The sequence below is a fragment of the Miscanthus floridulus genome, chromosome 4 (assembly GCF_019320115.1).
Source record: "Miscanthus floridulus cultivar M001 chromosome 4, ASM1932011v1, whole genome shotgun sequence".
Lineage (NCBI taxonomy): Eukaryota > Viridiplantae > Streptophyta > Magnoliopsida > Poales > Poaceae > Miscanthus > Miscanthus floridulus.
Window position 1 is genome coordinate 86,606,165 of NC_089583.1, and position 71,606 is coordinate 86,677,770.

Below are 71,606 nucleotides of genomic sequence, written 5' to 3' on the forward strand. Positions count from 1 at the left end.
ATACAGAGGATTTCTGTAGAGTTAGCACAAGCTACTAGAGATAGGGCTTTGGATGCTATACAGGTAGGAGAATTACAGGATCAATTGAGGCGTCTCACCACCGCACACAGGAACTATGAATGTATGTTAGTTCATACGGTGGAAGGAAGGAATGAAGCTTGTCATAGGGAAAATGTAGCTAGAGCTAGAACTCATGAGTTAGAATTCTATGTAGAAGATTTAGAAGAACATAATACTTATCTGCATGAGGAAGTTCATAGGCTTAGCAATCTACTAAATCCAAATCATAAGCCCCAAGCTAATGCCATGGACCCCGGTGTCATCCTTGCCGATGATAATGAATCGGAAGAGGAAGAAGAAGAAGATCCTAAAGAATTAGTAATGATCAATGAAAGTGATGATGAAGGCGGTAATAATTCTGGAATGGATACCGAGCCTGAAGTTTGAAGTAATCACAGAAAGGAGTAGAGTTGTATAATAGTTAGTTCTAGTTAAAGTTAAGTAGTTCTGTTTAGGTTCATGCGGGTTTATGTTTATTTTAGTAAACCCTATGTAAATGTGTCTGGAGTAAGCTTTTGTGCAATTCAATAAAGGCTTGTGAATAAAGTTTGGTTTGTTATGAGCAGATGCGTCGTACGCGGGGTTCATATATTCCTGGAACTTCACAAGATGAGGATGGTATTCCAGATCTGCCACCAGTTCCAACAAATCTAGCTGATGCTATAACCGCATTTGTCAATGTGACGGCCGAAAATTCTCGTTTGCTTCATAAGATCGCCCTAAGTAATCAGAATCAGATGCAAGGAAATCATGGTCGCCACCACAACAGACAGGAGGCTACATATGTTGACTTTATAGACACAAGACCACCGGTGTTCACCAAGGTAGATGAACCATTGGAGGCTGATGACTGGCTTCGAACCATGGAACAGAAATTTGACCTTATTCCATGCATGGACTATCAGAAACCTGTATTTGCCGCCCAGCAACTTAGAGGAGCAGCAAGTGCTTGGTGGGTGAACTTAGTGGCTATGCAACTAGCTGGTATTCTAATAACTTGGGCTAAGTTTCGTACTGCCTTCTGAGCCCATTATATCCCTGAAGGAGTGATGGCCATGAAGCTAGATGAATTCCTTGCTTTGAAGCAAGGAGATCAAACCGTGATATAGTATGTGGGAAGATTTAATCACCTATCACAATATGCATCTGAGCATGTCAATATGGATGTCAAGAAGAAGAGGTGGTTTATGAGAGGTTTGAATACCAAACTGCAAACAATGATGACAACTTGCACCAATGTCACTTATCATGAGGCCATAAATATTGCAATTGCTTCAGAGTCAAAGTATCAGCAGCATAAGGAGCTCAAAAAGAAAAAGAGTATGCCGTCTGGATCTTTTGGGGGAAATCAGAAGAGGCAAAGGGTGATTTATCATCCAGTACATCATAATCGTCCTCCTTACTGCCCGCCATAGTCTCAAGTCGGGCAACAGTTAAATGTCTGTCCTGCTATAACCTATCTGAATTCACCGTCGACCAATGCTCCTAGTGGCAATGCTCCAACGTCCTAGGGTCACAACTATCCGTGTTATAATTGTGGAAGGACTGGTCATTTCTCTAGGGAATGTCCATATCCTAGGCAGGCTAATCAAAATTATCAGAAGGCTCCTACCAATCAACAACAGGGCCAGGCACCAAACAAGAACCCCAATCAGAATGCTCAGAAGGGCAAAGATGAGAGGAAGACAGGACGGGTGTTCTATATTCAAGCTGGAGAAATTCTGGAAGGGGAGCCAGTGATGATGGGTATGTTTCCTGTTGCTAATCACCCTGTAGTTATACTTTTTGATTCTGGCGCATCGCATTCATTCATCAATAGAACATTTGTCGTGAAGTATGAAATTTCAATTGGGGCAACAAAGGAAAATTTCTTTATATAGTCGCCCGGGGGACGTCTGTGTACTAAGGAAATGGTATACCAGGTACCCGTAAACCTAGGTGGGCATATTTTTCCCACTACCATGATTATCCTTAAGGATCAGGATATAGATGTAATCTTGGAAATGAATTGGATGTATCAGCATAAGGCTGTTATAGATGCTTTGAATAGGACATTAAGAGTAAGTTTGCCTGATAGTAATTCTCAACTTCTCATCCAACTTCCAACCCTAAGAAGATCAGTGGGCAAGGTTTATGCAACTACTATCAAAGAGATTAGAGATATTTCGGTAGTGCATGAATTTCCGGATATGTTTCCAGAAGATCTACCCAGTCTACCACCTGATAGGGATGTCTAGTTTAACATAGAATTGCAACATGGAACAACTCTGATTTCTTGGAGAGCTTATAGGATGCCACCTAAGAAATTGGCCGAGTTGAAGACTCAGTTACAAGAATTGATTGAGAAAGGATTTATTCAACCTAGTTCATCACCTTGGGGATATCCGGCAATATTTGTGAAAAAGAAAGATGAGACCCTAAGGTTATGTGTTGACTATCATCTGTTGAATGAAGTGACCATCAAGAATAAGTATCCATTACCTCGGATAGATTTGCTTTTTGATCAATTGGCCGGAGCCAAAGTTTTCTCCAAGATAGATTTGAGGTCAGGATATCACCAAATCAAGATAAAGCCTGAAGATATTCCCAAAATAGCATTTACCACAAGATATGGATTATATGAATACTTGGTAATGTCTTTTGGTTTGACAAATGCTCCAGCTCATTTCATGTATCTGATGAACTCAGTATTCATGCATGAGCTAGACAAGTTTGTAGTGGTGTTTATTGATGATATTTTAGTATATTCTAAGAATAAGAAAGAACATGCGAAACATCTCAGAATTATTCTGACCCGCTTGAGAGAACATCAACTATATGCCAAGTTCAGCAAGTGTGATTTTTGGCTTAAGGAAGTGCAATTTCTTGGACATGTCTTGTCAGCTGAAGGAGTTGCAGTTGATCCCAGCAAAGTGAAGGATGTGCTTGATTGGAAACCGCCAACCACAGTTCATCAAGTTCGAAGTTTTCTGGGTTTGGCAGAGTATTACTGTTGGTTTATTCTAGATTTCTCTAAAATATCAAAGTCCATAACTGAATTGTTGAAAAACCAAGTCAAGTTTGTCTGGTCATCTAATTGTGAAGAGGCTTTCTAGACTTTAAAAAGATTATTGACTACTCACCAGTGCTAGCCCAACCTGATATCGAAAAGCCGTTTGATGTGTATTGTGATGCTTCAGGTATTGGTATTGGATGTGTGTTGATACAAGAAGGCCGAGTCATTGCTTATGCATCTAGGCAACTTAAGCAACATGAAGAACACTATCCGACTCATGACCTGGAGTTAGCAGCTATGGTTCATGCTCTGAAGATTTGGCGGCATTACCTGCTTGGTAATACGTGCCATATGTATACAGACCACAAAAGCTTAAAGTATATCTTTACTCAGTCAGAGTTGAATATGCGACAGAGAAGATGGTTAGAACTGATTAAGGATTATGACTTGGAAGTACATTATCACCCCGATAAAGCAAACGTCGTTGCAGATGCCCTTAGTCACAAAAGTTATTGCAATTGTCTGGCAGTGAGAACAATGGGTTTGACTTTACGTCAAGAAATGGAGAAATTGAATGTAGAAGTAATTCAACAAGGAAGTTTGACCAACATAATTGTTGAAGCCACTATTCGAGATCAAGTTATTGTTGCTCAGAAGGAAAACAAGGGTATAGCCCATATCAAGGAAAGAGTCAAGAATGGAAAAGTAGAATGCTTCAGCATAGATGATGAAGGTGTGTTATGGTTCAAGGATCGCCTGGTGGTACCAAAAGTTCCTAAGTTGCGGCAGTCAATTCTAGAAGAGGCATATGCTACTAGGTTATCTATCCATCCGGGAAGTAACAAGATGTACCATGATTTGAAGCAAAGATTCTAGTGGACTAAAATGAAAATAGAGATTGCTAGATATATAGCAAAGTGTGATACTTGTCAAAAGGTGAAAGCTATACATTTGAGGTCTGCTGGTGAATTACAACCATTACCTATTCCATCTTGAAAATGGGAGGACATAAGTATGGATTTTATTGTTGGTCTACCCAAGACATCAAAGGGATTTGATTCAGTATGAGTTATTGTAGATCGACTAACCAAATTAGCACATTTTCTTCCAGTCCAGAATACATATCCCACTATACGGTATGCCAAGATGTATTTAGAGCGAATTGTGAGTCTCCATGGAGTACCCAAGACTATTGTGTCAGATAGGGGTACACAGTTTGTCTCCAACTTTTGGAAACAATTGCATTCTTCATTAGGTACCAAACTTCTATATAGTACAGCTTATCATCCATAGACTAATGGACAGACTGAAAGAGTCAATCAAGTACTTAAAGATATGTTAAGGTGTTGTGTCCTTAACTATTCCAATAAGTGGGATGAATGCTTACCTTTAGCCGAGTTCTCATACAACAATAGTTATCAAGAAAGCATTAGAATGGCTCCATTTGAAGCACTCTATGGTCATAGATGCAGAACATCGTTGAGTTGGTCTGAGCCTAGAGAAAGAAGATTCTTTGGAGTTGACCTTATGAAAGAAACAGAAGACAAGGTTAGGCAAATACAGAGTAATTTGAAGATAGCTTCATCCCACCAAAAGAGTTATGCAGATAGAAGACGGAGACCATTGGTATTTAACAAAGGAGATTTTGTATATCTGAAAGTATCACCAATGAAGAGAGTTATCTGTTTTGGTGTTAAAGGAAAGTTGGCACCCCGATATATTGGACCATATCAAATTTTGGAAAGGTATGGAAAAGTGGCATATCGCTTGAAATTACCTAAACATCTCGTAGCTGTGCATGATGTGTTCCATATTTCTCAATTGAAAAAGTGTCTCCGAGTGCCTAAACAGAATGTTGAAGTTGAAGGAGTGGAACTAGAACCGGATTTAACTTATTCCGAATATCCTATCCGAGTGTTAGATCAGAAAGATCGTGTTACTCGAAGACGGACAATCAAGTTCTTTAAAATACAATGGAATCAACATTCAGAAGAGGAAGCTACTTGGGAATCAGAAGATTACTTGTTAGAAAAGTTTCCAGAGTTTCTAGTGTCAATATAGAATAGAGTAATGTTAGTTGAGCTCGGTTGCTACAAATTGTGTTTTGTAAAGGAACCTCAGCTATTTTATGGACAAGTTCTGGATGTTTTTGGACTGACACATTTCCTTTTCCATTACTTACTCTATGGCTTTGAATCTCAGGGCGAGATTTCTTTTAGGGGGAAGGATTGTAACACCCCGGGTGTTTAAATACTAAAACCTGACATGTCATCATACGCCTTGCAAAGCATTTGGCATTTGATGAAAACTTTGAGATGCATACACTAAAACAAGTTTATATTCATGTGGTATGTGTTGAATTGTATTGTTTGACTCAAGTTCAAAGTTTGTTTGGATTTTTAATTTTTCGAGAAAACCCCGATTTTTAGCATTTAAATCCTACCCTGAAAATCCATTTCAAAATCTAAGCATATTTTGGGGTTGAGCCCAAAAGGAAAAGTGTAGAGCTTGACAAGTTATACAAAGTTTGTTTTTGGAGTTTTTCAAGTTGTTTAGAAAAATTTTGAGTAATTCAAAAAGGCGTAATTCGTTAAATTTCCCTATTCAAATTCAAAAGTTCATTTCAAAATCTAGACCGAATTAGGAGATGGTTATAAAAGAAAAGTTGTAGAACTTTTGATTTTGAACAACTTTTGTTTTTGGAGATTTTTGAGTTGTTATGAAAATTTGGGAGTAATTTGAGTTTCTAACTGGATGGCAATTCTGTAATTAAGTGGAACAGTACTCACCGCTCAAACTACACCGCCGGCGACCTTCTTCGGCGTTCCAGGCACGTCGTGGCCATCCTTGGCGTCACGCTGGCACAAAAACGGCTCCATCGTGGCTTCCTTGAGCTTCTGAGTCGTGTTATAAGAACCGAGACGCCGTCGTCGTCGTTTTTCTTCCTCCTCTGTTTTTCCCGTCACCACCACCGCAGCTCCGTCGAGCTCTCGCCGTCGACCTAGCATCGTTGCCATCTCGGCAAAGCCCGTCCTAGCTTCGCCAATTCCTTGCGCACCCAGCCAACCAACCTTGGTCGCCTGCATTCGCCAAGAACTTGCTGTGCGCGCTCTTCTTCCTCGCGGCCGGCAACATCTCTGTCGTGGCTGCTCCATCATGGCCAGCACTCTACGGTGAGCTTCTGACCTCGGGAAGCATTGTTTCAGCTTCTCCATGATGCCATGGTGCTTTGTTCCTAGTTGATTGACCATTTTGTCCAACACAGTCGCCGGAACATCGTTGTCGTCGTTGCGTGCTCCGCCGTGGTTGCTGTGAACGTCGACCAGTGCCTCCATTGATCATCCAGCTCGGCTCTTGGCTCCAACTCGTTCGGGGTGAGCTGCTGGTGCTTCCTGAGCCATCCGTTTAAGCTTTACAGGTCTCACATCGCCAGCATAGTGCAGCAGCGCCGTCGTGGCGGCCATGGTCGGCGTAGTGCTCGGTTCAGTCCGTAATTGGTCGCGTTAGTGCCATAAATCGATGCGCTGTGACGTAGTGATCATGTTAGTACCCTCGCCGTCGCTGTTGGTCTCACCAGCGACAAGAATTCGCCGGTCAGCACGCGTGCCACCGTGGTCAACGTCGGAGGTTAGGGATGACAGGTGGGGTCGGGTTGCCAGTGACTCAACGTTCAAATGGAATTTTTCTATTTTCAGATTTAAATGAATAGTGATGTAATTTGTTATTTTTATGTAGATTTATTTAGAGCTCCAAATTTATGAAAATTTTTGTGTGACTTCTCTGTGATGTATAGTATTTAAGAAAAATATGAAATAATGTTTTTCAGTACTTTTTGAATGTGATAAAAATTGCTCAATTTATTAATAAATGGATTTCCATGATTTTTCTAGGCTTATTTAATTGTCTAAAAATTATGAAATTTGTTTTGCCACTTACTTATCATGTAATAAACATATACTAAAATTTCGAGCTCAATCAGGATAAGTTGATTTATTTCATAATTTTGAATTAAATAATTAATTTATAAAAGCAAATAGTAACCTTTAATGATTTAGGTTTTGTTTGAAATTTTGGATTGAGTGATGACCTTGGGTCATTAGTTGGTAATGATCCTTGGCAATTGATGTAAGTAATACGAAAAAGATTTGGTTAGTTTGACTTGCAACTGTACCGCGAAGGAAAGTTGTATTCAAATTCTTAATTTTTGCATCCATCATCGAGCATCATGTTTTGTATTCCGCATCATGTTAAACATGGCATTGTTACTACATGTAGTGGACGAAGGTGAACACATGGTAATTAATCAAGTTGTTGAGGAAGTTAATCCGTCTATTGAGGTCGGATCGAATACTTATGAAACGTCGCAGGAACCAGCCTTTTCCGTCAACGAAGGCAAGCCCCGGATGCATACAACCCTACCTTGTATTTTACAAATCAATTTCGCTTTTGCTTTCTGTTACTGCATTAAGTAATTAGGTGTTAAGTAAGAACCTAATTGGTGCATTACCACCCTTGTTATTCCATATTTACCATATTACCGGTTTTAAATTCGTATATGCCTAGTTTTGCTTAGCTAGGCGTAGAACAATGAAAGTCGGGTGATTACCTGTCACCTACATGTTTTAAATGGAACCTTGGTTACTTATGTTATCATGTGATATGGAGATGTGGAGTAATAAATCTAGACCGGGCGGACTCGGTGTGTGTGAGCCACAAGACATGGAGGTCTTGTGAGCGGGTTCTTTCCGCCTGTGTCGATTAAGGCACGTCCGTTGTTGAACTGTGTGCGGTGAGACTTTGTAGTACTAACCACATACTCTGGTAAGCCTTAACTTGGCGATTCTATTACGAGAATGGCTACTCGCGCACTGGGAGTGGAGAGATGGCGGGAATAGCGTGTACCCACGTGGCAATGGGCTAGATTAGTGGAGTACTGTATTCTCGGGTGGCGCAGACCCGTTCTTATTTTAGAGGATCCGAGAGTAGGTTGATATATGTAGGTCGAGGACCTGCATATGTCGTGTGGTCTGGAATCCCCAGCTGGGTTTAATCGGTTCGAATCGTCGTTGCTCCTTGGTTATGGAGACTCACTTCTCTGTTCATCATCGTAGTACTAATAACTGGAACTCGAATAAGGCTTGTGAAGGTGTTGGATATGAAGTTTCATGATCTCAACACGGATCATGTCAGCTTTGTATATGATTTTATGAAGTTTTCTATATAAAGAATTTTGTTAAAAAGCTTTTACGTAAAAGAACTTTGATTATTGTTAAAGCTATACCTTGAATCCCTGAGCCTGCATTTCTAAGTTTATCAGTTAATATTTTGGTTAAGTCTTGTTGAGTACTTTTGTACTCAGGGTTCGTTGACCCTTGTTGCAGGTGAGCCTCATGAGCAGATCTGTTTTGGATCGTGCTGCATGACAGTTGTTCCTTGTGATGACGATGAGAAGTAAATGTGTGGCCCATGGGCAGGGCAGTTTCATTGTGTGTTTTGTATTATAATGCCACTCCACTACTACTATAGTTTGTAATAATTATCGAACTTAGTTTGTAAGGTTTGAAACAACTGGTTTATAAACTAAGTTATCGTAAGACTTCCACTGTTTTTACTCTGGTAATGATATTTGAATAAATGTTGTAATACTGCAATGACTTTGTAATGTGATCCTGCTCAAAAATCGTGGATGATTCGGGGTTCCCCGAGGACACCCGACATACTTCTTAAGTTACCAGGAACATGTGCATAGTTGTCAAAGGTCGTTGGACAGTGATAAGTGCATGTGGGTCCTATAATTTAGGAGGTTCTGCCACACGTCCAGTCACTTCTAGACACATTCACCTTGGTCAAATGAACTGACCGGGCCCTAAGTTAGTGTCCGGTCACACCAGAGCTAGCGTCCGGTCACACTGAAGCCAGCATCCGATTAGTATTTGACCCTCCATTCACTTCCAACTCTCGAACATTTGTGAATGAAGTTTGCTCCATTGGATCAAAAGGCTGTTGTGGAGCTACCTAGTGCTAGTTTTAACAAGTGTGCACCACACCTAACTCACTAGACTCACCTAGGTCAAGCTACCCATTCATACCCCCCTTAATAGTATGGCCAAAGGAAAAACAAAGTCCTAAACTACTCTAAGTGTCTCTCCAGCTCCAATCGACACTTAGAACTAGTCATCCTTAACCTTGTCGTCCATCCTTTGAAAACCGAAACGATTTCCATCGTAGGGGCATGACAACCTTGATTGCCCAATCGATCTCCATTACCGTGACCTAACTCAATTGTTTCTACAAAACACACGTTAGTCACAGTAATCACGTATTGTCATTAATCACCGAAACCCAACTAGGGGCCTAGATGCTTTCAGTGGTGACGTTGGTATTGTTATTATTTCACCTCGGGGGCAAGTTTTGAGTTTGCTTTTTCAACTGAGCCAATGATTACCAATAACCAAGCAGAATATGAAGCTATTCTTAAGGGGCTTCAACTTCTTCATGAAGTAAAGGCCGAGGCAATTGAAGTATTTGGAGATTCACAGTTAATTATTAATCAGTTGATCGGCCTATATGAGTGTAAAGAAGATACTCTAAGGGGATATTATGATGAGTGCCAAGGGTTGCTCAAGGAATTTCCTTAAGTCTCTCTTTAACATATTCCAAGAGCACAGAATCAAGAGGCTAATCGTTTAGCTCAAAGTGCGTTAGGTTATCGAGTGTTTCAAGAGGTCTTAAGTAGTGACACCTCGAATAATGATTGGAGAGTTGAAATAGCCGATTATCATAGGAATTCATCGCATAATGTTACCAAGAAGCTAAGGTATAAATCAACTAAGTATGTTTTACTAGATGATCAGCTGTATTACAAAATAGTCGATGGGGTGTTGCTTAAATGCTTAAATCAAGAAGAAGCTAAGGTGTTGATGGGTGAAGTATGTGAAGGGACATGTGGAGCTCATCAATTGACTTATAAGATGAAATGGATTATTCACAGGACTGGATATTTCTGGCCAACAGTACTGGAAGACTGTTTTGAATATTATAAGGGGTGTCAGGATTGTCAACATTTTGGTAATGTTCAGAAATCATCCGCATCGGCTATGAATCTAATAATCAAACCATGGCCATTTTGAGGTTGGAGAATTGATCTAATTGGCCAGATTTTCCTGCCTTTAAGTAAAGGACATAAGTTCATATTGGTAGCAACGGATTACTTCACTAAGTGGGTTGAAGCAATTCCTTTGAAGACGGTAACCTCAAAGAATATGGTTGACTTTGTCAAGAAGCATATTGTGTACCATTTTAGGATTCCTCAAACTATCACTACCTTTCAAGGGACAATGTTCACATAAGAAGAGTTTGGAGATTTTGCTGCCAGTATGGGAATAAAGTTGCTAAATTCTTCTCCTTACTATGCTCAGGCTAATGGCCAGGCAGAGGCGTCCAATCAGATTATGATTAAGCTGATCAAGAAAAAGATTGAGGAGTAGCCAAAGAAGTGACATTCAATGCTTAATGAGGCACTATGGGCATATAGGATGGCCTGTCATGGATCGATTAAAACATCACCTTATGAACTTGTGTATGGTCATAATGCAGTCCTTCCTTGGGAAATTCAAACTGGATCGAGGCGTGTCACATTACAAAATAATTTATCACCCAAAGTCTACAAGAATCTTATGATAGACAACTTAGAGGACTTGAGTTGCCATCGGCTGCATGCTCTTAAGAATATCAAAGCCAATAAACTAAGGATTGCAAAGTATTACAATAAAAAGGTCAAGGGCAAACAATTTTCTAAAGGAGACTTAGTCTAGAAAGTAAAATTGTCGATCGGGTCAAAGGACAGCAAGTTCGGCAAATGGTCACCTAATTGGGAAGGACCTTATCGGATTAAACGTTGTACGCCTGGCAATGCTTATATTTTGTAAAAAACTAGGAGGAGGAGAAGAGTTTGACAGAGCAATCAATGCAAAATATCTAAAGAAATATTATCCTAGCGTTTGGATTAATGCTTGACATCCGATTTGTTCAATCATCGGCTCTAATAGCCGATACCAGAAGGGTGTCACCTCTAGTTCAAAAATAAACCCGAAGAGGTAAAAGCCGGTACGATATGTATCGCCTATAAGAGCAAAACGAACACGGATAAATTGGTACATGGAACATGAAGTACGGGGCAAAAGAGAAACCACTTAAAATGAAGAGATTGTTTGCTAGCTTCACCTATTACAAGCTAAAGGCCAGAAAACACTTTGTTCACTATGTCATCGGCCTGGGAAGTAAGGGCTAGAGAGTTGGCAGCGTCGAAGAAATCCTTGACCAGGCGCTCATAATCCCTAAGGTGTTCGGTGGCTGGAAAACCATGGGAAAGAAGTCAAAGCTCGTGGCCAGAGCGAGCTTGCGCAGCAGCCAATGCCATGGCAGCACCATGACAAACGCCATGAAGAGCAACCTCTCTGACATGGTTTAGGATGTCGTGCAAGCGAACCACCAGAACGGCGCCCCTGGCATTGACGAATCCTGCCATGTACTCTGCAACTGATCGGAGGCTTTCCAGCTAAGCCGATAGATCTAAAAAGATTCAATGGAGGGATGATCAAGATGTTGAATACAAAAATTAAGAAGAGACAGAAAATTGTGGTAGGCATCTCACCCATGATTCTAACCTCAGCCTTGGCCAACCCCTCCTCCACCTAGTTAGCCTCAGAGGGTGATCGGCGCTGGGCCATGGCCAGAGCCGATTCCGTGATGGAGAGGCAGTCAGCAAGCTTCTAGCCAGCCCGATCGATGGAAGCCATCAGATCATCATTGTCTATCTACTTCCTCAGGTAGCAGGGGAGCTGGCGGTGAGTTGTTGATGAAGATGACCCCGGAAGTTGAGCAGAGTCAGCCCTATGCTCTGGGACGATGGGAGCATCCCGGGTTGCACCCTCCTGATGACGAAGACATCGGCATGGTGACACAGACCCGTTGAAGGCCTCCTCAGCAGACCTCTTACCATTCTCCATGCCTTCAAACCTATGGGAAAGCAGAATCACACCAAAGGTACGGAAGGTTTGGGACAAAGCAGGTTGTTTTCGATCCACAGCCGTGGCCCATATATATAGCCCGGAAGGTGAGAAGATAGGCTTCGTCAGGGTTATAGAATTAAAGTCAGATATGGAAACGGGTCGATACTCCGAAAATTCAGGGGATGGATCACGAAGAGACAACAGATTCGAACTTATTGCTTCCCATAATTATAAAATATCATGGGATTGATACGAAAGGTTTACATTAAATGGTGATCAACCCATCAAGACTTCTTTGGATTGAAGGGAGTCCAGATCCCCATAAGGCCAAAGGTCATCATGGACCAAGTCATATTGGCCCGTTGATAAAATTGCATCAGGGGAAGAGGAAAGGCCGCCTGCTTAAAAGATGCCCATATACCCAACCGATTTCTCGGTGACTGGGAAACAATGGGAAAGAAAGTCGCCTACTAAGAGATGCCTATTTATCGATGGCTGGGAAACCGTGGAAAAGAAGTATGCGGTTTTCCCAACGGGCATTTGATGAAGCGAACAAGGGGAAGGTGTCCACACATTTTAGCCCTTGCAAACACTAGAACAGCTCTACGATCATGGTGAGAAAACTCATGTGATGTCATAAAAATTCTTCTAACCACGGTAGTTGATCCTCTTGCTCGACAAGGCGCTAAAATGAGCGACACAATCACCCTATGCACAAGAATTCTTCTAACCACTCAAGATCCTCATAGCAATGAATTAGACCACAGAGGGTCTGACGGAGCCAGGGGCACTCGAGGAAGCAAACAGAAGAGAAACATAACAGAAGTTGTTGAGTTGCTCTCACCAGAGTCGGATAGACATTTATAGTCGGCCTGGAAAGATGGATCCAAGCGCCCGTGAAGCAATGATGCTCTCGTAAAGCTTTGAAGCATGGGCTCATAAGCTAACAAAGATGGTGACAGACAGTAGACCCCAGATCAAGATTCTCTACCCGTGACTATGGACCTATCGGAGGTACAGGCATGATAATTTTCGAATGAAATTACTTTTATCCCAAATTTAGGGGCATGTGTTTACACCAAAATTTGGGAAGAAGAATGCGGGAACTTGAAGCTCCCAAAGATCGTGGAATCGATTGCATAAAGGTCGATATTAGCTGATTCAAATGCAGCACTGGAATCGACTCTCTTTGGATGACGCCAGCAGATAACGACAAAAAGATACGGTTGGCGTCGGGAGAAACATGTCGGACTCTACAAAAAGGGAAAGATTAGGGTTCAAGTTATCTTAAATTAGGAATGTTTTCTCTTATACCAAAGATTATAATGAGTCGTGCGTAAGTAGGATTCATGCTTAGATTTTGGGTATAAATATTGGACCTAGTCTATTATAAAAGGAGATCCAATCAATCAAATATAATTTACTTTTTTGGCTCCGTGCCAACCCTTAGGAGTATGAGTAGTGTATATCTCGGCGAGTTCTTCAACCAGCAGGGCTGCATCGGTTCGGCCGACCTCCGGCTTGTCTGTAAGTACCGTCATGGCTTATACTTCTGTTTGTACGGCTACATCGGTTAAGTTTGACCTCCACTGCGAACTCTATTATAAGCTAGTTATCGACTCTTATCTAGTTCAAGTACGGCTGCATCGATCCGGTCGACTTCCACTGCTCGAATTAGATTAAGGTCAAGTTATCGGCTCTACCTAAGGATGGCGTCCTTCGGATAGATTCATTAAGTTACCGATCTTGCTGATGTTCTTATTGTTATTAGTTTGCAGCAACATCAATCTGCTCCGTCAAGATCGATTTAGATCGGCCTTATATCCTTTTAGTACGTCGTTTGCTTTGTCACAACACGATGTTTTTTACTTTGAGCAACGGGTTATGTTTCATCGGCTGTTTTTACTTCGATCTTGATCGTGCATAGTACATGGTTAAAGCATGTATGATCTTGAAGAGGTTTGCTGGTTAGTTAAATCTAGTCTATAGTTCGTTATTATGGCTGTAACGATCCGGTCGATCCCCATTGATGGCACTGTAGATTGGAGGATGCTAGTTAGTAGATTTGTTCTCGATTAGGCATGACCTTAATTGTTTGCTATGACTACATCGGCTAAATAGCAGATCGTCTATGCTTTAACGCCTACAGTGTGCTCTCATAATTCTGTTAAATATGAATAGATCTGTGTCCTTTAAAGATTTGATTTGTTATCTTTATTACGGCTGCCATCGATCCGGTCGAACCCCACTGTTAGAGATAGCAGGTTAAGTCTGATGAGTTCATAGGTTTTCCACGTGAAATAGTCGATTGTTCACACGTTGTAGTCCCTTTTCACCCGAATCGGCTATTTCAGCCGATTCGCTCGAGCTTTCACACATATAGCATGTCTTTTGAAAAGCCTGTCGATGCATAGATGGTTTTACGGATTCTAAGGTTTTAGTTTGTTATTATCATCATAGCTCTCATCGATTCGGTCGAACCTCACTGTTGATGCTAACAGATTAGATTCAGAGCGTTTGTAGGACCATTTGTATTAGACAGTCGATTTATTCACATGTTATATCCTTTCTCGTTAGATTCATCGCCTCAATGATCCACACAGGTAATATCCACCTAGCTGATGATTTCACTTACATCTGCAGGCATTGCACTTATCAACATAAAATCAATCGCGATCCAAAGCTTTACTGTTCGTAACAGCCGATTTCTTCGTGTGTCGGCTATTTAGTCGATTTTACCATTTGGCTGCTCCCGAAGCGACACACTTGAAACTATCTAGGCAAAGACCGGCATGTTCCACCTTAAATTACTGATTAACTTTCTCTTCTTGTCAATTGCAGGTCAAATTGACTGACACAGCTCGAGAGGAATTCGCAGGATCGGTTAACCCTGCGTTGAAGCCAAACGGATCTCCGGACTCATCCTAAGTAGATTCTTCCGGCTTGCTGTGTGTCGACATTTTCGTGCCGACACATGTTTTGGCACGTGCTGGTCAAATTGACTGGCACGCCTCAGGAGAAATTCGCAGGATCGGTTAATGCTGCGTTGAAGCTAAGCGGATCTCCAGGCTCATCCTAAGCAGATCCTTCCGGCTTGCTGTGCGTCGACATTTTCGTGCCGACAATATCACATGCATACAAGAACTACAGTTGAAGGACCTACACATGTTGAGGGCCCATCAACGACTTAACAGCTTGTTTCAGGATTCCATAGGCAGCTTGTTTCAGGATTCCATAGGGATAGCAACAGAAAACCTGCATGCCATAAGTTGAGCACTCGAACCAAAGCAAAAGCGTGGTACCAGGAATATTATAGTTGAGTTGTAATTGGAAAAAAAAAATACTTACATGATGTATGATGGGAGACAAAAGTCAGTAGACTAATGTAATTAGTCACAATGAACCAAGACTCCCAAGAATGACACCGGCAGAAGGCATCAAACATGTCATTCCAAAATATATGGTATTACACTATACAATTTCAGTATTGTTGTCTTGTTGTCACCAACCAAACTAGCCCGTGAACAACTGGAGATCAGCATCAGTTACCCTTAACCCCATCAAACAGCAAATAGACAACAAATGGACAGTTCAACAGATGCATAAATAACTCCACTTGGAGAAAAAGACTGGGAAAGGGGAAAAAAAGGAAGACAACAATGGAGGAAGAGATGAAATGAGGCAGAGAGTCAAGCATAAGTGGATTTTCAGTGGTTGTCAAAGGAAGCAAAAGATACAGCAGTTACTTTAAAAAAAAGGAAGACAACAATGGAGGAATAGATGAAATGAGGCAGAGAGTCAAGCATAAGTGGATTTTCAGTGGTTGTCAAAGGAAGCAAAAGATACAGCAGTTACTTAAAAAAAAAGATACAGCAGCATCATAGCAAAAGACCAGTGAAAATAGATTGCCGGTGGTTGGTGTACTATCTAATCATGCAGTACAACTTCCTCTAAGCTTTAGCTCCAGAACAAAAATGGCGTACTTTGCACGTCTGTCAGGAAAGGAATTCAGAAGTTGATGGTGGGAGGAAAGCTTTGAAGAAGTTTATTACTCAAACTTCTACATACTGAGACCTTGTCAAAGGTTTATGCACAGGAACCTCGTACCATCTCAAGTAGATGAAAAAGAAAATGTTAAAGCACCAAAAGAGTTGATGCAAAATTATTTTTCCTTCATCATTCAGTAAAAGTGGTAACAACTAGAATCAATTACTCTTTAGATTTTGATAGAGTTCAACATGTTTCCTCAACTAGCATTTACAAACGTTACAGTGTGAAAGTGATCTTTAAGTTGTCATTTTAGTATACTTTGTGTTCTTAAGTGAATTCCTTGACAGGTGAGCATGTTTGTTGATATATCGATTAAAGACTGAGGCATAGAACAGAATGTTGATGTAGTGACCCCATACTTTTTCATACTTGGAGAGCTGAGAGGCATGCTTTACCTACCGATTCCCACAAACAAAATGATTTAGCTTACCAAACTCAAGTACTTTAAGAACGAATTTGTGAGTTGTTTTTCTCACCATGCAGCTCCTAAGTTTCCTAAAGATGCATTTTTGTGATCATGTTCCTTGCCATTAACCTCCTAAGCACTATGACAGTTTACAGTTAGCATTAAAACGACACCAGAAAAGAGTAGAACATGGAGACGAAATCTGCACTCACAGTAGCAAAAAACAATGTGATGCAGAGCAAATGGAAATGAACTATTGTGTTATTTCTTATTTCAATTTGTTATTAGAAAACTCAATTAAAACATGCAAACAGGATAAGGCTTGTACCAAGTATCTCAAACTATTAGAGAGGGTTAAAATTAGAAATGATAGTTATTCATGTTAGTAATTTTAATTTTTAAGTACTAAGAGTTGTGAGAAAATCTGGCACCACTGGAGAAATAAAAAAAAAAGTTTTCTCAACAAAGACATACATCAAGTTCATAATAGCTGGATTCCATCGCATTCAGGCTTCTTAATTCATCATTTCATCATGAAATAACTTTATGTAGTACTATCTTAGAAGCAATCAAATCAATGTTGTAATCAAATATCTCACATAAACCAAAGCTACATGGCCATGGCCACTAATAACGGCCAAGAACAACTTTAGATCTAAAACATGAATAATATCTAAGTCCACGAGTCTTGCAATACTATCACTTATGTTTAATAAAATGTACAAAAACTTGGTAAACATTACCGAGGGCTCAGCCATCAGGTACCTCAATTTGGTGAACTTCCCACCTTGACATACAGGAGAACCCCATAGTATTGTATCAGCAGTTCATTTCCTACCCCTGTCAATAGGAAAAGCCCACATGCAAAATTTGAAATAAGTTAGCACACTAGATATTCTGTTACTAGTTGTGCTAACTGGATCTTAACATCCACATGATAAATAAGGCAACCACATGCTAAATTACTAATTTAAGTTTGCATTCAATACATGCTCAATGCTATCCAAACAAAGAAGACATCTAATAATACCATACACCACCAACAGGAAGTACTGGTCTCCCCAGCTAGGCAGGTACAGATTCTTAATTTAGTATGTTTGCTTCATTCCTTTTTTTGAGGCAAATAGAGTTGATATAGGTGAAAGTCCATTCCTTCTTGCATGATTACTAGTACATAACAAGTATATATGGAGAAGCCAAACATCAGCTTCCCCAAATTCACTCAAGCCAAGCTTGAAGTTATCATACAGGAAACTTGGGACTTCGAAGCTAACATAACCGTATCACTCTCGTTATCGGCAACAGTTGCTCTCAACAATAATTCACACCTCAAAGGAGATTTTCTCCGAGAGCAACTTCAGCTCTCTGCACTTTCTATCAACAGACACTGACACACTACCAGCTCCCGGCTTTGCTGAGGCTGCAACCCATTGAAAAACATACCGACTCACAGTGGCAGCACAGCACCACTGGAGCGGCCATTCCGTGAGAAGAAGAACCCCTGGCCACTGCTTGACATGGACCTGCCAATCTTGAACCGGCCTGACTGACAAGAGGACGAAGAAGTGCCTGCTGCCTCCTTCTCCTTCACCCTGAAGACCTTCATCTCTCGGGCATTTGGCAACTTGCAACTATAGCGCACGACATCATCCTGAGCTTCAGGAACAGCCACGAGAAACAATGGAGAATCCATGGACGCCGAGCGCCTAATTGGCTTGGGCGTGGCCCTTCCATCCTCCTCCGCTGTAGCCGTTGTGCCTTCACTTTGAGTGCCTGACGAGGCCTCAGAGTCCTCCGAGCCCTCAGTCTCCGATTCAGATTGGGACAGCGACATTTCCTCATGAGCATGGTGTTCTCCCGATGGGGCACCACCTGGCTCAGCCTCCGCGGCAGCGACGGGGAGCTCGGAGGGAATGGCGACGACGGGGGAACGGCAGATCGGGCAGTTGACGTGGGCGCGGAGCCAGGTGTCGATGCAGGGCGCGTGGAACGGGTGCGCGCAGCGCGGGAGGAGGCGCACCAGCTCCCCGTCGCTGAACTCGCCGAGGCACACGGCGCAGTCCCCGCCCCGGCCCACCCCGCGGCGGTACTCCACAGCGGCTATGGACGCGATGGTGGCCTCGTCGAGCCCCACCGTCCGGATGTACCACACGTGGTGCACCACCCCTCCACCGCCCCCGCCCCCGCCCTCCTCCTCGTCGCCGAACCCTCCGTCGTCGTCGGCACCTTCAGCGGCGGCGAGGCGGCGGCGGCGTCGCAGGATGAGGCGGCGGCGGCGGCGGTAGAGGAGGAGCGTGGAGAGCGCGAGCGAGAGGAAGAGGAAGGCGGAGAGCAGGGAGATGACGAGGAGGAGGCGGACGGGCGCGTGGCGGTCCGCGACCGGCGCGCGCGGGATCACCGGGAGCGGGGGCGGCGGGGGCAGGGCGTACTCGGAGCAGGCCTCGCCACGGCCGGGGCAGAGCGGGAGGCAATCGAGCGGTGCTTCCGTGCAGTTGAGGGTGACCGTCGCCGCCGCCGCATGTGGGCGCACCGTGTACATGGCTACCTTGGCTGGGACAGCGGCAGCGGCGGAGTTGGCTAGGGCTCGGCGGCGCGCACCGGAGAGGTGGCGGCGTGCGCGTGCGCGTGCGCGTGCGCGAGGGGGGCGGTGGTGGTGGGCTGGTCTGGGTGGGGAGGGGATACGTGGAGTGGATTTGGCGCTGTTGGGTTTGGTAAGGTTTGGCGAGCTGCAGGAGCAGCAGCAACTTGGGGTGGAGGCGTGTGTAGCTGGAGCGCATGGACTGCCGACGGCGACGGCGACTGCGACTGCGACTGCGACTGCGACTGCGAGCACCCAACACCTACGACTTTGCAAACACTTTCTCTGACACTGTGGGCTCAATAAGTCCTGCTACTATTCTGAGCCCACCAGTCGGTGAAGAAACTTTGTTCCGTGATGGCGTTTCCTCGTGCGCTGAGCGGCAAGCCTGTATTGTGTTGTGGAAAGTCAAACCCTAGTTGGGCCCAGATTAGCCTCCACTGTCCACTCATATATGACTGACTATACATGGAGGACTGGAATGCCGTGTCTACGTAAATCAAAGCCGTTGATTCCAGTTCAGACGGCTGAGATGTAATCATGTGAGAGGTAGAGAGACTCCTTAACGGCTCCGCTCAGCAGGCAGTGACCGATGATTAGCGTGCCCTGAGCTGGTGTAATTTTGACCTATGGAGTCGGGTGGTTTGTTAGGCAAGTGCTGTTAATTAATCAATGTTTCAACGCAATCAGTGGGTAAATCATGTGTCACATCGGACACGAACACGGCAGATAGTCAATCCGCTGTTGAATCTTTCCGGTTGCTCTGAATACGTCGCCGTTTGATTTGAACACACTGTATTTGAGTCAAATTGATTTACTACGGCCTTGTTTAGATAGCATTAAAATTCTAAGTTTTTTCACTCTCTCTTCATCACATCAATTTTTGGACGCATGCATGGAGCATTAAATGTAGGTAAAAAAAATAACTAATTGCACAGTTTGGTTGTAAATCACGAGACGAATCTTTTGAGCCTAGTTAGTCCATGATCGAATAAAATTTGTTAAATACAAACGAAACGTGCTACAGTGTCTAGATTGCAAAAATTTGCAATCTAAACGAGGCCTACGTCTAGAAGATTTGAGCACCCAATTTGACTGACACGAGAAAAGACGGACTCCATTTTAGAGGGCGGCCTCTGCCCTCGAACCCGTGACACACACATGCCACCCTAGTCGCCACATGTTGAGCTCGAGTTTATCGTTCTCTTCGCTCTGGCTCCATCCAACCGATCCCAAATTGATGATAAAAAACAATACGACTTGCCGTCTGATTGCTGCACTCGGTATTAGATGTGCTTGGCGACCAGCGTTGTTTGCGCTGCAGCTGTGCCGCAACAGCCCATCGGCTGTCGTCAGCTATCGAAAATGTGAGACCAAAAAACAGCAGCTTGCTATGACTTAAAGACGTCGTCCTCATATTTTTGACGAGAGAGGGTCATAGGGGCTCGTGGGGCATCTTGAGGTTCTAGGGTTGGATGAGAATTCTATATCCGCTATTACACAGGTTCTTTTAGAGATTTTCAAAATTTGTGTCTTCGATTTTTAAATCGGTTTTAGAATCCAACTAGTTTTGATGTGATAGATCTTTTAACGGAATTTATAATTCCAAACGAGGCTATGTTGATGAGGGCTAGTTAGGCCTAGCAGGCAATGACGACGATGTAGATGCAGGAGGAGCGCTAATGAGGCTGATGAGGTTGATGAAGGTGGTGAGCATGAGCGCCACCACCTTGGCCTCCATGCGGTAGAACCGCTCGCTCGTCAACGACACCATGATCACCAGTGACGTCACGAACGTCGTGGCGTTGAAATAGTAGAAGTTCATGTACCGCGCCCAGTGCCTATCTCGGAGCACAAGGTTGCCATCGTGGTGGCCGTCCTGCTAGAGCCCGTCGGGCGGGCTCAGGCCAGCCTAGTAGGTCACTGACGTCGCGATGGTGGCCAACACCATTAGCCACCTGAGCATCTCTTTGAACCACTTCTTGTGCTGCGCCACCAGATCTTCGTCGTCCCTCGCCTTGAGGAGGACGACGCCCTAGAAACCCATGCCCATCATCTCCTCCGTAGTGGTATGGTGGCCTCGGCCATCACATTTGCAACCAAAAACCCAAAATATGCAATGTTGGGCTTTCTACCATTCAAGAGCTCATATGGTGTCTTCTCCTTCAAGGTGTGACAATAGAGGCGGTTGTTGTAATAGCAAGCCGTGTTGATTGCTTCGGACCAAAAGGATTGACTCACATTGTACTCACTATACTCACTAAGCATAGACCTTGCCATATCAATAAGTGTTCTATTCTTCCTCTCAACAAGGTCATTTGATTATGGAGTGTACTTGGCCAAGAATTGATATCTAATTTTAAATTCATCACACAACTCATCAATTCTTGTGTTCTTAAACTCAGTACCATTGTCACTTCCAACCCTCTTGATAGTTGTTTTAAATTCATTGTGTATGCCCTTGACAAATGATTTAAATGTTGCAAATACATCACTCTTGTCCACTAAAAAGAATGCCCAAGTGTATCTTGTATAGTCATCCACTATCACAAAGCCATGTTTGTTTCCACCAATACTAGTGTACTAGTGATTTGCGCGCGCCCATGCGCGCGAGAAATGGCCGAAAATCTATCTGAGAAATGGCACAATGCTGACAAATAACAAATATCACCTAACTGACAGCTGTAATTATCAACGATGATGAGATATTGTTTTCTTAGAAACAAACGATGAAGAACACAACAGCGAGCATATATTATACGAAACATGGAGTTTGCTGTGGTAGCTGTCTTACATAATCCTTGCAAGGTTTTTAACATTTCTAAATTGCTTCAGACTGGTAGGCACTCTCTTAATATGCTACAGGTAAACAAACTTTCTCTCATCATTGCCTTCTCTAATTCGCATTATCCAAACCAGGAGAAGCGAAGAGTATTACAGCTCTAGTGCAATAATGCATAGATAAGTTTGCAAAAGTGGGAAAATATGACATGGCAATTCGCAAGAGAATAGCTATCATTGGTACAGTGTACAAGATTGTACCTCCCCACATTGCTGGGTCCAAGAGGAAAGCCTTCAAAGCACATTTCGGACACAAGGGTGCAGCCATATCAATGTATCTGCAACCAAATCAGTCCAAGATTCACAAGACAGTCACTTGCGTGTTTCCAATGAAATGATCCCGAGAATGACAACCGATAGAGTAGGGTCGTGCCATACAAACCGGTTTAAAACTGAATCATGTATCTGTTTTGTCTTTTAGGTGTAATTTCATAGAGGTCAGTGTGTATGCTTAATTCACTTGCTGGACATTTGAGAGCTCCTTCAGTGTCAGAAGTGAGCCCAATTTTTTGAACCCATGAAGGCATAATATTTTAGACCTAAAAATTCAAAGTGTTACAGTTGATAGGGAATAGACAGTACAAACTAAAATGAGTAACCACACAAGGACCCAACTATCATTCAGATCTGATCATAGAAAAAAGGAAAAGGAACAGTCAATATAAGGTAATAACCGCTGTGGGAAATGTTTTCTTAGGATGACGAAACAAAAATGCACTTGTTGTCCTGAAAACATTTTGTACAAATCTCATGGCAAGGAATGCAAACGCTGTAATATGTCCCTAGCAAACAGTGCATAGGCTGTTCAGGTGTTGTGAAAACATAAATTAATAGCGACTGATCTTTTTTCTTATATAGGAAGTTGAAAAAGGAAATATCAACCTCTAATAAGATCAACATTCAGGTTCCAGTTTCAGGACAAACTGTAGATCAAACGCCATAAGAACAAGATAATCCTGAGTCCTGACTTTGACTATCAAACCAGTACAAGAGGGTTTGAACTTAGTTGACACAAATAAAAAAGACTCATGTGGACTGCAAAGCAGTTTAGATTAATAGCGGTGTAAAAGGAAAGAGCAGCACATAGGCATGTGCTACAGGTAGTGCTACACCTGTTTTGCAGGAAGCATGACCTTGTTCTTGAGTTGAGGAGAATGTGTTGCCTTTTTAATATCCTAGCTCCAATTGCTACAAACCGACACAGACAGAAAAGGAACGCCTTTCCCGGTTTGGTAAAGTTTAACATAGGCAACTTACTCTTGCAAAAAAAAAGCGCGAGAAAGCAACACATCAAACATAGAGGAAGACTAACAAAAGTACCTAAAAGTAGGGAGTCTTTATTCGGCTGGGAAATTTAAACCCAATGAATTCAGTAATCTCTGTAAACTGATCAAGGGCAACACAAGAAAGATAAACGATCCTCTAAAAAGGTAAAATCCTAACAAAGGTTGTTTCTGCAGGAGAACACAAGTGTAATAAGACGCTGCATGAAACTTTGCAAAAAAGGAATGCCTGTGTGTAGAGGGAAATGATAGAGGAAGATGTAGTAATAGGAAGAAGTACCTGAAAGTAATGGGTGTTCATTGGACTGCAGAACCCAACATTACTAAGCTGAGTAACCTCTGTTTTCTTTATCCTACATAGTTCAAATATGCTGTTTAGACTGCCTAAATACCATATAAATACACAAAAAAGGACACAAAAGTAAACATTTAGAGCGATCCCATCTAAATTGGTGGGGAAATGTGGTCAACCTTGGTAAAAAAAAGCTGGTGTCCTCTAAGTATAGGAGATGGTCTGTGAATTGATTACCTCTGTGAAGGTATGCTAGATACAATCCTTGTCTAATCGGGATTTCAGGTTAGGGTTGTGGATGGCAATGAATTTTTCTATAATTGGCCAACGAATTAAAAGATTAAGCACTGTCAGTGAAGCCAAGTTGTTAAATTTTGTGCTTCCCAGTGCATTATCAACTTTGTTGATGATGATCTGGGAGGTGACATAATTTAGTTATGTGGCTATGCTGGAAACAGACTGTAACTCCATAATTATGGGAAGATGGCCTACAAACTAAAAATACTTTTTTCTACATTATAACAAACGCAACTATTTTATAAGCACGACCATCAGAGCCTTCATTGGAGCAACAAAATATGAGTCAAAACTTTGTACCTGGTTGCCAAAAGGGTTTTTTTAGCCATTGACAAAGACGAAGCTAACACTGTGTTTCCAGCACAACCATGGTAATACTGTGAAGGTGGGAAAATGTATGGGATAGAATGATAAACTGAAAGGAACTTGCATTTCCATGATTGAGAACTAAGAGTGGAAATAAACAGTTGATACCTCCATATCAATGACCGATTGCATGTACCCTGACATTTGTTACCTGTTTGCATCATATCATGCTTCATGCAAAAGAAACACATACCAAACTGCCACGAACATAGGAACCCTAGAGTATGAACCAATTAAATTGGAGGAGAAATCAGAGAAATCGAAAGTGAAATTAGAGGAAGTCTAAGTACCTGCGAGGCTGAGGGAGCGCCTACCTTTGGAAAGGTTGCTGGGCTCAGTAAAGGACATGGTAGAGGGAAGAAGATGCAGCTAGGGTTTCACGGGGAACAGTAGCAGGCACGAAACGGCGGGAGGAGGCAGCGCTGGGGGCATAGGCTCATCGGTGGCTACCAGCGGCATCCGTCCACGCGAGGCCAGCGACGGTGATGCCAGCGGCTGGGGCCCGTGCTGTGGTGGCCTGGCCACGACGGCGCACCTCGCCAGCACCTCGCGCGATGAGCCGTCGGCGCTGGGAGAGGAGCGAGAGGGAGGAGAAGTGGATTTGGAATGTGGAGCTAGGGTTTTAGCCGGTATATATTTGGCATGGGAAGAGCAGCAGCACCATTGGACTGAGGATCTGATGCTCAGGAAAATTTTGAACGACGTGGCCACCTTGAGGCCGCATCGTGGCCACAACAAATTTACTCTTTAGATTGTGTTGGCCCAAACAAATCCATATGCAATAACTCAAATACCTTGCTAATGCTCATTATGCTCTCCTTAGGATATGTGTTATCAACTTGTTTGCCAGCTTGACAAAAGCTATAAAGTTTGTCCTTCTTAAATACCACACCTTTCAAGCCTCTAACTATATCATACTTAACAAATCTATTCAATTATTTCATTCCAACATGACTAAGCCTTCTATGCCATAACCAATCTATACTAGACTCAGTGAACAAGCATGTTGGTAATTAAGCTTCACTAGCATTGAAATCAACCAAGTGTAGATTCTCATATCTAAAGCATTTGAAGATCAAATCAGAGCCATCTACACTTATGATCTCTACATCATCTACTCTAAATATGCATTTGAATCCGAGATCACACAATTGAGCCATGGATAGCAAATTAAAGTTCAAGCTCTCAACTAGCAACACATTGGATATGCTCAAGTCATTGGATATTACAATCTTACCAAGTCATTTGACCTTACCTTTGCCATTATCACCAAATGTGATACTATCATAACCATTGCTATCATTGGTGTTGATTGAGTTGAACATTTTTGCATCACCGGTCATGTGTTGAGTGCACCCACTATCAAAAATCCAATGCCTTCCTCCGGCTTTATAATTGACCTATAAAAGAAGATCAATTCTTTTTAGGTACCCAAACTTGCTTGGGTCTTTAAAGGCTAGTGACCAAGCTCATTGGCACCCAAATGGCTTTCTTCTTTGAGCCCACAATTGGTGTACCAACAAACTTAGCCTTCACTCCATTCACACCCTTGGTAAGCATATAACAAGAATCAAACTTAATTGAGGATACATTAGTGTTCTTGTTCTTGTTCTTGCAATATTACTCTACATACCCAACTTGCTTGCATCTATTGTAAAACTAGTCTTCTGAGGAGCAAAGGTCGCCTTGCCTTTCTTGGGGGTATAGCCAAATCCCTCTTTGTTGAGAGAAAACCTTTGGCTACCCAAGCACTTTAGCAAGTGGGCCTCGCCACCATAGGCATTGCCTAAGGCGCGAGTGAGCACATTTACCTCCTTCTTGAGGGTCTCATTTTCAACCATTAGTGAGGTATCATAAGTGAAACCATCACTACTAGATGAGCTAGAAGTGGAAGTGCTATAAAAAGGGTTAGTGGGAGCAACAATGATAGGCTTATAGAAAGACTCATCAATTATGTCACAAGTTAAGCCCACATCGCTTTTTCAAGCTTCTTGTGAGCCTTGCCAAGCTCCTCATGGTCTTCCTTGAGACTCTCATGAGATGCATTGAGATCATCAAAGGCTTGCTTATGGGCTTTTAGTTTCTTACGCAAGCTTTTGCATTCCCTTCTCTTAATGTTAAAATGTTTCTTAGCATCATCTAACATGTCAAGTAGTTCATCCTTAGTTGGTTCATCATCATCATCACTATCATTTTCATTTTATCATGTTCCTCTTTATCATACTCATCATCGAATTGTACCTTAGTGGCCTTAGCCATGAAGCATGTCGATGGAGTGTCAAAGAGAGAAGGCTTCTCATATATGACAATGCTTGCCAGAGCCTTGTTCTTGGTGGTCATGTCATCATCACTATCATCATCATCATCACTTGAGGAAGCATCACTATTCCCAGTGACCACATATGAACCATCCTTCTTCTTCTTAAAGGTTATCTTGTTGTTCTTCTCTTTCTTTTCCTTCTTGTCCTTCTTCTTGCTCTTCTTGTCATTATCATCATTATCGCTATTGTATGGGCATTGAGCAATAGATGATCCTTACTTCCATACTTGAAGCACCTTCTTGATTCTTCCTTGTTCTTGGTGAATACTTCTTCCTTCTAGCATGATAGCACTTCTTCACCATGAACTTGCAAAATCTCTTCATAAAGAGAGTCATCTTCTTCTCATCATCATCATCAAAACTAAAGCACTCATCTTTATTTGAGGTGTCTTGCTTTGCCTTGTCCTTGGATGAAGTGGCCTTGAATGCCACTCTTCTTCTTCTTCTCATCCTTCTTGTCTTCTTTCTTCTCCTTCTTCTCTTCCTTCTCATCATCATCTCTATATGTGTCATCAGTCATTACATCTCCTAATACTTGGTTTAGTATCATGGTGTCCAAACCACTTCTCACTAGAATAGTGACCAATGTGTCAAATCTTGATGGCAAGCATCTCAAGAACTTGTGGGAGTAGTCCGTGTCCTTCACCTCTTCTCCAAGTGCTTTGATATCATTGACAAGCACTTGAAGCCTATGAAATATCTCTGACACACTCTTATCTTCCCTCATCTTGAAGCTAGCAAACTTCTCCTTAAGGATGTATGCCTTGGAACCCTTTACCGCTTGTGTGCCCTTAAATGATTCCTTCAACTTATTCCATGCCTCATGAGCCATCTCAATGTTCTTGATTTGCTCAAATATCCTCTCATCCACAGCATCATGAAAGGCACTAAGAGCAATATAATTATTTTGGAGCAATACTTCTTCGGTGGTGGTGGGAATTTTGACATTGGAAACCTCAATCTTGCTCTCCGCCACCTTACACACCTTTCTATTGATTGACTTGATGTATGTTGTCATCTTAGCCTTCCAATAAGGATAATTGGAGCCATAAATTTGGGGTGGCTTCTTAGTGTTGTTGATTTAAGCCATTTTGACATCGAAGGTTGTTAAGCCTCAAATCATAGTGACCACGGCTCTAATACCACTTAAAATGTCCTAATGGCTAGAGGGAGGATGAATAGCCTATAAAAATCTACAACAACACAAAGCAAAGTGGTTAGACAAATATGAGGTGAAGCAATTCTTACGCTAGCCTACTAAAAATACAAGTCACCAACTATAATTCTAGTTATTATAGTCTCTAAGCACACAATGCTAGGTCATTATCACTAAGTTAGTGAGCTCTCAAAGACTAACTAAAGAGCCTCACTAACCACTAGACCCGACACAAGCTAGCTCTCAAAACTAATTACACTAAAGAGCTTAGCAACACTAGGAAAGTAAATGCAAGGGTGAGGTAATGAGGTTATACTGATGTGGCAAGCGATGATCAATCAATCAATCACAAAAGAACCAATGAAATCCTCAGGACAAGATGACACAATGATTTGTCCCTAAGGTTCATTTGCTTGCCGGTAAGCTATGTCCTCATTGAAGCAATTCACCCACTTGGAGGTTCTCGTGCTAATGGGCATCACACGCCTAATCCGCAATTGGGTGCTGCACAACCAACACAAGATGGGGATCTATAAGCTACGAGCAATACACTAGAGTACCTTTTGGCTCTCCATCGGGGAAAGGTCAAGAATCCCTCACAATCACTACGATCGGAGCCAAAGGCAATCATCTTCCTCCACTAGACGATCCTTGCTGCACCAAGCCATCTAGGTGGTGGCAACCACCAAGAGAAACAAGCAAAATCCATAGCAAAACACAATCACCAAGTGCCTCTAGATGCAATCACTCAAGCAATGTACTTGGATTCACTCCCAATGTCACAAAGTTGATGAATCTATGATGGAGATGAGTGGGAGGGCTTTGGCTAAGCTAACAAGGATGCTATGTCAATATAAATGGCCAAGAGAGTGAGCTTGAATCGGCCAAACATCTTAAATAGGGAGCCCATTCGAAAAGAGTCATTAGCCCCTCACTGCACACAAATCATGGCGATCGAACGCGCTGGTCAGGTTGATTGGATGCACATTCACCAGCGTCTGGTCGCTGGATTTGTGCCATGTGTCCTCCTTGTTCAATGTGAGCCACTGATCACTAACGGCTACTTCCACCCACGCTCGAGCTTAAGTAATGACTGGACACGCCAGTCATAAGATCGAACATGTCGATCCGCATTAGGTCACACGCGTGCACTTCAAAGCCATGCCATGACCAAGCACGCCGCTCCCTATGGCTTTTCGGTGTCAGATCACATCCAGAGAGGTTCTAGAGCTACCCAAACATGATCGGACACGTCCATTCGGCACCGACCAGATGCTCTCTTGCGTTAGTTCCTCTCTGGCTCAGTAATGAAGCACACGTCAGTGTACATCACATGTGACTAGACTCAGGCCCTATGCATCTAGTCACAATCACTGTGCAGAGTCTGGTCATGAAGACCAAGCTGTGCCCCTCTGTGCCACTGACCAGACGCATCACCACTGAGTCCGGTCACTTTGTGACCAGCGTTCGGTTGGTGCAAAACAACACCAACTCTTATCCAACTTCGCCACCCTTGATCAAATGTGCTAACTACCAAGTGTTTCACCTTATGCACATGTGTTAGCATATTTTCACAAATATTTTTATGGGTGTTAGCTTTCTACTAGATCTAAATGCATATGCAATGAGTTAGAATATCTAGAGGCACTTTGATAACCATATTTCGATATGAGTTTCACCCTCTTAATAGTACGACTATCTATCCTAAATATGATCACACCCACTAGATGTCTTGATCACCAAAACAAAATAGCCCTATAGATTTCATGTTTGCCTTGAGCCCATTTTGTTTTTCTTATTCTTCTTTTCCAAGCCCGAGCACTTGATCACCATGATCTTCTCCATTTGCTCCATCACTTGGAATGTGCTACCTATCTTATAATCACTAGAGCAAGTAGGTTAGCACCTAGGGTTTCATCAATTCACCAAAACCAAACTAGAGCTTTCAACATCGCCTGGAGCAGAGTTGGCCACACTGGCGGCTTGACTTCCCTGTGCTTCCTCAACATTGATAGGACAAGACATTTTTAATTTGGGGGGTGTTTAGTTTGGTCGAGCACACATGCATGGAAGGTGTTTTTTTGCCCTCGAGGCATGTGCTCCAACCTCATACACAATTGGATGTGCATGGCGATATGTGCATTGTAGGAGAGAGACAATAGCCTGCACTTCATAAATCCCTATGCACATCCAAAGGCATGGCCAGCCCTAAGGGTAGGCAAGCGGGGCGACCGCCCTGGCCCCCTAGTCCCATAGGGCCCCACCCTAGGTATACACTCAGTATGTAGATGTATCAGTATATGGCTTGGTTGGCTCATTAAGGCCCACGATAGCCTAGCAAATTGGCGTTCGTGATTTGTTTGTCAACTCTGTGACTGTGACTTCTCATCTTGGAACCAAATCGTAAATCCCGAACACAACATAGCAACTGTGACGTGATTACCCAACTCAACGGCGGTGCCACGACGGTCGGCCAACTCCGAGTGAGAATCCAATGAGGCGTCCATAGCTTCGTATGAACTAGGTATGCACTAATATCCAAAGTCCCCTGAACTACCCCTAACGGGTTATGCTAGCGCCTGGACGTCTGGATAGGATGCCCGCGCAGCCAGCCCCCATGCGTTAATGCTGATTTTTATTCCCGCCCCACACGCGCACCCGCCCTGTCACTATGCCCACGCATCGAGGCGACTCACCTCGCCCCCGTAGCATGCCCTCTCTGCCTAGATTCGAAGCCACACGCCTCATCCCGCACGCCCATCCTGCCCCCATCGTGCCTCAACCGTCGGCCTCCAGCTCACCGTGGCCCATTCTCCAGCGCTCGTGCCATGCCACCATCACTTCCTATGCCCATTGACTCTCCAGACAGTATGAAACACGTGAAACATGAAACATTTGAATGCAACATCCATATGAAACGGATGAAACATTTAGAACATACACTTGCAAGATGTGTGTGAAACATATGCAACATCAGATAAAATACTTACAACTTTGCGACCATGAAAACATGTACTACAACATAAGACTGAAACAGCTGAAACATTTGGAATATATTCTTGCAACATATGTGTGAAACATGTGCAACATCCAGATTGGAACGCTTGCAACATACGTCTGGACCAAATAAAATATTTTGAACAACACCTCTGAAACACTTGCAACATGCCTCTAAAACACTTACAATATGTGCAACATCACCGATCTACCTTTTCAACATTCATATGTAACAATTGCAACATACCTTTGAAACACTTGCAATATGTGTAACATCCCAGATATACTTTTGCAACATCCATATAAAACAATTGCAACATACCTTTGAAACACTTGAAACATACGCTTGCAATATGCGCTTCCATCGCAACATCTCCTTGTTGAAGTCGTGCGTCACAGTGGCTATGACGTCATTCTTGTGTTTTTTTCTCAAATACCCAAAAGAGTTCCGTGGTTCATGTGTACATAAGGGCCTCAGAATTTTGATTCGCCCTGGGCCCCTAAAAATTCAGGACCATCCCTGTCCAAAGGTGCATGGGGTGGGAGCATATGCCCCCCTACATCAATACCTCTGCTTCGTGCGGTAGGCAAGGGGAATGGAGGGGATCCTCTCCTCTACTTCTTGTGTTGGCGGGGAAGAGTGCGAGGTAACAACCAAGGCAAGCAGATCAGCCCATACATCAAGAATCTAACAGAAATATGGAGCCTAGGTGAGAGCAGGAAGCAAGAACATACCAAGAAGATCCTTGTCGAGTGCCTTGTCAAGCGCCCCCAATGAGCGGTGATCCGGCAATGGTGGCCGCTCCTCCTCCTCTTCCGGTCTCCGCTTCTTAGCGAGCCAGCGACGGTGGCCACGCCAACCCTACGAGGTCGCCAACCTGCACTGCTGCAACAGATGGAGAGGGTTGGACTAGGGCTAGTCTAGCGCATGTTGTCTTGTTGGACTGAAGCCACTAGTGGACCGAAGTTTTAGCCCGTTAGCAAACTAGACCGTTCAAACTAAAACCAAACAAAATTGATCTAGTTTAACAGTTAGCCCAAACCCAACCAGTCCACCAGGCTTCCCAGATTATTTCCACCCAAACCAAAATGAGCCCAAAAGGAAAACCAGACCATAAAAACTGGGCTTGGCCCAAACCATTGTCAGGTTTAGATAGGGTTAATACATTTACTGCATATCATACCATGCTATTGTGGACGCTACAAAGAATTGCGGACCGCTATAGCAATCCGCTATCTTAAATAGCGGCCATTGAATTCCAGTCAGCTAAATCTAATTCGTTATTATCGTCATAACGGTAACGCACGCTATAGTGACAACTACGAGCACTATTTAGTACCATGGAGGGCCACATGAATTGGTTTGTTGGTCAGCTTGAGGTGCTCTATGGATTGGATGGAGATTTAAAGAGTTTTATCCGCTATTATACAATTTTTTTTTTTGGATTATGAGATTTTCAAAATTTGCGTCTTCAACTTTTGGACTCGGTTCTAGAATCCAACTAGTTTAGATGGGATAGATTTATTTTATGGGATTCTTAAAATCTGCAGAATTCTAAACAAGGCCTTAAGTTGATGAGGGCTAGTTAGGCCCATTTACGACCTGCTTAGCTACGGCCTTTAACCGCTAGAAGGTTTGCGAGGGCTTGGGCTGTGCAAATGTTACAATGGACCGAGCAGCAGTGCTAAATTCAAGTTGCTCAAAAAAAAAAAAAAACAGAGCTAAATTCAAATCCTCTGGCATGGGGCAAGCCACGTCATCACGCACTAATTAAAAATCAGCAGCATAAGAGCGACGTATAATCATCCTGATTGCTAGTCATAGGTTTGTTTATTTAATCCCTCGTGCATAATTTTCTACTCTACTCTACGGCGTGCCAATTACGGCTACAACTCGAATTATTTTTCTGACACTATCACAAATTTAATGCTAGCGTAGCTGATCGACTCTACCCACTACCCGCTTGTTCTTTTCTTCTCCACTTTGGGCTCACCTACCGGATCCTCCATGGCCACCCTCACCTTGCCGCCGACCAACAACGCTGCCGGCAAGGCCGCCACCCAGCAAAGCTTAGCAGAGTATAGGCCCGCCACCTTTATTTCCTTTCTTCTTTTGTTTTGCGGTTTCTTCGTACAAAGAAATTGATATCGAATCATGATTTCTTGGATTTTTTTTCTCCTCCTGATGCAACGGGATCAGGAAGCCTGCCAAGGATGCAGCAGATCCGGGCGGGATGGAGTCCGAGTACGTGTTCCCCGGATTAGGAATCCGTGGTTTGTTTTTCTGCTGTTTGGGACAACGACTCGTGGATTTTGTCTGACGCGGTTTATTCCGATTGAGCAGGTGGGTTGTTCTCGGGAAATCGGACATCGTCCCGGCGGATGTGGCCGCCGCCGCCGCCGCGGGGCACCGCCGCCTCAACTTCTCGCCGCTGCCGATGATACCTATCTGGTGGGAAGTGGTGGATGGGGACAGCAATTCCGCAATTGGCCGTGTATCTCTTTTCAGGTTCGAAACCAAAGCGTACAAACTAACATTCTTCCTCGCTCAGGGTGCAGATGGTTCTTGGGGGCGTGGTTTACACGGCCTTGCCGTTCTACAAGAGGGCGAGGAAGGTCGAAGGTATGTTCACATCCCTACCACTGTTTATTGCAAGGAGCAGATGGTGACTGGGGCCATCGGAGCATAGTTCACAGGATTCTTATCTGATTATTAGTTATATAGTCTATCCATAGATGACAAGATGAGCTAGACAAATTGCTGCTACTGTTCGCGGCTTATTGCAATGACTGAATTACTATGTCAGGAGAAACGTGAGCCAATGTAGAAACTGCAGTGGAGGTCGTGGAGCATGTTGCTGAGGTGACAGAGAAGTTGGCTGCAAATGCAGTCAATTCCCTGCCGGAGAACGGGTCCCTGCACAAGGCTGCCGTGGAGATCGAGTATATTGCTGAAGTGGTGGATAAGGATGCACATAAGGTTGAAGCAGTCATCAATAAGGTCTGCTATGCCTTATCCACGCTCTTCCGTGAAACTGACTATTTCAATATGTCAAGGATATGCCAGTTGCAAATTAGACAATGAAAATCTTATGTGTGCGTTATTGAGTACTCCGTCTGTTCCAAATTATAAGGCATTTTGGCTTTTCTAGATTCATAGCTTTTGCTACGCACCTAGATATATGTTATGTCTAGATACATAGTATAAACTCTGAATCTAGAAATGCCAAAATGTCTTATAATTTGGGATGGAGGAAGTAGTTAGCAGTTGTCGTTTGTCATCAGTAAAACTTAACATGGAAAGAACATATGCAAACAAACAAACTGACCATTTTTAGCTTTTAAGATAGGGAAATGCTGACCGCTTTAAGTTCAGACAAGGATTTGCTAGCTGTTTGTTCTAAGAAACCAAGGGGAGATTCAATCTTTTCTGGCAGTCCCACATACTAAGATTTCAATAACTTGGGGCTGGGGATAAAGCATGTGCATATTTCTTGGTAAAAAAGGAATGTTTTCTCTTCCCGACCAAGTGAGAAACTGTCCTGTGCCTGCTTTTTTCCACAAACATTGTAGCTGAACATTTAGTATGCTTCGGTAGCTCCAAGCCTCCAACTTCAAAACAAAGTTTATAGAGGCATTTGCATTGCAGCTAGCAAAGTAGAGAAGCAGTTTTCTTCGATATGCTAAAGATGGTATCATGTCTACAAATCCTAATTCCATAGGTTATGAAAGAAAGTAAATCCCTTCTAATGCGCCCCTCCTCACCGATGCAGATTGAAGAGGTGAGTGAGGAGATCGATGCCGCAGTAGAACCTGTCATTGAAGAGCTTGAGAAGGACTTCAAACCGAACACCAAATCCTCTACTGGATCAGATGCCCAGAAATGACAGTTCGTGTAAATTCGGAGTGAAAACTGAAGTGTCCCTGGCTGTAAATAGTGTACGTTTTTTCTCTCTTATTTTTTTTAGCGAATGCCCGTGTGCGTGTAAATGTAATTAAGATGCCTTATGAACTACAACCACGCCATGGAATAACAAGACATGGTGATGGTGTGTGCACAGTGTGCTCGAATGTCAAATCTGTAGCGCCTGATGGTAAAAAATATTGGCAACAATTACAATTTGAACGTGGAATCTGGCATCTCCTTTTCATGGCAATGATTTCTCATTAACACATACTAATAATCATCAGCTACGAAAAGAAGAAGAAAAAAGAGAATCAAATGCACCACTTATTAGTTCTCCGTGAGGTGATGCATGCAGATGGGATGGGATCTACAAATTCCCTAGAAACTTCTTCAGTTCATTGTGGGTCTCAGACATGCCCTTTGAACGCTCGGTCAGCGCAATGTCTTGATCCATGCCTCTGCACTTTGGCATCGGTTCCTTGATCACGAAGCTGATCAAAAGCCTAATTGCCTTTGTTACTCGCTCCATGCGCTTTGGCATCAGTTCCCTTAACCCACTGGCCACTTCATTGTTTAGCTCGAGATAACTCGAGCGGCGTGTACCATTTCTGCTTTGGTCTTTGGATGTCCTCGCGGTCTCCATGCATGAATTGTCTATGGAAAGCAGCTGCCAATGTGGCTGCAGTGATCGTACGAAAGTATTCGCTTTGCCAGCAAGCCGTACGCTCACAAAATTTGAAGGAAGAAGAAGAAGAAACAAGCAATAGGCTTTAGTACGAACCAATTTCAATTGCCTATTCAAAATTAAAGTTTGGAAGCTGCTACGTGGTGTATAAGTAGACAAGCCCCGACTCGAGTCAGGCATGCAACACAGCACGAGAGCACTCCTCGTGTTGCTGTCTCGTTGGGGTTCGAGTTCAACACGTCATATATAAGACCAGGATGATCATGGCCAACAAATTGTGTCTGGTGGCCGTGCTCGTAGCGGGCTACGCGGCGCTGTCGTCGGCCATTCACCGTCGGTGACGACCAGGGCTGGATGAGCGGCATCCACTACACCGACTGGACCAGCGGCAAGACGTTCGCGGTCGGAGACAAACTACGTGAGTAGGCTCTCCTCCACAGGCCACAGAGGCATACGTAAACCTTTTTTTTTTCCTTGCCGGTAGGCGTCATGCCAATTGCCAAAGTCCATGGGGACACTGCAGTTTTCAGCTATGGGAGCCAGTATCACACGGTGACGGAGGTGAGCAAGAGCGGCTACTACACCTGCTCCGGGAGCGACGCGCCCAGCGACGACACCAGCGGCGGGACCATCGTCACGCTCACGGCGCCCGGCACGCGCTACTTCATCTGCAACATTCCCGGCCTCTGCAGCAGCGGCATGAAGCTGTTCGTCACCGTTGCCGAGAGCGGCCCCGTGCCGTCGGACTCTACCAGGGGCACCCTGGCTCCGGCAATGGGCTCTGTGGTCGTCGTTGTGGCCACGGGGGCTCTGGTCACGCTCGCACTGTTCTGATCGATGTACCAAACCCGCCGCCGTGACTTCATCGCCTCAGGCCTCAGGGCAGAGCGGCAGAGAGGATACAGTGTTATATGCAGAGTGCAGACGTTTTAGTGGATTGTGTGTTAATCACCAATTGACCAAATTTGCACTAACTTTTGCGGTAACGCTGGGAAGCATATGTCTATCATATCCATTCCTAGCCGCTCCCCTCTGGTCACCACAGTTTATATTAAATTTAAAAAAAACTCACGCATCACCGTGACCGCGCTCCGTCACGCCTCCTACGCACACCTTTGTCTCCACCGCGCCTCCAGCCGACCTTCCTCTCCACGTCCGCCTCGCCCGCACTGTTGTGACGTGCTCCCCCACGACCGCACAGCTGCTGCCACCTCGCCGCGCGAGGCCGCACCCACCTGACTGCGGTTGTCACCTCCACCGCGGGCACCGCACGCGCCCCATCGCCGGGGCAGTGCAGCCGCTCATCGGGGGCCACGCAGCCGCCTGCCCACTGTCATCCTCCTCCATCGCGACCACACAACCGGATCCCGCTGTGCAGTGCTCCACCCGCCCGCTTGCTAGGTTTTGCTCAAGGAGCATGTTGCAAACGTATGCTTCAAATGTTTCAGAGATATGTCGCAAATATTTTAGATGTATGTTGCAAAATTAGATCGAGATGTTGCATATGTTGCAATGATTGTACACGCATGTTGCAAAGGCCTGTAACCAATGTTTCATCTGTGTTTTCGGACGAATGTTGTAAGTGTGTTTATCTGGATGTTGCATATGTTTTACACATATGTTGCAATTGTTTTATCTAGATATTACGTATGTTTGCAATGTTTTTTCAAGTGTTTCAGAAGCATGTTTTAAGTGTTTCATCTGTCTTCTTTTGTACGTAGCAAGTGTTGTATCTGAATGTTTCAAAAGTAGATCGAGTGAGTGCAGCGGATCTCTATCTGGTTGGTGTGGATCAGATTTTCGGTGGTGTTTCTCAACTCCACGGTGGTTAGTGGCGGCGGGCAGACCACGCCCCTACAATAGTGGTCAGCGGCGGCTTGAGGCAGCTCTCAGACGGGTGCCTCCGGATGGTGCGGGCCCCGCGTGGGCGCATGGAATGGCACAGGAAGCGAACTGCAAGCGCGGGCGTCCAGACGCCCCGTCCCATCGGGCGCTAGCAGTGCCGTAACTTTTGCCACCATCGTTCTTATTGAAGTATATGTGAAATATAAGAGGATTGGGTTGGGCCAGGAGCTATAGTGGGCTCTTTAGAAGTTACAACAATATTATTACTAATTATAATTAGTACAATTATCTATTTAGAACATCTCTAGTAGTTCATAAAAAACCAATTGGTAAATCTATGAGTTTTCCAAGTGGCTAAAAAAAGTTGGGAGCATATTTATTGGATTTCTCCGATAAATTTTAAAATCTCGCTCCTAAAATATAAAAGACAATTTTTGCATCAGGAATCCCATACTATTTCAAAATCACCTCAACTTCTGTTATACTTTCTTTCTCTATTATACATTTGCATTGAAAACCCTATTCTACTCTTTATTCTTGCCACACCCTTCCACCTCTAGATTGGCCCATGGATACGCGCGCTTATATTTGCGCGCAATATAATTGGATCGGTATTCCCAAGTGTGGATAGATTAAGAGTTGAGATTGGGAGTTATTGGAGAGTAGTTTTTTTTCAATCTTGCTGAAAAAAAATCAAGATTGGAAGTGGGTTTTGTAAACTATTGGAGATGCTCTTAGGTATTTGTTGACAACTAAAAAATTATTCGGAGAGTCATAGATGGATTGGAAAATCTAATGCATTTGAAAAGGTTAAATTTGGCTAAATTTGCTTGGAAACATAAAAAAACGGTCCACACTAGTTGTGGGCTGCCCCAGCAGAGCAGCGGTCATAACCGGCCTAGGTTGGGTTTTCCAAGGAGGCCCGCAGGCCACTGTTGAAACCGGTCTAGACTGGTTTTGGAGCTAGCCTGAGCCGATTTTGGTTGTCCTTTTGGAAACTATCATGATCTTGTGGAAAAATTGTAAATTGTGTGTGGAATAGGTTTTCTACTGGGATAATACCATCCCTCACGAGAGGATCACTACCAGTTGAGAGATCCATCTATCCAATAAAAAAACTAATCTATTACAGTTCTTACCTTTTTTTCTACCTCAAGCTATTCTAACTCTATACTGTCTAGCACTTCTCTCGATGAGATTTTTCAGTGCTGTAGGTGACCTTGTCGATCCTAGGGCACTCCTACTGTGCTCATCCCAAATGGGTATTCTCGGGAGGTGTTCATGGTTTTTTCGGGCGAAGAATGAGCATCAAATCAGCCTCGTCGATCTGCTAGTCGGCCTTGCCATTTCGACCTCACTCTGCTGCGTATCTTGTTGTGAGCAGCCTAGGTGATCAAGCCCTGGTTGGTATGTGATTAGAATTCATATCAATATATTTTTTGGCGACTCCGCTAGGGAAGAAAACAAACGGATCTATTATGATGGCCGAGCAAACAGATCTGAATAATCCCAAGCACATCACCAAGCCTTCTGCCGATCAACTTCCTGAGGTGATTCACAAGATGATGGAGGAGAGGGAGAAGGCTCGAGCTGCTACTGATCTAGAGTATGCCCTAGCATGCTTAATGCTGAATTGAAGAGGAACTATCAAGAAATTCAAAGACATCAAGTTGGATCTTCTTTCTACTACATGTTCATCCGACGCAAAACTGGTGAAACTCCTCCTAAGTTCGGTATTACACAAGATGAATGTGCTAATATGATTTACGATCAAGTCAATTTTTTTGAGATCAGTATGCATGACAATCTTAGCAAGTTTATGGGTAGTTTTGATAAAAAGGAGAAAAAGAAACCCAAAATTCTTGGTTTTCCTCATAATGTGTCCACTAGTGGAGCAGCTCATGTTGCTAGCCAACCTTAATATGGGTTGTCATTTAACTGTTTTGAAGGACAAGCGAGCGTATGGTCTAGCCAATTCAGCAACTAAAATGTTAAGGCCAATTTATAAGGGCTACTACTACTTTGCCTGTGGTTACCTTCACACGTCATCGGTTCCCACCACGAAAACTATTGGCAATACAACTGCACCGCATGCCTCTTTTGCTTTACTACAGTGTTGCCACAACCTCCTAAGACTCCAATAACGAGTCAACAGGCTAATATGTATGCAAGTACTTCACAAATCGATAATCCGATCCCATGGGACGAAGCTTTAAGCTGATTTAAGGAAGATTTGCATAAATCTTTGGAAGAAAGCCTGGGCGTACATCTTAAATCAGCTGAGGGTACTTATTCTAAACCATATCCTTTGTATTTTGATTATATGAAAGCACCCGATGGTTGTAAAGTACCCGACTTTATAAGTTTAGTGGTGAAGATAATAAAACTAAAATGGATCACATTAGCTTATTTCTTGTAGAATTGGGTGAAGCTAGTACCATAGAACATATGAGAATTCACAATTTTTCATTATCTTTTATTGGTATTGCTTTTTCATTGTTTTTTTCTTTATAACCTCGCTCTATTGGTTCTTGGACAAATCTAGAAGAAAAGTTTCATGAACATTTTTACAATAGAACCAATGAGAGAACTTGTCTAGTTTAACATCGGTTAAGAAAGGACGTGACAAGTCTATCCTTAATTATGCTAATTGGTAAAAAATTTATAGTTATTAAAAACTGATGCTTTAGTTTGACAATTTCTAAGAAATATCTTGCTGATTTGACTTTTGTTGGCTTGCACTTTCGTATTGAATAAAATCTTGAGCACTTTGAGTTTCTCACTATTAATCAATTATTGTAAAAAGCTTTGGCCGTCGAAAGCCAAAGTAATTTTGGAGAATCTCATAAGTCATATCGTCCTAACATGCAGGCCATTGAGTACTATTTAGATAGCTCTAACGATGAAACTAAAGATTGTTTTGTTGCTAAATTTGTATAACCTACATAAGCCAAATCAGTTTCTTGCTCTTTCCTCAAGCCCATTCACAATGGAATCGGTGAGAGGAAGGGATTGTATTTATTATGAGATGTTGAAAATAGATACATTAAATTATTGCATCCTTTGTTGTCAATTGATGAGTTGAAGCGTCATGCATATTGCAAATGAAATAATTTTGCTTCTCTTGCTACTAACAACTGTAATGTCTTTCATCGGCAAGTTTAATCGGCCATTAATAAAGGACGATTGAGTCTATCAGGGATGCAGATTGAGACAATGCACTTCCCAATCAATACTCTAGAATTGAAGAATCCTGGTATCTTGGTGATCCTAGTGAAGATGGCAAAAATTCGAAGACCTTAAGCCACAAAGTTGTGCTCAAGAGGTCCATTGTTGGTTGGGAGAGCGCCAAAAATTACCATCAAGTCATCTGGGCTCAGTGGACAACTGAAAACTCCTATTGGAAAGCAAACGAAGATGTTATTGTTGTCGTCATCAAGGTGATGGATAACAAAAGTAGTAAGGCCAACTCTCAAATTATCCTAGTTAAGGTTATTAGATTGATCTCTAATCACTAACTAGGCCCAATGGCCTAGTTGGGCCTTTGATCCGTGCCCTGATCGGGTGCGCCTAGCCCACTATGGCTGGAGGGCCCCTGTCATACTGCGCTATATATAGAGATGGGGGCCGACGGCTTTGAGTACGAGGTTCGCCTGAGCCGAGCTCCCCACCGAAATCCCTAAACCTTAATCTGATCTAGAGGGGCGCAGCCAGTGACGGAAAGCCACCAGTCGCGCTGCCTCTGCATCTACACCGAAGGGCTCCCACGATGCTGGACTGCACTGTGCCGCCACCGGTCTTCACTGTCGGTTGCCACTGCTCATCATCGTCCTCTTCCCCAACCGTCACTGCCCTAGCGCAGACACCGACTCCATGGCGGACGCGAGCGGATCCTCCTCTACGGTGTCAGGTTCCACACGTTCCTCCACTCCTCCCTCTAATCTCTATCTAGAACATGCACTAGGACATGCTACCCATTCAACAGCAAGTACCCGGCTAGATCTATGCATGATCCAATTGTCTAACAATGGTATCAGAGCCATTTTGCTAGGTGTAGATCACGACAAGGTCTAGAATTAGACTAGAAAAGAAAAGAATCGAATTAGATCCCTTCGGATCTGAGCAGACTAGGGTTTTCCCTAACCCTAACCCTAACTGGGTGAAAGAAAGAAGAGAAGGAGGGTTCGGCTTCAAGTCTAAATCGAACCCTAAACCCACAATCAACTGGGGAAGAAGAACAGTGCCCATTCTGAAACCCTAACCCTAATTTTTGACCCCATCCCCAATCTGTTCAATCCGAGAACACAAACAGAGAAGCAAATCCAAAGGGGAAGAAGGGGAAGGGGAGGCCTACCTCGCCGCTGTGCAACGCTACTGCCTCACCGACGTGTGGGGAAAAGAAGGCCGAGCCGGGGGCGCTGCTCACCGGGCTCTTGCCAAAGAGGCGCCACAGCTAGGCCGCTCGATGGCGGCGCGCTCACCCACTGGGGAGCGCACTCGCTGGGGAGGGGGCCGACGACGGCGCCGAGTTGTCTGCTCGCTCATTCTTGCTCTCGCTCATGCTCGCTCTCGCTCGGGCTCCGCGCGACTGAGAGAGAAGGGGAGGAGTAGAATGGGAGTTAGGGTTTCGGCCGACGTGGCCGGTCGGGCCTTTTTTGTTTGGGCGAGATGGTCGGGCGACCGTCGGATGTGATCCGACGACTCAGATCGAGTGGGCCATTTCATGGCCCAGGTGGGCGCGTGCGGCCACGACACTTTGCCGGCCCAGGCCCACGTTGCGGCCTGGGTGCGGCCGGGCGCCGCACAGAGGTGGTGGGCCAAGCCAAATTGCTGGCTTCGGGCCCAGTAACAGTAAAGAGGGAGCCCAATTTTCCTATTTTTCTTTTTCTAGAAAAATTAAAAAATGGAAATTGGCTCAAAAGAAAATAGAAAAGTATATTTTCCCTGTGGGTAAAATTCAAGAAAATGAGTTTATTTTTTCCGCTGTGTATTTAAAGTTGTTATTTTCATTATTAAATTCGAACCAATGGTGGCACTATCAATTATGTGAAAGACAACAAGAAAAAGAATAATAATGCTAATTCCTCCTCAAAGTCAAAGGGAAAGGGTCCCATGCTGCATCAGCCTCAGCAGAACAAGTTCACAGTAGAGAAAGACCAGCATCTCTATTGCAAGAAGACAGGACATTATAAGAAAGATTGTCCCGATTACTTAAAGATGATCATGGTAAAGAAATGTGAGAACATTATTACATTCATAAATGAATCCTTGTATGTACAGTATTTGAAATCTACTTGGTAGATTGACTCAGGTGCAACTGTTCATGTTGCTAATTCTTTATAGGGATTCCGTTCGACGAGGACTACGCAAAGAAGCAAAAGACATGTTAAAGTTGCAAATGGAGTCCGAGCAGATGTCGAAGCCGTTGGCGATCTTTCTCTAGAGCTTGCTGATGGCTTCACACTTTTACTCAGAGATGTACTTTATGTTCCCTCTCTACAGACAAACTTGATTAGTGTTTCGTGCTTGGACAATGATAGATATGATTGCCATTTTAGGAAATGGCAAATGTAAGATAACATTTAATAATGCATGTGTTGGTCTTGCTATCTTACAAAATGAGCTTTATTTGTTATCACTACGTGATGATGTGAATGTTGTATGCTATGATGGGAACGTTGCGTGCAACAATGAGAATGTATCCTCGTCTGCGAATGTAAACAGAAAACGAAAGAGAGCTCACGATGCGTCGTCGAAATTATGGCACTGTCATTTAGGCCATATTTTGAAGGGGATAATAGAAAGACTAGTTAAGAATGATATTCTTCCTCCATTAGAGTTCTCAGATTTAGAACAATGGAGAGAATGCATAAAAGGAAAGAATGTAAAGAAAATTAAGAAAGATGTCAAATGAAGCGCAGGAATTTTATAGATTATTCACATAGACATCTGTGGTCCATTTCCTGTAAAGAGTGTGGATGGTTATGATTCGTTCATAACATTCATAGACGATTACCCCTGTTATGGCTACATTTATCCAATCAAAGAAAGAACAGAAGCATTGGATAAATTTAAGATATTTAAGGTAGAAGTTGAAAACCAACACAATTTAAAGATTAAGATAGTCAGGTCTGACCGTGGGGGGTACTACGGTCGGCATACCCCATATGGCCAAGTTCCTGGACCTTTTGCAAGGTTTTTACAGGAGAATGGCATAGTAGCCTAGTATTCTACACCGGACGAACCTCAGCAGAATGGAGTAGCTAAAAGACGCAATCGTACCCTGATGGATATGGTGTGCAGTATAATAAGTTACTCCACCTTACCGTTGAGCCTGTGGATGGAGGCGTTAAAAACCACTATTCATATTCTCAATAGAGTACCAAGTAAGTCGGTGCCCAAAACATCGTATGAGTTGTGGACAAGAAGAGTACCATCACTAAACCACTTACGTGTGTGGGGGAGTCCTGCTGAGGCTAAAGTATTTAACCCAAATATTAGAAAGTTAGATCCCAAAATAGTAAGTTGCTATTTCATTGGCTACCTAGAAAAATCAAAAGGTTTTCATTTTTAATGTCCAGACAGACATACAAAGTTTGTGAAAACGAGACACGCTGTCTTCCTAGAGGATGAAATGATGAGGGGAGCATGGTAGCTCGAGAAATTGACCTTGAAGAGAAGCGGGTGTATGCGCCCACTCCGATGATTCATGAACCATTTTTCTCACTACCTGCTATCGCTGCACTGACAGTGCAAGATACTATGGTGCCAGCACCTGTTGTTATTCCGTCTGTGGCAACAATGAATGATGATGAGGAACCTATTCTTCAGGATCCTGTAGAACCTATTGCCACACATGAGGGAGAGCAACAACAGCCTCAAACAGAAGATGTGCCAAATGTGGAGGCCCCTAGAAGGTCTCAAAGAGTTAAAAAATCAGCTGTTCCTGCTGAGTATGAAGTATACAACACTAAGGAATTTTAAATAGAGGATGATCCCACCTCATTTGAAGAAGCCACGAGAAGTGATCATTCATCAAAGTGGCTTGAGGTCATGGAAGATGAAATGAAATCTATGAATGCCAATAAAGTTGGGACTTGGAAATAATTCCTAAAGGAGCCAAAACAGTAGGCTATAAATGGGTCTATAAAACAAAACTTAACTCTCAAGGGAATATAGAGAGATATAAAGCGTGACTTGTGGCAAAAGGCTTTACACAAAGAGAAGAGATTGATTACAATGAGACATTTTCTCCAGTCTCATGTAAGGATTCATTCAGAATCATAATGGCGTTAGTGGCACATTACGATTTAGAATTACATCAGATTGATGTAAAGACGATATTTCTCAATGGGGACTTGGAGGAAAATATTTACATAGCACAACCGAAAGATTTTGTCATGAAAGAAAAAGAACGAATGGGATGCCGCCTAAAGAAATCCATTTATGGATTAAAACAAGCTTCAAGATAGTGGTACTTGAAGTTTGATCAGACAATAAGAAATTTTGGGTTTAAAGAGAATATAGAGGACAATTATGTCTATGTAAAGTTTAAGAATGGGAAGTTTATCTTTGTTGTCCTGTATGTGGATGATATCTTACTTGCTAGTAGTGATGTCAGTCTACTACTAGAGACAAAGTTTTTATCCTCAAAATTTAATATGAAAGATCTTGGTGAAGCTTCATTCGTTCTAGGGATCGAGATTCACCGAGATAGAAGTAAAGGGGTATTAGGACTGTCACAAAAGGCATACATAGAAAAATCTTAAAGAAATTCAGTATGCACAAATGTAGTCCCTCACTTGCTCCTATAGTCAAGGGCAATAAATATGGGGATTTTCAATACCCCAGGAATCAGTATGAGATCGATCAAATGAAAACGGTTCCATATACTTCAGCTGTCGAAAGCTTGCAATATGTTCAAGTATGTACGCGCCCTGACTTGGCATTTGTTACCGGGTTACTTGGCAGATTCCAGAGCAATCCTGGAACAAAACACTAGAAATTAGTAAAGAAAGTCTTGTATTATTTGCAAGGAATGAAAAGCCTCATGATGACGTATAGAAGATCAGATTCACTCCATATAGTGGGATATTCAGATTCTGATTATGCGGAAGATGATAGAAAATCCACGTCTAGATATGTATTCACTCTCGCAGGGGGAGCTATTTCATGGAAAAGCTCAAAGCAAACCGTCACTACATCGTCCACAATGTATGCCGAGTTTGTAGCATGTTATGAGGCAACGGGGTAGGTGAACTGGCTAAAGAAGTTCATACCCGGTTTGAAGGTAGTTGACGACATCTATAGACACTTAAGTTATACTGCAATAATAATTTGGCAGTACAGTATGCTCACAACAATAAGTCGAGTGGTGCTGCCAAACACATTGACATAAAGTATTATGTTGTAAAAGATAAAGTCCGGAATCATGTCATAAGTCTTGAGCATATAAGTACCGAAAAGATGCTCGCGGATCCGCTTACAAAAGGCTTACCACCAAACGTGTTCAGAGAACATGTAGCTGGCATGGGTTTAAGCGAAAGCCTATAATTCCTGGACAAAAGAAGGCCCAAGGTTAAGTATCTATTTCAAAACAGAGTGGTGTGTTGTAGTTGTTAAATCTATCGACAATTGACCCTGACGATGAAACATGCTCTATGCGCTAATCTGTAATGGAATAAACAAAAGTAAATGATATGAAATTAAAAGATGGTAGGAGATCAAGGGGGAGATTGTTAGATTGATCTCTAATCCTAAACTGGGCCCAACGGCCTAGTTAGGCCTTTGATCCGCGCCCTGATCGGGGGCGCCTAGCCCACTATGGCTAGAGGGCCCTTGTCACACTGCGATATATATAGAGGTGGGGGCCGACGGCTCTGAGTACGAGGTTCGCCTGAGCCGAGCTCCCCACCGAAATCCCTAAACCCTAATCCAATCTAGAGGGGTGCAACCAGTGACGGGAAGCCACCAGCCGCGCCGCCTCTGCATCTACACCGAAGGGCTCCCACGACGTCGGACTGCACTGCGCCGCCACCGGTCTTCACTGCCGGTCGCCACTGCTCATCACCGTCCTCTTCCCCAACCGTCGCTGCCCTAGCGCAGGCACCGACTCCATGGCGGACGTGAACGGATCCTCCTCTACAGTGTCAGGTTCGACACGTTCCTCCACTCCTCCCTCTAATCTCTGTCTAGAACATGCACTAGGACATGCTACCCATTCAACAGCAAGTACCCGGCTAGATCTATGCGTGATCCAATTGTCTAACAAAGGTGCATCAAAGACCCGTTGAAAATTGGAGATCCAATAAGATTAAGGTTTCTAGCAAGGAGGTGAAGTCGCAATCAACTTTTGATTGACTTATGAACAAGTACACCAAGCAAAGAACCAATTTGATGAATGGGGCTATAAACAAAGAAGTCTGGTCACCTCTAAAGCAAGTTTATGTGCCTAAGGAGGTGTCTGCTGCTCCTATGAAGGCTATCAAGCAAAGTTCTCTTGCTATCAGCTCCATGGAGGTGCCGGTCAATGGAATTGATGAGCTGCTTGTTATTGAAAATACGATTCAATCCTCTATGGAAAAAGTGGAGATAGGAGTTGCTGCAAATGATGACGAAGCCAAGAGTACCAAGCCAAACTCCAAATACTTCCAACAAAAGTAGCGCCCTTTGGGTTTGACCAAGATGCAACGACTCAAGCTCCAACACACTCGTTGTAAGAAAATCAAGCAAGAATGTTAGAGCTGCTTGAATGACGGTTGATATGCATGTATCTTCCTTAGAATAGAATGACCGATGCATACATCGCCCTTAAACTAAAAAGACCGATGAACTTGACGTCGTTGCTATGGTTGTCATGTGCTTTTAAACTCACATATGCTTCTCTTAAAAACATGGGACATATGTTGATAGTCAAAATATGATCGGGACAGTAAAAAATGTATTGGAAATCAAATGTATTTGAAAAGGGTTAAATTTGGCCAAATTTGTAAGGAATCAAGAAAACCCAGCCCAGGCCTGTTTGGAGCTTCCTCGGTTGAGCAGTAGTTAGAATTGGCCAATGCCGGTTTTTCTAGGGAGGCCCGCAGGTCACTGTTGAAAATGGCATGAGCCGGTTTTGTATGTCCGAAATCCTTTTGGAGACTTTCTTTCGGAAACTCTTTCAATCTTGTGGGAAACTTGTAAATTACTTGTTGAATAGATTTTCTACTAGGATTAGACCACCCCTCTATTTATATGAGAGGTTCACAACCGATTGAAAGATCCATCTATCCATCCAAAAAAATCAATCTATTACAGTATTTACCTGTTCTTCTATCTCAAGCTCTTCCACTCCCTACTATCCAGCACTCCTCTCGATGAAATTTGTCAGCACTCTATGTGGCCTTGCCGATCCTTGGGCACTCCAATTGTGCTCCTCCTTGATAGGTCTTTCCAGAAGGCATTCATGAGTTTGTCAGCGAAGAACGAGCAACAAATCGGTCTCTTCGACTTTCTAGCCAGCGTTGTTGTTTGAACCTAACTCTGCTGCATATCTTGGTTATATGATCAACCTCTTTGCTAGTGTGTGACTGGAATTCGTATCAATGGTACTTCTTCTCCAATTCATTTGGAGATGAAACTCTGTTTTCCTTTAGGTATCACTCTGCTGCATATCTTGGTTGTATGCGGCTTAGTTCAAAATTTATTAATTGTGCTTTACATGGACTTTTTCTTTAGGTATTTTTTTCTTTCTGAATTCATACGCTAACAGAATCTCTATTTTTTCTTATTTTATTATTCCCAATTATTTTATTTATTATACTAGATATGGACTTTTTGTTTAATGTAAGTCGTTAGATCATTATAAAATCTAGTCGAGTACTCCCTCCGTCCCATATTAGATGAGTTTTTAGAATCTCTTACGAAAACCAACGATAAAGCCAAAAGACCAAAATGCCTCTCAAGGATTGGAGTAGAGATGGAGATATATTGAGAAAAGAGAACGATAATGTTAGGAAAAGAGAAATATGTATTGGGAAGTGAGAATATCAAGTATTTTGGGATAAAATTTAAATTCTATAAGGTTATCAATTTTGGGACGGAGAGAGCATGTTTATTGTTCTTTTTCGATTAATGTGAAAAACTTTAGACCCTCCTCGACGAATGTGGTGCCTCTTTTTAATAATCTTCTAATAAGATAATATATAGATAGATGACGTAATTCTTGAGCACGAGGAGAGACTTGGTCTTGGCCGTGTCTTTAGGACACTCGGTCAAAGCATTAGGTCTTGATGTTGCTATACGCTATGGTATCAGTTCCCTGACAAGGATGCTAATGTTGCTCAAACTTTGCATCAGTTCCCTGATCACCCATTTGCCTATATATCACTGTCTTCGATTATATATTCAGATATAAGATAGCTCGAGATAGATGTTCATTTCTCCTATATTCAACGCCCCGTGGCCGTGGGGTCGATCCATGAAAGCATCTAGGAAGTATTACTGGTCACACGAAATGATGCACTTCATTCCACGAAGATGACAGCCGGTATCTGGCTGCTGGCCTAGTGCAGCTTTCGCGTCAAGCTTTTTAGTAGCACCAACAAGGGCATGCCAATTGCAATTGCAATTGCGACATTGCACTCACCATCCACTTCTGAAGATAGTCAAAAAAGTTGTCGAGCAATTGACACGAGGCCAAAATTATAGAAATAAAATGCTAGTAACAAAATGGTCTATAAATAGGTCATCCAGCACGGTCAGGTGTGCAAACAGCAACGACAGGGGCGATTGGTCTGTTCGTATCCAGGTATCGTCAGCTCCCGCCGAGACTCGACACGTCGCCAGACTAAGACGCACCATGGCCAAGCACAGCTATTTGGTTAGTGTCCTAGCACTGCTCGTCGCGGGCTACACGACGGCGCTATCATCGGCCACGACGACGACGTTCATCGTCGGTGACGACCAGGGCTGGACGATGACCGGCGTGGACTACGTCGCTTGGGTCCAAGGAAAGACATTCGCGATCGGAGACAAACTAGGTGAGTCGTCTGCTCTCTTCATGCATGGTTCATCGCATCGCCTGCACTGCAGCTGCGCGTACACGGATTATTGGCACGCCGTGGCAAATAATCGCAGTGTTTAACTACCCGAGCGAGGAGCACACGGTGACGGAGGTGGGCAGGACCGACTACTTCGCCTGCGCCGGAGGCAACGCGCTGAGCAACGACCGCAGCGGATCGACCAACATCACGCTCACGGCGCCCGGCACGCGCTACTTCATCTGCAACATCCCAGGCCACTGCACCGCTGGCATGAGGCTCGCCGTCACGGTCGCCACCGGGGCTGGCTCGCCTCCGGGAGCCACGACGCCGACCGGCGACGCCGCGGGCGCTTCGGTTCGGCCGGTGACGAGCTCCTTCATCGTCAAGGCGATCGCGGGGGCTATGATCAAGCTCGTGCTGTCCTGATGACCGGAACGATGACCGCGCGATTGCCAGTGACTGACTCACTGTACGTCGTCTCACGCTTCATGGCTATTGTACTCCGTGATTGGCCAGATTTTGATACGTTTTCCGGCGATTGTTCGTCGTGCACCTCAAGTATGTCCGTGCCCTTGCAGAGTTTCCGACTTTCCGTTTACTCGTGCCTGCTCTTTACGTCTCTTTGGTTCGTTTGTGATTTGAGAATATATATATCTCACGGTACTAGTTGACGCTAAATCCCTCAACACACGATTAAGGGCTAGATTGCCCGACCCGCACAAGGCTAATATACACAGCGGAGGTAGATCTAGACGGTGACACCAGCCACCCGGTGTTAGTTCTTTGCCAGAAAGACCCACAAACGCCTCCTAGAGAGAAACGTCGCGGAGACGCACAAGAGTCAGCAGGGGTGCCCTACAATAAGTAAGAACACCTAGAACGTTGGCAAATTTCATAGACATGAAGAGGGATGGAAGATCTTGATGTAGAAGATAAAGGCTCTGTTTGGGGGAGCTTTGCTCCCTGATTCTTTAGCTCTGCTCCTTATTCTCCGACGGAGTGATTTGATTAGATTCCTAGTAGGGTAAAGCAAGTTTTTTAGCTCCCAACTGCTAGTGTGAATAGAGAAGTGATTCTGTCCTGACCCCCCCTAAATCAGTTAGCATTTTGAACGTTTTGCTAGTTGGGAGTGATTCTCTTCAGAGAAGTTGGAGCTGGAGCTCTTCCAAACGGCTCCAAAAACTAAGGTGTGATTCTCTCATATAAATAGAGAGGGTGAATTTTATCCTAGTAGGAAACTTATTTCAGTGCAATCTATAAGTTTCCTATGAGGTCGGAGGAATTTCCGATAAGAAAATCACGATTTAGCCTCGAACTTTTAAAACCGGCTCAGAACGGTTCCAAAACTGGCTTGAACTAGTTTGTACATGCTTCACACGGCTTCTCTGCCGAAACCGGTCTGGGCCTGTTTGTCCAGCCTTTAGTCTTCCTCAATTGAAACCTTGGTGCACTGATTTTTACTATTTTTTACAAATTTGCTCTAAATCAATCCAAATTTGACCTTTTTAGTGCACGTTATTTTTCAGTCTATTTTTAACCCTCTCATTCATATTTTAGATGTCAACATTACTATAACTAGTTGGAGACACAAAAGGAAGAGTACACGCTAATTCTCATGAGACTAGCTAAGAAAAAAGGGATAATTCTAAAAATCCTCATAATAATTAGAAACATCTAACCTTTAATTTGTTATACTCTAATCACTATCATCAATAATAACCATTCGATTTATTCTATTTTCTAAAAATACACATCTCTGCTAATAAAAAATTACATAGAGTAATTATCTAAATTTGCATCTAAATTACCCGCAATTGTTATTATAAAAGATAAATTAAAATAAGTCTCTAAAATTACATATAAATTACCCACTTCAGCCATTAAAAAAGATTTAAAACAACAACTTCACCTTGTATCAAAATTATCCACCATAAATTTGCCAGCACCTATCCCGCTGGCCTCCATGCGCCTTCATTGACTTTTTGACCTATGCTGGAGCTGTAGTGACAAACACAGTAGGGCGAAGCATATAAGAGCAAGATCAATAATAAAGCTATGTAATTGCGTATAAATCAAGTCGTAAGATTTAAGTTATACAATAGTTATCTTCTATTTGTCTATAATTTTTTATTATTATATGCTACTACTTTTTCTCATCCCTCACATTCACCTTCCTATTCCTCCTCATCCACCTGCTATCTGGGCCTACCAATACATAGGATACCGTGTTCAGCTTGTTGTTTGCGTGTGAGAGTCAAACTCTCCTCCGTCTCCTTCCTCTCGTCCACATCAGCAATGCTGACTAGCTTGGCTATAAGAGCTATAGATGTGAGCAGAGCAATGAGTTAGGGAGAACAACAATGTGATATCATTTTATTGTAGGGAGGTGTGTCCATAACTAGTTCTTCTTGTCTGTATATTTGTCTCTAGCAAAAATTATGGGGTATTAATGCGGATGAAACTAGATAGTAGCACAAGGGACAATGTTGTATATAGGTTCAAACCCTCGTGATAAGGTATCACCCTACACCCTATGTCTGTGGTTGTATTCCTTATGGCCAGTATATGAGATGTACTAATCAGAGGGCTCCTTACCCACCTTGTACATTCGGGGTTAGGGGTCTAAGGTTAGTTCTACCTCTAAATGCATTTACAGATATGTTTCCTAGTCGGCTACAATAGAATCTCGAGCCGTAAGGGATAAGGTTTATCTATGCCTTACATATCAAGTAGAGGACATATTTCTTGTAGTGTGAAGATACACCGAGTAAACTACAGACTCCAAGTAGATGACCCAACCCACCCTATGCCTATATGCTAGTTCTGTCCTCTGTGATGATACTCGTGGATCAGGTCATTCACACTTTTTATCCACAACGACATGCCCCTCATCTGAGCCGAATTGATAACCTAGTCATAGGTTTAGGTGACCCACTCCACACGCCCCTCCGACACGGGTTAAGTAGCCTTGAAGATACCTGGAGCCAAAACCGTGGTTATCTTATCTTGACATGTTCCCTACTATATAGCCTTAACCGATAGCAACACACTAGTATATTTTCTAGTATATACTAATGACACTAATACCCATGACAATAATTTATGTAAGATGTTAGTTTAGATAAATTTATTTATAATTATGACATATCTATATTCATAATATAATTATAAACACACTATTTTTTCTAGGAAAAAATACTGTGACACATATATTTGTTACATAGAGGAAATCTACCATCGCGAGACAAAGGAGGTTAATGCAGAGTGTAGACCAAAGGTAGCCATGGCCTCTCTAGTTTTTGAAATTTCTTTAGGCCCCATTTAGATCCTTGGAATTAAATTCATTTTAATTATCATAATTTATACATGAGAACTGTTCCAATACTCCTCTTTCTAAAAAAATAGCACCAATCTCATAGCAGTCCACACAACTATTTTTTTTCTGAATTATTTTTCTCTTAGGTCCCTATGGGCTTGTTCGTCCAACCCAGCCCATGTCCAGCCCCGACCACGTTGTCGCTGCGTGCTTGCCGACTTGCCGATTGCCATCGTAGCGTCGCCGCATGTTGCCGGGAGGAGAACAACACGGGTGGGGCTGTCTTCCAACGGCCAACTCCGTTTACTCGTTAATAAAGGTTAAGGACAACGCCGACCATTCCCCGGCGATTACCGGAACCAGCGGACGACATCAGAACCTTTATCCCCTCCTCCGATCCTTCCATCCTGTTCGTTCGGATTCTGCTTGTTTCTTTTCCTCGTGCGGCATCAAGCAGCGGACCTATGCCCGACGATGGAGATGGAGCGGACGAGAGATGGCAAAGCCGTGGTGGTGCCAGCACTGCCCAACTAATCTACATGCTCAGGAATCAACTGCACCCATTCCATGGACTCGAGGATATATGGGCTCCGTTCGGTTTACCCCATATTCAGCCTGTTCAGCTTGTTTTTTCAGTCGGAACAGTGTTTTTCTCCCATAATAATTCAACGAGAACCATGTTTTTCAGCCAGTTTTAGTTAAGTTTCAGATTTAGCGAACGGGGCATGGTCTGCTCCATGGACCGGCCTGTGCAGTGCAGCTCCATGCCTCCGTGGACTCCACGAACCGCCATGAGGTGGTCCGGCCGCCCCGGGACCCCGGCCCGTGGCCGTACATAGACCAGCTCAACGACTCCTCCAGGAAGAAGTCCACCTTTGGCACACCATCAGCATCCGCGGCTAGAAGACAGCATGGGAAGAAATCTGTCTTGGTGTGCACGAGCACCCGAGTTGTTTTCTCCCGGCGACGTCTCCGTCTCCGTCGACGAGGAAACAAAATGCACACCGAAGAAGAAAGGGGGATCTAGAAGATGTGTTCGGCTTTGGGTCAGGGATGGACACGAGTTGAACGGGCCAGGCTCAGGCCCGTGCGGGATTGCGGGTCCTAGGAAAAACAATTAAGAAAAAACCTATTTAGATAGGATGCTTTAAGATCCGTGCTATTTTTTAGAAAGAGGATATTGGAACAATTCCCGATAGACACGTATTAATTAAGCTAATATAGTTATATATGTATTATATTTATATATTATTGTTGGCTATATAAAAGAGATACTTATTTGTTGCATTTCTACCGTAGAGGAGCGAGTTGAAGAGCGTATTATAAGTTGCAAAGTATGACATGATGATCTATAGAATCAATTTCCATCTCTCACCCTATTAATTTGAGATAGTCTTATATGTGAACTTTGGAAAGTGGTGGAATGTCAAATTTCAAGCCAAACAGCCTAGTTTATTAAGTAGATTTCAATTCCTCCAAATGAAAGGATCCAAACGGTCCCTTAGGGTAAATGATGATTGTTATACTTATGTATTAATATCTTCTCAAGGTTAGCATTGTTTGTCCCATAGAACTCACTCCAAGCTCCATCACGATGTTGAGTAGTGTGGGGCAGGCTTAAACAACCATTCATAACATTATAGTAATTAAGAGAGTGCAGTCTAGGACCTAATAATATCCTTGTTTTTTATAAAAAATACATAGGGTAATTTTGAATAGAATAGAATGTATAATAAAGCACAACAGTTTCAACTTACCATGTCAATAAAAAAATTGAAATTCAAAATATAAGTTTATGACGTCATGAGATGTAGGTTGCAACAGCCACCACCGTAATTAGGCTAAGGTTTCAACAAAATGCATGTTGAAACACGGAGGAACCATGCAAAGAGACAAAAAGGCAATAAATATGGATGAAAAAATATATCCCTCTTTGGCAAGACTTCTGTTGGGGCTTATCCATGGCTTAATTAAAAGCAGTACCAAACGAGCACACACGAGAATGATTTATGAAGCAAAAACCAAGCAAAAAATTGTGAAACCAAAGCTGTCTTAACCCCTTAGGGCCAGAAGCCGAAGCCACCAAAACAAGGTTTTTCTTGGCTTCTCTATTTTTGGAGTAACCCAAACCCTACTAAAGAGGGCTTATAGATTAATTGGTAGGTTCATCACAATCAGAGATTACGAAGCACTTGGTATAAGTATTGTGTTAGAAAATGAACAAAGGGATATAGCACAAATATAAGTAATTTTGATCATTATGTGTGCTAAACTCTAACTTCTATATGTATCTATGTGGATATGCTTAGCGAAAAAAGGTGGTTAGCTAAAACAATCAGTTTTTCCACCATACCATTAGCACCTAAAGCTTAGAAGGTAGATAAGATGTTTAAGTTTGCCATGTAGTTAATGTGTGCTAACAAGGTAGTTGAGCATATCAAGCACATTTTTGGAATGCAGAGATTAGCTTCTATACCAACACTTAATGATATGATAATATTATCTCTCCTTAAGTAATTGTGTTTAAGCATCTTGCATAGTATATGACTTAATAATTATGTCTTATACTCCGTGCATCCCAAATTATAAGTCACATTTGTTCAATTTGTTCTAAGTCTAGCTTAGCTAACGTTGGCCCAATTTATAAAAAATATTTTTTTTCTATTGACATCTACAATACTAAATAAATAAGTGTACTCTTAATACATAGGAGTATTGCATGATGGATTGAATGGAACTAAATTTGGTGTCGTAAATGTTAGTACATTTTTCTATAGGCTTGATTAATAAAATTAGAAAAGTTTGGTTTAACATAAAGGCAAAATAACTTATATAATATAAAACGGGGGGGAATAATATCGTAGCTCGTTTAGGGTTGATGGACTATATTTAAAAACTTGATGTATATATATAGGGAGCCTCGAACACGTTTCCACCGAACCGTGGTTATCTTTAGACCCGCTGACCCGGTCAACGCAATAGGTGAAAGCGATAGAAACAGCCCTGTCCGTTGGTGGTTCCACTTCCTCACTGCATTTTGGCATCGGTTGACTGCCCAAGTGGCCATCATTCGACGATCCGGCTTTCAGAGCAAGGCACATCCCCTTTTTCTGTTTTCATCAGTGCAGTGCCCTCGAGGTCCTGACAGAATGGCAGCTGTTTTTTTTAGAGGGAGCATCTTGACAGTGTGTTTGCTCGCATCATCTATATAAATGGAAGCGAGGTTGCAGTTTGATGGAATGTAAGACATACAAAACCTCCGGTCAGGCGGTTATTAGGTGGGCGACACATCATAGCTAGTAGGCTAAGGCTAAAGATCATCGGCGGCGATGGCAGCCAACGCTTCGTCTCGCGCCACGGTACTGCTCTTTGCGGTGTACGCGTCGCTGGCATCGGCCACGACGTACACCGTCGGCGGCGTGCACAGCTGGATGACCGGCGTCGACTATGCTGACTGGGCCAGCGGCAAGACGTTCGTCGTCGGAGACAAACTATGTGAGTAAAGCTCTAGGTGCCTCCTGCCTATATAGGCTATAGGCTATAGGTTATATATCAGTGATATGCATGTATCGTTCAATCGTTGCACTGCAGCTTACACACCATTGATTAGCAAAGCAAGGTTGACTGTGTGGGGGAAACCGTGCCGTGCGCAGTGTTCAGCTACGTGAGGACGGATCACACCGTAACCAAGGTGAGCAAGAGCGAGTACGACGCCTGCTCCGGCAGCGACGCGATGAGCGAGGACAACACCAGCGGCCTAACCACCGTGACGCTCGCGACCCCCGGCATGCACTACTTCATCTGCATCATGCTCGACCACTGCGCCGGCGGCATGAAGCTCGCCGTCAACGTGTCGGTGACGGCCTCAGCTGGCAGCGGCGGCCTTGAAGTGACAGGCACCAACGCTGGTGGCGGCTTGCTGGTTCCAGTGAAGGCTCCCGTCGTCGCCGCCGCAACGGTGGCTCTAATCGAGCTTGGGCTGCTCTGACGGAGCGCAGCCGCGGGCACAGACAGTTCATGAGTCGTACGTGTATGATACTCTATGTAATTTTCCACATCTCTGCTATAGGTTTTCTCGCGATTGTCCACTCCTGCATAAGCTAGTTCATCGGCACCAGTAGTTGATCATGCGTGCGCTCCTAACTGTCCATGGTGCTTTGGTGTCGATCGTGTCCGATCTTCCATCGTTCGCTTGTGAAAAAAAATGGAAGGAACCCGAGGAAAAGGTCCGCCAACAGGAGGGCTCTTATGCTCCACCTCCACCTATAGGAAATTTACATGTTTATTAAGGGCCGTTTGGATCAAGGATCATAGGAAATTTAAAGGACTCTTTTCAAGATCAGTTATTTGGAACGGAGGATAAACGACTTTCTCTAGTGGGGAAAGGTGAACTTTCCTGTACAAAACGCAGGAAAGAAAACATGAGCTCATAGCTAAAGGAAATTCCTGTGGCTTGTTCAGCATGCCGATCATGGAGGGCCCGCATATAAGCACCTAGCTGATGCCAGCTAATAGACCCCATATTTAGTTCAAGTGCAGTGATTATTAGTGATAATATGGTTATTAATGATTTCATCTTATTATTATTATTCTCCTGCTTATTATTATTATTCTCCTGCTTCGAGTATTTTCTATTCTTGAGTTCCAAATAGGTGTAAGTTTTTCATTCATGTGTTTTGGAATCCTGTAGTTTTTTGTGGGGTGTACGACCCTGGATACCCACGGCAGACCACATGGGCTGCGCCTCTAGGGGTGGCCCAGCCCACAAGAAGAAGCCTTGCGAGGCACGACTCTGCTTGGCGCCTTCCGCAAGATATCGGGAAGATATCCTGAAGATACTACGAGATCTGTTAGGATATGTATGATCCTAAGATTCTTGTAATCAGTTATTACTTTCCGGTTATCTCTCAGACCTAACCGATTTGTAACCCTATCTCCCGGACTATATAAGGCGGGCAGGGACCCCCTCTAAAATCACGGCATATCATACAATAGCTAATACAAACCAACAGACCACAGGAGTAGGGTATTACGTTATACTGACGGCCTAAACCTGTCTAACTCGTGTGTCTCTGTTGCCTTCTTGTTGTTGATCTCACGATCCTCTGCCGATCAATCTACCTTCGTGGGATACCCCTCGGAGGACTGCCAACGACATTCTGTCGACAGTTGGCGCGCCAGGTAGGGGTGTGCGTGCTGTTTTCTTATCGAACAAGATGGTTTTTTCGTAGGCTCTTCGTCCCTTCCGCAGTCCGGCCAGATCTTCATGGTCGGATCCATCTCGTGGGTCATCAACGCTAACGGAGTCGGAAAGCTCCTCGAACCGGGGCAGATCGGTTCTGCGCCGGCCACCCCCGCACTTGCAACTGTAGATCCGATCTCGGAGCCGATTCCGAGGTCTCCTTCGGCAACGACTCGCCGTCCGCTTCCTCGCTACCAGAGGAGGCCGATCAACAACGACGATCTAATCGAATCCATCGATCGGGTCGGACTGAAGCTCGCCGATTGTCTCTCCATCGCTAAATCGGCACTGGACACTCTGGTTCAGCGCCGACCACCCTCCGATCCAGATCTATCGGAGGCTGCTCGGGAAACTGCAGGGGCTACGGCCCTACCCTACGGATTCTCCAACGCCATTGCCGCTTACCAGCATGCCCTAAGGGGCAAACTCGCCGACCAGGTCACCATCCAGCTTCCCCCGGCCGTCAACACGCTACACTTAGGCTGGAGCCCCGGGGCGCACCTCCAGACCATCCCGGAAGAAACTCCGGGTTCCGAGTCTCAGGGCTCTACGGAGACCCTCGCCGAAACCTTCTTCGATCAATTTCTCCTTCCACAATTCCAGGGTGGTGCGATCTTCAATGTCAGCATCGATAGCCCTCCTCGGAACGGTGAAACCGAGGAGGAGCGCGTTGCTCGGGAGAACCAGAACGTCAACCACGCGCAGCGGCGAGAAATCGAGGCAGCCATCGCGAGGGCCAAGGTTGCTCGGAATAATCGGACCGATTCTCAAGGAAGACTGCTCCCGCTCCACCGCGACCTCGACGAGGAATTTCTCCGCGTCGACGGCCATGACGTCTTCAAGACTCCAAGCGCTAATCTGGCGGTAGCCGCCAACGAGCTCGCTCGTTTCCCTCAAACGCCCGAGCTCGCCAAGATCGCCGCCATGCTTAAAGTGACTCACTGTCAGGTCAACGAGATCCACGAGGATCAGAGACCTTCGTGCTCTACGAGCACGATTCACCGATCAGCTGCACCGAGGTCCAATCGCCGCCCCAGTCAAAGTCGTTTCGCTGACCAGTCGCTACTTCTCCAGGGGGGACCCGGGGGGCATCACACCGAACACCATCGCCAGCACGGCCAGGAGGTCGAACAGGATGCCAGAGTACATCTTACCAACCTCCGGGATGCGCGGCGGCGTATCGAGCAACGTTGCTTTGGTCGCCATGAAGACGAAGTGCGTCGCCGCCAGGATTACGAAAAGGAGCATGGCAACCCGGACTCAGCCCTCGAGCCTATCCCTGACCACAACACCATGGACGACGGTGTCGACAACCCTGAGGGGCCTCCGGCTTTCACAAGGGCACTCCGAATGCTTCGGTTGCCCCATTGTTTTAAGATCACCGGGGTCGAGCCCTATGAAGAAAGAATGAACCCAACTCAGTGGCTATAGGCTTACGCCACTTCCGTCCGCACCGCGGGAGGAGACACCAGCGTCATGGCAAATTATCTCCCCATCATGCTCATGCCACCCGCCATGAGCTGGTTCACCAGCCTTGCGCCGGACTCCATCGGCTCATGGGAAGAGTTGAAGAAAGTCTTCGCCGACAACTATATGGCCATGTGTACATGACCCGGCACGAAGCATGATCTCAACCGCATCAACCAGAAGCCATCCGAGCTCCTCCACAGCTACATCCGGTGTTTCTCCGAGATGAGGAACTCTATCCCCAACATCACGGAAGCTAAAGTCATCACCGCCTTTATCCGAGGACTCCACCATCGTGAGCTTCGCTCCAAATTCAACCGTAAGCCGCCGACCGGTATCGACGAAATGATAACTACCGCCAACCAGTACGCCGATGCCGAGAAAGCCGAGGTGCGCTTCAACGAGGATGCAGGCACTCAGCGACCGCCTCACCGCTACGACGATCGCCCCGACGACTGATGTCACAGTGACCGCCGCCTCGACGACCGCAGCTATCATCGTGACAGCGGCCGTGATCAAATAGGAGGCCACAGGCCTAGCCAAAATCGCCGCCGCCGACCAGAACACATCTTCGCCGCCGTTAGTCAACCTCGCGCCAAGCGTAACTACGACGAACAGTACCAAAAGATCCTTGATGGCCTGTGCCCTCTTCACAAGAACGCCAAACATAAGATGAAGGACTGCATTGGTCTAGCCAGGGAGTTCTAGGACAAGAGGCTCGATGACGACGCCAACGATGGAGCCGGAGGTCACCAACCACCTTTGAATAACAACAACGCCTTTCAGGACCACGATAAGGTGGTCGCCACCATCTTTAGGGGCCTCGCCTCCACTGAGAGTAGAAGGGAACAGAAGCTCGCCGCCCGACGAGTGCTCGCCGTCGCTTCAGAAGAAACTACCGCCGAGCCCAGCTATCGCCCATGGTCCGAGGTCCCCATCACCTTCAGCAGGGCCGACTAGTGGGCAGACATACCCTACATAGGGCGTTTCCCTCTCGTCCTCAACACAACCGTCCAGAAGGTGCTCTTCAGAAAAGTCCTTGTTGACGGTGGCAGTGCTTTGAACCTACTCTTCGCCGAGGCCCTAAGAGAGTTGGGCCTCACGATATCAGATCTCACACCCTCGGACTCCTCCTTCTAGGGTGTGGTACCTGGAAGGGCATCCAGACCACTTAGAGAGATCACCCTGCCAGTACAGTTCGACACGGCAAGCAACTACCACGTCGAGCATATCAACTTCTACGTCGCCAATTTTGACACCGCCTACCACGCCATACTTGGCCGGCCAGCTCTGGCAAAATTCATGGCCGTACCACACTACGTGTATCTAGTGTTGAAGATGTCTTTGCCTATAGGAGTCCTAGCTCTGCGGGCGAACTCTCTGTTGCCTACACCTACGAGACAGAGAGTCTCGCTCTCGTCGAAGCCACCGACCTCTCCATCTAGATGGCTAGCGTGGTCGCCGAAGCCAAAGCAGCACCCGCCGATGACATGAAGATTCCATAGCTAGAGCTTCCCCGCGCCTCTGCCAAGTCCAAGGAAATCAAGGAGGTCGGCCTTGGCCTCGACGACGCCTCCAAGACCGTGAAGATTGGGGATCACCTTGACCCCAAATAGAAAAGCGCGCTCGTCTCCTTCCTACGTGTCAATGCCGATGTGTTTGCTTGGAAACCTACAGACATGCCGGGGGTACCACGGGAGAAGATCGAGCACTCCTTGAATGTCTCGCCGACCGCCAAACCGATCAAGCAGAAACTCCGCCAATTCGCGCCAGACAAGAAGGAGGCTATTAGGGTAGAAATAAAATGGCTCTTAGCTGCCGAGTTTATAAAAGAAGTGTATCATCCAGATTGGTTAGCAAACCATGTTCTCGTTCAAAAAAATAATAAAGAATGGAGAATGTGCGTTGATTATACTGATCTTAACAAACACTGCCCTAAAGACCCCTTCGGCTTGCCTCGGATAGACGAGATCGTAGACTCTACCACCGGCTGTGAACTACTATCCTTCCTTGACTATTACTCTGGCTATCATCAGATCTCCCTCAAGGAAGAAGACCAGATAAAGATGTCGTTCATTACACCTTTCGGTGCATACTGCTACAAAACTATGTCCTTTGGACTCAAGAATGACGGGGCTACCTATCAAAGGGCCATTCAGATGTGCCTCGACCAACAGATCGGCCACAACATCGAAGCCTACATCGATGATGTGGTCATCAAGACCAAGACAGCCGACAACCTTATCGTCGACCTCGAAGAAACCTTCGCCAACCTGAACAAGTACCGATGGAAGCTAAACCCTTCAAAGTGCATCTTTGGAGTTCCATCCGGTATACTGCTGGGCTACATCATCAGTGCTCAAGCATCGAGCCTAATCCTGACAAGGTCTCCGCCATCACCAATATGAAACGGACAACATGTGTCAAGGATATACAGAAGCTTACAGGTTGCATGGCTGCTTTAAGCCGCTTCATATCACGCCTCGGCGAAAAATGGCTACCTTTCTTCAAGCTCCTCAAGGCCTCTGAGCGCTTTACTTGGTCGAAGGAGGCAGACTCATCTTTTGAGCAGCTCAAGTTGTTCTTAACAAAGCCACCGATCATGACAGCGCCAAGGCCAGATGAGACTCTGCTAATATACATCGCCGCCACTTCTCGCGTCGTGAGCACAGCTATCGTCGTCGAACGCGAGGAAGCTGGGCATGCTTACAAGGTGTAATGTCCGATCTACTTTATCAGTGAAGTACTTAATGAGCCAAAAACTTGTTATCCTTAGGTACAAAAGCTGTTATATGCAATCCTGATTACGTCGCGCAAGCTCCGACACTACTTCGAATACTATAAGATCGCCGTGGTCACTGAGTTCCCTTTGGGGGACATTCTTCACAACAAAGAGGCCAATGGCCACATCATTAAACGGGCTATTGAGCTCGACACCTATTCCATCGAATTCAGAAACAGACCTACCATTAAGTCACAGGCGCTCGTTGACTTCGTCGCTGAATGGACCAAGATCCAAGAGCCCATCGCCGCTGCTTGCCCCAAACACTGGGTGATGTACTTTGACGGCGCCGTTAACATCAATGGTGCTAGTGCAGGCATTCTGTTCATTACGCCGACCAAGGATAAGCTACGATATGTTCTCCGGATACACTTCCCGGCCTCCAACAACACCGCAGAATACAAAGCTTGTCTCCATGGTCTTCGTATAGCTGTCGAGCTCGGCATCAAATGCCTCATGGTGTATGGGGACTCTGCGCTGGTTATCAACCAGCTAAACAAGGACTAGTCCTATTCTAGTGATAAGATGGATGCTTACTGCGCTGAAATCAGAAAGCTCGAAGGAAAATTCTATGGCATCGAGTATCACCACGTGATATGTGACCAAAATCAACTCGCCGACCACTTATCCAAGTTGGGTTCTTCTCGCGCCTCGATCCCACCAGGAGTCTTCATTCAGGATCTCCCGGCGCCATCCATCAAAGAAGATAAGGAAGTCAAAGAAGTTCCCCCCGCCGAGCAGTTAGTACTTGCGGTACCTTCGCCGATCGCTGACTGGAGGGAGCAATTCATCAAGTACCTCACCAGCGCTGAGGTACTCGCAGACAAGACTGAAACTAAATGCCTAGTTTGTCGAAGTAAGCTTTATGTGCTGGTGGACGGCAGCTTGATGAGGAAGAGTGCCAAGGAAGGGATACTGCAGAAATGCATCACCCAAGAGGAGGGAGTGAAGCTACTTCTCGAAATTCACTCTGGTTCTTGCGGCAACCATGCAGCCTCGAGAACATTGGTCGGCAAGGCATTCTGAGCTAGTTTTTATTGGCCCACAGCCATCACTGACGTAGAAGATCTCGTCCGACATTGTGAAGGATGCCAATTCTTCGCTAAGCAAATACACATGCCGGCGCAAGAGCTGCAAACCATCCTAGCTTCCTAGCCCTTTGCATGCTGGGGACTGGACATGATCGGGCCTTTCAAGCCAGCACCAGGTGGTTTTCGGTACGTGTATGTCGCCATTGACAAGTTCTCCAAGTGGATTGAATATAAACCGCTCGTCTCGCCTACTATAAAGAAGGCAGTTGAGCTCTTTGAAGATATCGTCTAGAGATTTGGTCTACCAAACAGCATCATCACCGATCTCGGAACTACGTTTACTGGACATCACTTCTAGGACTTCTGCGAAGACCATTGCATCTCCGTCAAATATGTTTCTGTTGCCCATCCAAGAGCCAATGGTCAGGTCGAACGGGCGAACGGTATGATCCTTGATGCCCTAAAAAGCGGCTGTATCAGAAAGAAGAAAAGCACCCAGGCAGATGGCTCAAGGAGCTTCCAGCTATAGTCTGGGGACTACGTACTCAAGCTAGTCGCAGCATTGGCGTAACTCCATACTTTCTGGTCTACAGTTCAGAAGCCATACTACCAGTAGACGTTACTTTCCGAGCACCTAGAGTGGAAAACTATGATGAAGAGCAGGCCGAGGCTGTTCGGTCTGAGGACATCGAGAGAGCCGAAGAAGAGCGCCTAATCACCTGTGTCCATACAGCTAAATATCTAGAAGACTTGCGGAGGTACTACAACCAAAACATCAAAGGTCATTCATTTGCTGTCGGCGATCTCGTTCTCCACAGGAAACAAAAGACTGAAGGTTTGCACAAGCTCTCTTCCCCCTGGGAAGGGCCTTATGTCGTCAAAGAGGTTACTCGACCAGGTTCTTATTGCCTAAGTGACTTAGAAGGAGTCAATGTTCCCAACTCGTGGCACATCGAACACCTTATATGTTTCTATCCTTGAAACACTACAGATATGTACTTTACAATTTTATATTCAGATAAGTTTTTGGTCTCCATAACTTGTCACCATTTTGTCTCTTTTGTGGTTTAACATCCTTTTGTGGTCGCTGAACTATATGCTATTTCATGATGAACTCCAATACGTACTCGCCGTAACTGCGTCGACCACGTTTCTCCAAATTGCCGAACATGATTTCTCCAAATCGCCGAACATGATTTCTCCAAATCGCCGAACGATTCTGCCGAATAAGTTTTCTCCAAGTCGCCGAATATGTTTTCCACAAACCTCCAACGTATTTCGCCACATTTTTGCTCCAAAGTTGCCAAACACTTTGTCCCAAATCTCCAAGACCTTTCGCCGATCAGCGAGCAGCTTACTTTCTTTTCTGTTCTCTTCGGAGAAGACCCAGTCTCTGATCTCTCCCTAAACGTGCTACGGGCTCTGCGCTCTGCATTATTGGTGGTCGGCTGTGGTTCCTTGGTCGCGCCTATTTATCCTACACGTCTACGGGGTCCGTGCCCCATGTTATGGACTACGGGCTAGCTAAGGTTGAATGCTCAGCACAGAACTAGTTGCTCGGACTACGCTTATATGGTCTATATCTCCTAGTTATTTCGATAAACCACCGAGCAGCACACGTTCTGCTTTTTTCTCTCTATGGAGAAGACCCAGTCTCTGATCTCTCATTACACGTGCTATGGGCTCCGCGCTCTGCGTTATGGGTGGTTGGCTGCGGTTCCTTGGTCACGCCTCTTCTTCCTACATGTGCACGGGCTACGCGCTCGACGTCATGGACTATGGGCTAGCTGAGGCCATGGGGGTCGGTAGCGAACTAACTGCTCGGACTCTACTTATACTCCGTATAAATACTTTATGGTCGTAATTACGAAGATTTTTTCGTCAAAATTCTTTCTGACCAGATGAAATGGCGAAGTGGCAAGGGTAGGAGAATGGGGGGCGGCGGTACTGTTATAAAGCACTTTCCCCACTTTTACGACTCAAGGGTTTTTGGGAAACCGTTCCCGCGATCTGCGCCGCTCTGAATTCTCCGATACGGCTTAATGGGCCGTTACCAAGATTTTCGCGCAACCACAGCCCACGTCGCTCGTTTGTTGCTACCATCAGTTGCTCCTTGATGAAATATCGCCGACTTCTCTGCCATTTATTGAGGCTAAGTAACTGACATTGTACAGCCGTTACTCTGGTTTTTACTCCAAGATTCGATTTCTCTGATAACTCCGCCTACAGCTTGGGGACTGGCGGTCTTCTCCATTGGCATTTGATTGTTTTTCTGTTTCTGACCCTAGCACCACGTGACTGTGTCACCTACTGTTAGGCTCGGGGACTAAGTGGGCACACTTCACCTTGCAGTGAATGTGCTTTGTTTTATTTTTAGGTCACGCCCGGGGACTGGCTGCCTGCTCGGCTAGTTTTCTACTATTCTTCAAGTTTTTGACCCTGGCACCACATGATTACATCATCTGCTGTCAGGCTCGGGGACTAAGTGGGCACACTTCACCTCGCGGTGAATGTGCTGGATTTTTTCTAGAAGATTACGTGCCAACAGAGGAGGATTGATTTCTGCAACTTTGTTTGGACTCAAAGTGGGCACACTTGGTCCACTGCGGAGAAATTTTCATTTCTAAACTTGAGCTCCTTATACCCTTATGGCAAGCCGTGCTTGGGTCACTCTGGTCGGCAATGGTTCACGGTGCTCGGCGATAGGTCACGCTGCTTGGTGACAGGTTATACTGCTCGACAATGGTTCACACTGCTAGGTGATGGTACACGCAGCTCGACAGTTCAGCATGGTGGTTGAACCATGAGCTTGACTGCTCGGCGTTATTCGCACCTGTTCGGACAAGCTCAAGACGGCGTTGCACAACGGGTACAAGGCGCTTGGGGACTAGTTGTGGGGTGTACGACCCCGGATACCCATGGCAGACAACATGGGCTGCGCCCCTAGGGGTGGCCCAGCCCACAAGAAGAAGCCTTGCGAGGCACGACTCTGCTCGGCGCCTTCCGCAAGACATCGGGAAGATATCCTGAAGATACTACGAGATCTGTTAGGATATGTATGATCCTAAGATTCTTGTAATCAGTTATTACTTTCCAGTTATCTCTCAGACCTAACCGACTTGTAACCCTACCTCCCGAACTATATAAGGCGGGCAGGGACCCCCTCTAAAATCACGGCATATCATACGATAGCTAATACAAACCAACAGACCATAGGAGTAGGGTATTACGTCATACTGACGGCATGAACCTGTCTAACTCATGTGTCTCTGTTGCCTTCTTGTTCTTGATCTCACGCTCCTCTGTCGATCAATCTACCTTCGTGGGATACCCCTTGGAGGACTGCCGATGATATTCTGTCGACATTTTTCCATTCATGTATTTTGCATTCTCGTATTTCAAACAGGCCCAAGTATATGTAAGAAATAAAAATGCCACCACACCAGAGCATAAGATCACAATCGCCAAACAGGAACTTCCATGCATTGCAACATTTAGCGCAACGGCACACAATGACACAACTAAGCGTTTGTTTGGTTTGTAAACCATGTGGGTTGGGTTGGCTCTGTCTCGATTTTTTGGGTTGGGTTGAACCCATCTCACGTTTGGTTAGAGAGATAGGGTTGTTCTATATTTTTTGTATGGTTGGAGATATATTAGACATGATTTCAGGTGACAAACACATAGGCCCCTCCTGTCAGCCTTTCATCCCTTCATCCTCGTTTCTTCCTCTGCTTGTCCTCACACAGTCGCTACTTCGCCTCGCGCGTTGCATTCGTCACCTACCGTTGATCTACTCCCATGCCCGCACTTGACCGTCACCACCACTCGTCATCTACTTGACCGCCACCTCTGCTTGTCGTCAAATCAGTCACCGTCATCACTCAATCGTCCATGACTCAACCTCCGCCACCGCGCTCATCCTCAGCTCGACCGCCACCTTAGCTTCTCGTTGAATCAACCGCCATCATCGCTCGTCCACAACTCAATCGTCGCCTCAGCCACTACTCAGCCCTAGCCCACCGCAAGAGCCGCTACTCCACGCCACTTGTCAGAGCATGCCCTTATCCGCACACCCCAAGTGGGTTGAAATGATTCCTTTGTTTTGGTGGAATTGAATGGACCCGAATCTATGGAGAATATACCCTTATGAGGTGAACCCAACCCACTTGACCCCCAAACCAAACACCACAAAAAGTGGGTCCAACCCTTCAATCCTCAAACTAAATGCATGCTAACAAAACCGCTAGCCATGCTCTTTTTGCTATTCCACCATCGATCCCCTTCCTCCTCCCATGCAGTGATCTAGCTTGCCAGTGTTGAGGTGGAGTGGGGACCATCAGCATTACAATCCGGTGGTGGTAGCTAGAACTTAGATAAATTGTGCAATATGGGTTACCAAACTCAATCCGCGGTGGCTAGACAGTTCCCGGGTGTTCTGGCTTAAGAAGAAGATCTTCTTATGCAGACCGAGAAAACCCCTGAACCCCTGCCCCACTCATACACAGCGGCACTGCAGCTCCGTGAGATGAGCTAGCCATATACCTGTGTTTTGAATGTGGGGCAGACGAGGGAGTTTTTTTCCCCTTAGTCACTGTGACCATAGCCACAAATAAAGAGTGAATCCCTTGGGACTCGAACTCTAACCACCCTAAAGGGGAAGTATTGAGCTTACATTGACCACTCGGTCAGCCAGGCCAGTCCCAATATAGGTTACCAGCAGATGGCATCATCTTCATCGATTCCTCACTAGATCTTGTTTATTGTACAGAGTGGAGTGAACGCCTATCTAGGCAGACAGGGTGGCACTCTTCATGTGGTTTTTATTTTTTTGTAAGATTGATGCAATTGGTGAGAAATTTATCTGGACATCCGGTTTCAGCGTGGCTGGTATCGCTGGTGTCGGATTGATGATCTCTTAATAATCATCTTCAATGATAAGGCGGTCAATGCTCTTTCAGGGCTACTTTGGGAACAGGTGATAGATTTGCTCTGGGTAGTTAGCCCCCCATGGGGATTTAGGCCCTGTTTAGATCCCACCCAAAATCTAAAATTTTTCAAGATTCCTCGTCACATCAAATCTTGCGGCACATGCATGAAGTATTAAATGTAGGTAAAAAGAATAACTAATTGCACAGTTTGCCTGTAATTGGCGAGACGAATCTTTAAAGCCTAAATAGTCTATAATTGGATAATTTTTGCCAAATATAAACGAAAGTGCTACAGTATCCCAAAGCCAAAAATTTTCGCATCTAAACGGGGCCTTATGCGGCTTGCTATTTCCCTGGGGCTGTTCCCCCTCCCCGTTCCCCCTTCCCTCACGCCGTTTGGAAGCAAGATCAAAAGAGGCCAGAGTGTGTTACCTACTTACGTCCCCGTGTCCGCTTGTGCTTATGTGTCAGGCTAACATAGTAGAACTATATTAATTGAGTTTGCTTGTTGTAATCTATAAATTGCACAATGTTCTGAACTCCAAATAAAAACTTAGTAAGTTCACAAAAATATTCTAAAAACAAACAGAAAGAAACATACGAAATATGCTGATATTTTAAATCATCTTTCCTTAATCAAATTTCATACATTCTATGAGATACAAACGTCCATATAACTATTAAAAATACTCCCCCATCCTGAATACATCAATTCCTAGAATTGTCTTAAGTTAAAATTTTTAATATTTGACTGAATTTATAGAAAAAATTATAAAACCAAACAAGCACATTATAAAAATATATTTCATAGTGTAACTAATAATACTAATTCAATGTCATAATTCTTAACACTCTTTTATATAAATTTGATCAAATTTAAAAAAGTTACTTAAAGACAACTCTAGGAATTGATTTATTCATGGACAGAGAAAGTAGCTCCAGATCAACTGATGAGTAACATCTCAGCCAAATAAATACAACTTAGTTCCTAATTTAGTTCTAATGCTAACTTAAGAAGGCAGCACAAACTTTAATAACTTATGAATAAATTTGCAAGTTATTTTCAACAATTGCACGTGTCTTTAGCTTTTAGGTTGACCTCCAGTTTCAAATACCAAGATGTTGCCGACCTTCTGGTGCTCCCTGTTGGCTGTTGCGAACCAAAAAAATTGTTAGTAAAATAATCATTAATTTGTCATGCATAATCTATCACGTCAGACCCGCTGGACAAAGCATGTGTAAACAAAACAAGAAACCATACTAACATCATGTACCAATGAGATATTCCCCAGATCGATAAAAGCATCCTCACAAGAAAAAAAAATAGAAACATATGTCTTGCAGGTCATGGACTCATGATAAAGTGCAAATTAATCAGGCTTTGGAAAGCAAAAAAAAAGAACATAAAGATGCTAACAAAAATTAGGAATACATGACTCTTCACACCACTGTTATCTTGTCAGAATCTTACCCAAGCAAAACTGTGGTCCCTTTATTATCAATGTACTCTCTTTTCACATGCATCTCTTCTATTCTGCTACCTGATTCAAAAGTGATGATTACTAGAAGAAACTAACGACTGAAGACTGCTATTAAAAAGCAAAACTTACAACTGAATTTAAGTTTAGTCAGCATCCTTGATCCTTCTATTGGTGATCGTCAACAGTTGTGATGTACACTACAAGGCAATAAACCAATCATGATGGTCTACCATATATATAGAAAATGATTAAAAAATAATTTTTGAACAACCCAGTCTCTAGAAATATCAAGCCAAACACATTGATGACTAGTAACTGACAGCCAATCGATAGAGCAAGTATTGCCCAAAAGGGAAAATTAATCAGTTAATAGTTTGATGCCTAAACTGTCACAGTCTAGAAAAATTGATCAATTCGTAGAGTTTAATTAAATAATGCTATACTAATGGTGACTGACTAATGCGCAATCTGAAAGGATATGCACATAATGAACTCCTTACAAATTCATTAACATTAAGGTAATGGTTTTCTGGGTGGTGATGTCAATGCCATAATGAAAGGCTGTGAACACTGGCTCTGTAGAAACTGCTGGAAACACCAATGACAAATGGATGAGATTGCTATGGAGAAATTGAAGGGGCTAAATATTCAAAAACAATCTAAAATGAAACGGTAAGATTCATAAAGCAAAAAGGGGCTGAGGAATGGACCAGCTTACCAATTGATAGATCATGTTTTCTGGAATTGAAAACTGAAGCTGTAGCGGAAATTCTTCTTAGCCCCTTCCTACGAAAACCAAGGAAAAGAAAAGCCAATAAGATAATGCCAACCTTTTCACATATATATATGAACCAGAAATGCTACATGCTTAATCACAAAACAGCACAATTGCAAACATATCCAACTATCTCAGAAGACAAGCTCGATGCAAGGGTCAACTTGTAAGCAATGAATAAATTTGGATAGAACATAAACTAATTTATGATAGAACATAAACTAATTGCTCGCTGAATCGGCTAGACACAAGAATAAAAAAATTTGTAATACCCAACCTGCATACTTATGAGCATGAATAAAATTCACCAGGGTAATCTTTCTAATCGGGTAGACATGAATCATAGATTTCGTAAAAATCACCGAACAATATCACAAGTAAATCAAGCAAGAATACAAAGCCACGAGGTACTAGATATCCCAATCCTTTTCACAGCCACCAAACAAGAATGATAGGGTGCATGCTCACCACGCTTCGGTTGAATGAGGTATGGAGATAGGCTCGGTGGCACAGCGCTTCTCCCAGGACGCTGGAGTATGGAGGAGGATGCGGCAGCTCGGCGGCCCCAAGACCTACGAGATTTTGCCGTGCTAGGAGGATGAGGCTGAGGTGGAGGTGCTGCTCCGAGATGTGGATCTTGCGGCGGCAGCGACACGGTCGCGATTCGCGAGAGATGCATCACCGGGCACCGGGAGATGCACGCCAGTTGCCAGCCATCGGGAGATGCATGCCAGGAGCGATGCTCCGGCCATGAGCTGCCGGGGGTGATGGCGAAGGTGGTGGCGGCCGCCGCCGCCGCCGTCTCGCGAGTCGTCGCGCGAGCCACGGGGTCGGGGAAGGGGAAGCGCTCCCGGCCTCATGACGCGTGGATTTCTTCCGTGTGGAAAACAAAGGGAAACGGGCTTCTGTCCCCGCGTGGGCTTGTTTCCAAAGAGCATGGCAGATTGGCAGAGGGAAAATCGCCACGTGGTTTCTCGGCCTAGGGAAGTCGCGGGGAACCCTCCGGAATCCCTTACTGCCAAAGTAGCCCTCAATGTCACATGTGTCCTGAGAAGTTCCCGTGCATTAGATTATGCGGTGTTGTAGGTGATTACAGAATGGTGCTACGACGGTGATTGTTGGAACTCGATAATTGTCGAGACCATAGATAAGAAACTAATAATGTCATTAGAGGGCTCTAAATTTACTCTAGTGTAGTATATCTTATTTATTACTCCGTATCTAGAGACTTGATGTAAATAGTAGGGATGTAAATAGTAGGGTTTGTTAATGCGCAAACCGGTCGGCCTTCTGCAGTATCCCAGGCTGCTGTTCCGCGGCAGGCTAGCGCCCAGCGTGCCGTTACTGTGCCAGTATGTCGTTAAAGTGGTAAAAAATCAGAAAATATATAATTACTGGGTCGAAACCTCCCATCACTGCGGTGATGACTGGTAAAAAAATCAGAAAAAATATGTTGTCAGTATTTA

At 44.3% G+C, this 71,606-nt stretch overlaps 4 protein-coding genes and 2 pseudogenes across 7 annotated transcripts; 4 read left to right on the forward strand and 2 right to left on the reverse strand.

Annotated features, from left to right (window-relative positions):
- Positions 1-17,657: 17,657 nt before the first annotated feature.
- LOC136551966 (E3 ubiquitin-protein ligase RING1-like) lies at positions 17,658-19,216 on the reverse strand. The gene has a single exon (XM_066543491.1). The coding sequence runs from the start codon at positions 19,059-19,061 to the stop codon at positions 17,970-17,972; it is 1,092 nt and encodes a 363-aa protein (XP_066399588.1). The 5' UTR covers positions 19,062-19,216; the 3' UTR covers positions 17,658-17,969.
- A 1,514-nt stretch (positions 19,217-20,730) lies between these two features.
- LOC136548752 (uncharacterized) lies at positions 20,731-29,680 on the reverse strand (annotated as a pseudogene).
- Positions 29,681-32,528: 2,848 nt separating this feature from the next.
- LOC136551967 (uncharacterized) lies at positions 32,529-34,785 on the forward strand. Of its 2 annotated transcripts, XM_066543493.1 has the most exons (6): positions 32,530-32,731; positions 32,853-32,897; positions 32,997-33,104; positions 33,205-33,275; positions 33,460-33,653; positions 34,426-34,785. In XM_066543493.1, the coding sequence occupies exons 1-5, from the start codon at positions 32,661-32,663 to the stop codon at positions 33,468-33,470; spliced, it is 306 nt and encodes a 101-aa protein (XP_066399590.1). In that variant the 5' UTR covers positions 32,530-32,660; the 3' UTR covers positions 33,471-33,653; positions 34,426-34,785. The 2 variants fall into 2 exon arrangements, with proteins under 2 accessions (XP_066399589.1, XP_066399590.1); XM_066543492.1 differs by having other exon boundaries at positions 32,529-32,731; positions 32,997-33,275.
- Positions 34,786-35,501: 716 nt separating this feature from the next.
- LOC136551968 (mavicyanin-like) lies at positions 35,502-36,398 on the forward strand (annotated as a pseudogene).
- Positions 36,399-48,855: 12,457 nt separating this feature from the next.
- LOC136551970 (mavicyanin-like) lies at positions 48,856-49,734 on the forward strand. The gene is made up of 2 exons (XM_066543494.1): positions 48,856-49,112; positions 49,210-49,734. The coding sequence occupies exons 1-2, from the start codon at positions 48,932-48,934 to the stop codon at positions 49,539-49,541; spliced, it is 513 nt and encodes a 170-aa protein (XP_066399591.1). The 5' UTR covers positions 48,856-48,931; the 3' UTR covers positions 49,542-49,734.
- Positions 49,735-55,529: 5,795 nt separating this feature from the next.
- On the forward strand, positions 55,530-57,092 carry LOC136551971 (blue copper protein-like). Of its 3 annotated transcripts, none has more exons than XM_066543495.1 (2): positions 55,530-55,926; positions 56,085-57,090. In XM_066543495.1, the coding sequence occupies exons 1-2, from the start codon at positions 55,761-55,763 to the stop codon at positions 56,417-56,419; spliced, it is 501 nt and encodes a 166-aa protein (XP_066399592.1). In that variant the 5' UTR covers positions 55,530-55,760; the 3' UTR covers positions 56,420-57,090. The 3 variants fall into 3 exon arrangements, with proteins under 3 accessions (XP_066399592.1, XP_066399594.1, XP_066399593.1); XM_066543497.1 differs by having other exon boundaries at positions 55,801-55,926; positions 56,051-57,092; XM_066543496.1 differs by having other exon boundaries at positions 55,818-55,926; positions 56,042-57,092.
- Positions 57,093-71,606: the final 14,514 nt, after the last annotated feature.

Bases quoted from the DNA above. Each gene is read 5' to 3' on its own strand.
- LOC136551966 (XM_066543491.1), bottom strand. From the start codon at position 19,061: ATGTACACGGTGCGCCCACATGCGGCGGCGGCGACGGTCACCCTCAAC.
- LOC136551967 (XM_066543492.1), top strand. From the start codon at position 32,661: ATGGCCACCCTCACCTTGCCGCCGACCAACAACGCTGCCGGCAAGGCC. The intron at 32,732-32,852 runs GTATAGGCCCGC...CAACGGGATCAG, and splicing joins ACCCAGCAAAGCTTAGCAGA to GAAGCCTGCCAAGGATGCAG. The intron at 32,898-32,996 runs GTACGTGTTCCC...CCGATTGAGCAG, and splicing joins CCGGGCGGGATGGAGTCCGA to GTGGGTTGTTCTCGGGAAAT.
- LOC136551970 (XM_066543494.1), top strand. From the start codon at position 48,932: ATGGCCAAGCACAGCTATTTGGTTAGTGTCCTAGCACTGCTCGTCGCG. The intron at 49,113-49,209 runs GTGAGTCGTCTG...AAATAATCGCAG, and splicing joins CGCGATCGGAGACAAACTAG to TGTTTAACTACCCGAGCGAG.
- LOC136551971 (XM_066543495.1), top strand. From the start codon at position 55,761: ATGGCAGCCAACGCTTCGTCTCGCGCCACGGTACTGCTCTTTGCGGTG. The intron at 55,927-56,084 runs GTGAGTAAAGCT...TGCCGTGCGCAG, and splicing joins CGTCGTCGGAGACAAACTAT to TGTTCAGCTACGTGAGGACG.